Raw genomic sequence first — 72,089 nt, forward strand, 5'->3', positions numbered from 1 at the left:
CCAAAACCTTTCCGTCCGCCATTTTCTCCCGCGCGCAGGCAGACGAAAACCCATCTCTCCATCTCTCTCTCCATCTCTCTCTCTCACACTCAGCCTCTCTCTTTCCCTTGCCCTCTCTCGATCTCCCGCTCTCCCTCACCCTCTCTCCCTGTCTATTGGCCGCATTCCCCTATCTCTATTGTCAAAACCCCCTTTCACTGCAAGAAGTAGAAAAAGAATGAGAAGGAGAAAAAAAAGAAGGACAGTAAGTTTCTCTCTCTCTCTCTCTCTCTGTTTCTGAAATCCGTGGTGATTTTTTTTACACACGCACACACACCCCCACACACTCACGCCACACGCACGCCGTGGGATTTCACCACTATGGTGATTGAATGCCCACCATTAAAGCTGAATACAGACCACTACTGCAATGGGAGGGCTTGTATTGAGGGGATTTTTGGGTATGGAACATCTGATGGGTTGATGGTTACTGCTGAGGGCTAATGCGAACCGTATTGGCCTGTCTAGTATAGTTCATATTGGCCAATGCAAAACCGTATAAACCTAATACAATGTCAGAAATGCATTGCCAATAGGACGCCCTGAAAACTAATTTTTAAACACTGGTGTAAATCTTAAGTGACCCATATGACATGAAACAATGTTAATTGACTGCCCACCATTATAATTAAACTTGGTTGCCTTGAAAGTTTTAGATCAAATTGATATTTGTTTTTTTCCTTCATCAAGTCCTTATGACCTAATCAACAAGTCAGATGTCAACCAAACATTACAGTGGGCTGGAGGTTTTTAATGGTGGACATTCAATTACTATTGTTTCCCTATGGTGTGGTCCAAAACACCTACAAGATGGTCTGCCTCTCAGGGCACTAACCAGTAGCCGCCACGTGGCTATACCAGTGCCATCTAAAGCCTTGCCAGATATAAAATACATTATTACAAAAAATGATGAAGAGAGGGTTTTAGGGCATCCCTTTAGTGTAGCTGGAGAACTTATTGGCTGCTGCATCATCCTAACTCACTTTCTTGTAACTAGGGCTGAAAGTCCTGACATTAGGTTGGGCTCGGGCAAGATGTATTGGGTTTGGTTTCAAGCTTGGGTATATAAACACCAACCCGATAAAACTTGGGTTTGGCTCAGGTTGAGGTATCAGGTTGTCCGAACCCGACTGATATATAAATTATAATTAAGTGCGGATTGTCTTTCTTGAAGGCACATGAAATTCTTATGTCTCAATATTGATATTCTTAATAGGAAGAATTTTTATTTTTATTATTTTTTTATAATTCTCCACTCTAAATATTTTCTATCTAGATTTCTTCCTTGTATCCCCAGCTATATAAAATAATCTGGCTTCAAGCTTGCTGTAATTATATTGAATCTCTCCGTCTCCCAATTACTTGTAATGGCGATCTATAAATATATGAGCCCTTCCTGACCTCATAAGGTCTCATTGGTCCATGCTATTTCAGATGACTTGAGCTAACAAAGTTTGTCAGATTTCTCTCTACCAAATAAATTGCATGCTACACAACATAACTTTTAAAGGAGTAGTTGTCCTGTATTTTACCTTGTTTTTTTAGAAAAAATGAAGCTTTTTTATTGTAAATAAATGAATATATAATTAATAAAATCATAAGTATAAAAAATAAGACGGGTATTCAAATATAACGGATTAATTTAATAACAAAAATATTAGCATGTATCCACTTGACCAATCTGACTCGACTTTCAGCCTTACTTTGACTTTTTTACATTTTACAGAAGTAAAAGGCATCCAAACGGCCCCTACGGAGTTATAAACCTTTTAAATGAAAATCCTCAAAGGAAATCTCTTTTAGTGTCTATAACTATGGATGATTTATTTTTTGTTTGCGCTGGATGGTAAGACCATTGGCCTGTTATAGTGAGTCTTGATAGAAAAAAGAAAAGGAAAAGAAGGGTGTGATGATGCAAGAGAAAGGAAGAAGAGAGAAAATTGGAACATGCCTAGGTACCCCGCCTGGGTACCTTAGGTTTCTTTTACTAGCTTGGGGGTAAACATTTTTGGCTTTTATTCGAAAAAATCAGGCTGTTTCAACTCCTAGTCTGACCACTTATAAAATTATACTTCAAAATTCTAAATATACACCGTATGGTCCACTTCAGTCTAGGAATAATACAATTTTTGGGTAGTTTTTTTTCATCATGATGAGTCAATACTATATGAATGGATTGGATGCATAGGAAACAGTGGTAATTCACCATTAAAACTTAATGTGGGTTGAAGAAATTTTGGATAGAGCCGATATTTGTGTGGTTTCTTTATCCTAGGTCTTTGTAAGCATTCCATTGCCCTTGTGTGGTGAAGTCTTTAACTGGTACGATCCATCATTTAGCTTGATATATTAGAATTGCATGCAAGACTTTTCATCTATGCAAGTGGTTTAAGATTTTACTTGTAAATTACATTATTAAGTTATTGTAAAAATACAATGATTGCAAACTCCTTAATACATTGTATTTGGTAGATAATATCTGTATGTGTCCAATCAACTGATCGTACTTCATTCATTTCCAACTTTTGAGGAGGATGGTGCATTAGGTTAATTTTCAACTTTAATTTTTGGTAAGGTGCAGGTTGAAAATGGACCCGTTAGTTAATCGAAATTTAGCTGTAATGAATAGGGAGTGGATGACACTAAGTTTCTCGGACCTACGTTTTCTTTCTAGAATCAAAAGTTTTTCAAAGTTTGCATAAGAAAACCTTCCTGGTAGAGAATTCGTTCCTTGTCCATGCATCACTTATAGATGTGCACGTTTTCTGATTTCTTATGATGATATGGAAATACATCTAATAAAAAATGGATTTGACCCAAGCTATAGGGTTTGGAACATGCATGGGGAGCATGTATTACCTAAGTGTACTGTACGTGAATCAAGTTCCCAACAATACCATAGTGTCCCGAACTTAAATGAGGTTCACAACGCGATCGTTCAAGAACTTAGTGGTAATAACTTAGATGAAGTTGTATAGGATGAGCCCAACGTGACCCTTATAGTTGAAGGCGTCTTTGGAGAAAATGAAACTAATGAGTTTGAAGCAAATCTACGAGACACAATGGTTGAGCTTTACCCTGGGGCCCAAGATTTCACCGTGCTGACTTTCATTGTACAGCTTTTCAAATTAAAGGTGAATCATGGATGGAGTGAAAAAAGCTTTACAGAGCTCCTTCAACTACTAAAGAAGGTGTTACCTTCTAGTAACAAGGCCCCAACTAATACTTACCAAGCGAAGAAGATCATTACAAAATTGGGTCTTGATTATGTGAAAATCCATGCTTGTCTAAATTACTGCATCTTATACTGGAGAGAGAACGAGATGAAAACCATTTGTCCAAATTGTAAAACTTCTAGGTACAAGACTGAAATGGATTCTGAGAAAAAACAATCTACAATACCTAGGAAGGTGTTAAGGTATTTTCCATTAACACCAAGGCTACAAAGAATGTTCAGTGTGCCATGGTTGGCAAAGAAATGTCTTGGCACTCAACCAGGAAATTTCAACATGAAAAGATGGAGCATCCGGCTGATTCTATTGCATGAAAGAATCTTGATGATAAGTATATAGATTTTTCAGCTAAGCCTCGCAAGGTTCGATTGGGTTTGGCTACAGATAGGTTTAACCCATTCGACACTTTCAGTATGTCGCATAGTTTATGGCCCGTTATGTGTGTGACGTACAACCTTTCACCAAAAATTTGCATGAAACCTCAGTTTACTATGTTGACTTTGCTCATTGAGGGACCGCGACAACTGGGAAAGGATATTGACGTTTATTTACAGCCATTGATTGATGAATTACAAAAGTTATGGTGAGAAGGGGTCACGACGTTCAATGCATACCATGAAAATAAATTTAATATGCGTGTCATTCTGCTTTGGATAATCCATCACTTTCCAGCATATGGTAACGTTTCTAGTTGTAGGACAAAGGGTAAGTATGGTTATCCTATATGTGGTCCTAACACAGATTCTTTGCGACTCCAATATGGAAAGAAACATGTTTATATGGGCCACAGACGATGGTTGCCAATGTCAGAACAGGCTAGGAAGGACACAAGTGTTGGCACGTTCAACAAGAAGGTGGAGATACGATGTCAATTGATCCGTCTGGATGAGATTGAGGTCAAAAGACAAACCGCAAACTTGAATATGCAGTGGGGGAAGACTGGGAAGAGTAATATAGGGGGTATTGATGGAGGCTGACAAGAGCTAGCAGATGATGTTGAATCATCGTGGTTCTTTAAACGGTCTATATTATTTGATCTGGAGTATTGGAAAGATATTCCCGTGCGTCACAACCTTGATGTCATGCATATTGAGAAAAATATATGTGAAATCCTTGTTGTCTTGATGTTGAACACGCCTGACAAAACCAAGGATGATGCTAATGCACATAGGGACCTGAAACAATTAGGAATTAAGAAGCATCTATGACTGAAAAAGAACAATGGCAAGGTGATTCAGAAACAAGGTCCTTTCTGTCTAAGAAAAGAAGAGAAAAAACTTTTCATCTAGACTTTGCATGAGCGACGTGTTCCGATCAGTTTTAGTGCGAATTGGAGGACCATCGTAAAGGAAGATTGCGTGGATTTAAAGGGAATGAAGTCTCATTCTTACCATGTGTTGCTGCAACATCTGCTCCCAGTTCTCATCCAGCATGCATTCAGGGATAGAAAGGTCATTCATCCTATAATTATACGCTTTTACACCTTCTTTAATGCCTTATGCTCGATAACCGTAGACCTTCAAACACTCCTTACTCTCGAGAGGGGCATAGCTAGGACGTTATGTCAGCTTGAGACTATATGCCCGCCATCGATATTTGTCATTATGATGCATTTGTTGATCCATTTGGCTTACGAGGCTCGCATATGTGGTCCTGTATACTATCGATGCATGTATCCATTCGAAAGATATGCTGTGAGCTTAATAAGAATAACTTGGCTTAACATCTACATTTGCATGTATATATAATGTATCATTAACTTTGTCAGGTTCATGAAGATATTCAAGGCCTATGGCCATAATAAGATACGACCTAAGGGTTGTATTGCAGAGCAGTACATCCAAGAGGAGACAGTTATATTCTGCAACAAATATAAAGGAAAACAAAAAACAAGCCTATTGGAAAAGTCGAAAAAACGGTTTAACAGAGTCATTCCAGGACTACGTAAGTTGGAAGATATCGTTGATGATGACCCTAATGATGACGATGTTGGTCCAGTAGGTTCGGGTTAAAGTGTTATCCTAGCGGGTATCGAATACGAACAAGCTCGTAGATGGGTACTGAAGAGTCATCCCAGCTACGACAAGTGGGAAGGGTATGTACAATAAGCTCATATATATATATATATATATATATATCTTCCTTACTTTATGCGATTTCAATATAACAATGTTATTGAATATCGCGCAGGAAGCACACAGATTTCTTGCAGCGATGCTATAAGAGGACCAACAGGGTGCCTAGCGAGGACGAATTCGTATCTTGATTGAAGAGGCAACCAGAGTTCATTGAATCTGACGATGATGAATTTAAAGATGTGAGAGGACCTCTAGCTTTTTCTATGCAATACAATAAATATTGTATTAATGGTTTCCTCTTTGTCATTAAGGACTATGAGGAGAATAAAATGAACCAAAACAGTGGGGTTAGGATAGAGGGTATGATAACCTTTCGATCAAGCGCTAAGGATATCAATACCGTGGATGAAAATCAACCTTACTACGGAGTCCTTCGTAGAATTATCAAATTGGAGTACCGAACAGGGTACAAGCCCGTCCTATTTAAGTGTGATTGGGTGAAAGTGACACATCATGGTGTTTCTTTTGATGCAGAAGTGAATTTGAGATTAGTTAATTTATCTAGTCTTTACAATTCAGACAAAGTCAGTGACGAGCCCTTCATTCTTACAGAGCATGCCACGCAAGTTTTCTACTCCAGAGATCCAAAAAACCCTGACTGGCATGTGGTCTTGGAGGTTCCCAAAATTTTTTTTATCGAAGAAGAGACGTGCGTTCTATCGGAACGATAGGCTGTAAGTAATGCTGATGCAGGACCTGATCCCACCTCATTAGCAATGGTTGATGAGTTGATATTCAATGAATCTGAAGATGTCAGTGTTGTGGTTGAGAAAATAAAGAAAAGAAAATGATTGAAGAGAATCTACTGATTTGTCTGTATTTTCTAAGCATGTAATAGAATGATATTTATTGGAGGAAATCTAATCAAGGTTTGGATAATATAGTGAATTTTTTGTACTTTATCTGTGATCTAAATTATTTCTTAACCATTAGCTTTTTTTTTTCTTATCTTTTCATATTAGGGAAGAAATAGGCACATGGATTCACAACCAGAGGTATTAGGTGCGCAGGTGCTTGGGAGTACAGATTCAAGCAACACCAAGGGTAATAAGATACTTCTCCTTAATTATATATGTAAATTTCATTTTCCTTATATATTGGCAGTAATCAATGATGTGTATATATAACTATTATTCTTTTTATGTAATTGTGTTAGCTTTTTCTTCATCTAAAAAAAGAGGCATTACTAGGGGGGTCTCTTTACTTGTGCCACCTAATAAGAAAAAAGTTTTAAAGATGAATGAATTCGAGCAACTGAATGAGGACTATTCCGATCATAGAGACTTTGCATCGCATGTCGGTGTCCTCACCCATTCTCATATCCCAATCATATACCTGGACTTTTGCCAGGTGCCTCATGAACAAATTCATATGGTCACAGAAAGATTGTCACAGTTTTATGAGTTTAAGGGTCAAAGTTGGGCTGCAAGTCTTGATTACGTTACAAAACGCATCAATGAAGCGTGGAATTACAAGAGAAGATTGACTGCAAAATATATTATAAACAAGGAGCTTATTGCTGTGAGAGATGGTCTTGTCCCCCCAGGTATCCCTAAGGAGGATTGGAGGGCCTTCGTGGATCAACGTACCATTGAGAAATTCAAGAGGGTAAGCGCAAAGAATAAAGTTAATCGGGCCAAGCTAAAAGGACCTGCGTGTCTTGGGAGGCACAACATGGCTGTTACTCGCCATAAGATGGTATGTATTTAAAAATAGATATTATAGTTTAAAATTGAATTTAAATTTGAATTATCAATCATTTAAATCTATTAATGATGTGTATTTGAATGATATATAATGTGCCAAAGGCGATGGAGAAGAATCTTACCTCTGATGTCAAGATAGGTAGATGTGAAGTCTTCTTAAGAGCCCATACGAGAAAGGACAAAGTTGTCCAGTATCCTGACCTTGTTGTAAGTGCATCCCTCACACCACTAACTAGTACCCTTATGAAAAGCCTATGTATAACTTTAAATTATATTACATTCATTTGTATTTTTTCACAGGAAAAACTAGATGAGCTCTATAGCAGCAATCCTTCTTCTAGGATGACCGGCATGGATGATGCCCTTACAAAGGTACTAATAAAATTTAAAAATTACTTAAGTTTTATGGTAATTATGAATATCCTAATAATTTGATTTATAAGGTTTTACAGTTGGTTGGTTCTGACAATAGAGGGCGAATACGGGGTCTAGGTTGCTCAATAAGTAAGGTAGGACTGAAGAAGTCAGCCCCTGCTCGTTCAAAGGTAGAGAATGTGATAAAAGAAAAAGAGAGCGTAACTCAAGAGTTATCTCAGGTGAAGAAAAAATTAGATGGTATGACTCAAGATATAGTTGAGATGAAGAAAACATTGGTAGATATGTTGAAGGAGAGACAGTATACTCAAAATCTCCCATCACCAATAGTAGCTAAATCTACTCAGGCATCGTTGGTATGCAAGTATAAATTTTTTACTGTATTGAGCTTACAATTATATTATAAATGCTAACAATACCTAAACCTAAACCTAAACCTTAACCGAAACCTATAACCTTAACCTAAAACCTAAAACCTAAACCTTAACCAAAAACCTAAATGTAATCTTAAAGCCCTAAACCTAAACCGATACCTAATCCTAATCTCAACTCCCTAACCTAAACCTATACCTAAACTTGAAAACCCAAACCTAAACCCAATCCCGAACCCGAACCTGATTTCCTAAACCTAAACCTTAACCTATTCTCAATTCCCTAAACCAATATCTTATAACCTGAACTTAAACCTAAACCTAAACCTAAACCTATAACCTTAACCTAAACCAAAACCAATGACCTAAACAATAACCTATAACCTAAACCTCAACCTTAACCTAAACCTAAACCATAACCTAAACCTATAACCTTAACCCAAAACCTAAAACCTAAACCTAAACCTAAAACCTAAATGTATTCTTAAATCCCTAAACCTAAACCTACATCTAATCCTAATCTCAACTCTCTAACCTAAACCTAAACCTAAACTTGAAAACCCAAACCTAAACCCGATCCCGAGCCCGAACCCGATTTCCTAAACCTAAACCTTAACCTATTCTCAATTCCCTAAACCTATAGCTTACAACCTAAACCTAAACCTTAACCTAAACATAAACCTAAACCTAAACCAAAACCTATGACCTAAAACCTTAACCTATAACCCAAACCTAAACCTAAACCTAAACCTAAACTTAAACCTTAACCTAAACCTATAACCTTAGCCTAAAACCTAAAACCTAAACCTAAACCTAAAACCTAAATGTATTCTCAAATCCCTAAACTTAAACCTACATCTAATCCTAATCTCAACTCTCTAACCTAAACCTAAACCTAAACTTGAAAACCCAAACATAAACCCGATCCCGAACCCGAACCTGATTTCCTAAACCGAAACCTTAACCTATTCTCAATTCTCTAAACCTATAGTTTATAACCAAAACCTAAACCTTAACCTATACCTATAACCTTAACGTAAACCAAAACCTATAACCTAAAACCTTAACCTATAACCTAAACCTTAACCTTAACCTATACCTATAACCTTAACCTAAACCAAAAACTATGACCAAAAACCTTAACCTATAACCTAAACCAAAACCAAAACCTAAACCTTAACCTATACCTATAACCTTAACCTAAACCAAAACCTATGACCTAAAACCTTAACCAATAACCTAAACCTAAACCTAAACCTAAACCTTAACCTATACCTATAACCTAAACCTAAACCAAAACCTATGACCTAAAACCTTAACCTATAACCTAAACCTCAACCTTAACCTAAACATAAACCTAAACCTAAACCTAAACCTTAACCTAAACCGATACCCTTAACCTAAAACCTAAAACATAAACCTAAACCTAAAACCTAAATGTATTCTCAAATCCCTAAACATAAACCTAGACTTAATCCTAATCTCAACTCCCTAACCTAAACCTATACCTAAACTTGAAAACCCAAACATAAACCCGATCCCGAAACCGAACGCGAATTCCTAAACCTAAACCTTAACCTACTCTCAATTCCTTAATGCAATATCTATAACCAAAACCTAAACCTAAACCAAAACCTTAACCTAAACCTAAACCTAAACCTATAACTTTAACCTAAACAAAAACCTATGACCTAAAACCTTAACCTATAACCTAAACCTAAACATAAACCTAAACCTCGACCTTAACTTTAACCTAAACATAAACCTTAACCTATAATCTAAAACCTAAACCTAAACCTAAAACCTAAATGTATTCTCAAATCCCGAAGCCTAAACCTACACTTAATCCTAATCTCAACTCCCTAACCTAAACCTAAACCTAAACTTGAAAACCCAAACATAAACCAGATCCCTAACCTAAACCTTAACCTATTCTCAATTCCCTAAACCTATAGCTTATAACCTAAACCTAAACCTTAACCTAAACCTAAACCTAAACCTAAACCTAAACCTTAACCTATTCTCAATTCCCTAAATCTATAGCTTATAACCTAAACGTAAACCTTAACCTAAACCTAAACCTAAACCTAAACCTTAACCTATACCTATAACCTTAACCAAAACCAAAACCTATGACCTAAAACCTTAACCTATAACCTAAACCTAAACCTAAACCTTAACCTAAACCTATAACCATAACCTAAAACCTAAAACCTAAACCTTAATCTAAAACCTAAACGTATTCTCAAATCCCTAAACCTAAACTTACACCTAATCCTAATCTCAACTCCCAAACCAAAACCTATACCTAAAGTTGAAAACCAAAACATAAACCCAAACCCGAACCCGAACCTGATTTCCTAAACATAAACCTTAACCTATTCTAAATTCTCTAAACCTATATCTTAAGACATAAACCTAAACATAAACCTTAACCTAAACGTAAACCTAAACCTAAAACCTTATCCTAAACCAAAACCTATGACCTAAAACCTTAACCTATAACCTAAACCTCAACCTTAACCTAAACCTAAACCTTAACCTAAACCAATAGCCTTAACTTAAAACCTAAAACCTAAACCTAAACCTAAAACCTAAATGTATTCTCAAATCCCTAAACCTAAACCTACATCTAATCCTAATCTCAACTCTCTAACCTAAACCTAAACCTAAACTTGAAAACCCAAACCTAAACCCGATACCGAACCCGAATCCAATTTCCTAAACCTAAACCATAACCTATTCTCAATTCCCAAAACCTATAGCTTATAACCTAAACATAAACCTTAACCTAAACCTAAACCTAAACCTTAACCTATACATATAACCTTAACCTAAACAAAAACCTATGACCTAAAACCTTAACCTATAACTTAAACCTAAACCTAAACCTAAACCTTAACCTATATCTATAACCTCAACCTAAACCAAAACATATGACCTAAACCTTAACCTATAACTTAAACCTCAACCTTAACCTAAACCAAAAACTAACCCTAAACCTAAGCCTATGACCTTAACCTAAAACCTAAAACCTAAACCTAAACCTAAAACCGAAATGTGTTCTCAAATCTCTAAACCTAAACCTACATCTAATCCTAATCCCAACTCTCTAACCTAAACCTAAACCTAAACTTGAAAACCCAAACATAAACCCGATCCCGAACCAGAACCCGATTTCCTAGACCTAAACCTTAACCTATTCTTAATTCCAAAAACCTATATCATATAACCTAAACCTAAACATAAATCTTAACCAAAACCTAAACCTAAACCTATAACCTTAACATAAACCAAAACCTATGACCTAAAACCTTAACCTATATCCTTAATCTCAAACTTAACCTAAACTTAAACCTTAACCTAAACTTATAACCTTAACCGAAAACTTAAAACCTAAACCTAAACCTACAACCTAAATGTATTCTCAAATACCTAAACACAAACCTAGGCCTAATCCTAATCTCAACTCCCTAACCCAAACCTATACCTAAACTTGAATACCCAAATATAAACCCGATCCCGAACCCAAACCCGATTTGCTAAACCTAAACCTTAACCTATTTTCAATTCCCTAAACCTATAGCTTATAACCTAAACCTAAACCCTAACCTAAACCTAAACCTAAACCTTAACCTATACCTATAACTTTAACCTAATCCAAAACCTATGACCTAAAACCTTAACCTGTAACCTAAACCTAAACCTAAACCTAAAACCTAAACCTATAATCTCAACCTAAAACCTAAAACCTAAACCTAAACCTAAACCTATAACCTAAATGTATTCTCAAATTCCTAAACCTAAACCTACATCTAATCATAATCTCAACTCTTTAACCTAAACCTAAACCTAAACTTGAAAACCCAAACATAAACCAGATCCCGATCCTGAACCCGATTTCCTAAACCTAAACCTTAACCTATTCTCAATTCCCTAAACCTATATCTTAAAAGCTAAACCTAAACCTAAACCTAAACCTAAACCTATAACCTTAACCTAAACAAAAACCTATGACCTAAAACCTTAACCTATAACCTAAACCTCAACCTTAACCTAAACCTAAAGCTTAACCTAAACCTATAACCTTAACCTAAAACCTAAGACCTAAACCAAAACCTAAAACCTAAATGCATGCTCAAATCCCAAAACCTAAACCTACATCAAATCCTAATCTCAACTCTCTAACCTAAACCTAAACTTGAAAACCCAAACATAAATCCGATCCCAAACTTGAACCCGATTTCCTAAACCTAAACCTTAACCTATTCTCAATTCCCTGGACCTATATCTTATAACCTAAACCTAAACCTAAACATTAACCTAAACCTAAACCAACACCTATAACCTTAACCTAAGCCAAAACCTATGACCTAAAACCTTAACCTATAGCCTAAACCTAAACCTAAACCTAAACCAAAACCTAAACATTAATCTAAACCTATAACCTTAACCTAAAACCTGAAAACTAAACCTAAACCTAAAACATAAATGTATACTCAAATCCCTAAACCTAAACCTACATCTAATCTTAATCTCAACTCTTTAACCTAAACCTAAACCTAAACTTGAAAACCCAAACATAAACCCGATCCCAAACCCGAACCCGATTTCCTAAACCTAAACCTTAACCTATTCTCAATTCCCTAAACCAATAGCTTATAACCTAAACCTAGACCTTCACCTTCACCTAAACCTAAACCTTAACCTATACCTATAACCTTAACCTAAACCAAAACCTATGACCTAAAACCATAACCCATAACCTAAACCTAAACCTAAACCTAAACCTTAACCTATACCTATAACCTTAACCTAAACCAAAACCTATGACCTAAAACCTTAACGAAGAACCTAAACCTCAACCTATACCTATAACCTTAACCTAAACCAAAAGCTATGACCTAAACCTAAACCTAAACCTAAACCTTAACCAATACCTAACCTTAACCTAAACCAAAACCTATGACCTAAAACCTTAACCTATAACCTAAACCAAAACCTAAACCTAAATCTCAACCTATACCTATAACATTAACCTAAACCAAAAGCAATGACCTAAAACCTTAACCTCTAACCTAAACCTAAACCTAAACCTAAACCCTAACCTATACCTATAACCTTAACCTAAACCAAAACCTATGACCTATAACCTTAACCTATAACCTTAACCTAAACCTTAACCTAAACCTAAACCTAAACCTATAACCTTAACCTAAAACCTAAAACCTAAACCTTAACCTAAAACCTAAATGTATTCTCAAATCCCTAAACATAAACCTAGACCTAATCCTAATCTCAACTCCTTAACCTAAACCTAAACCTAAACTTGAATACCCAAACCTAAACCCGATCCCCAACCCGAACCTGATTTCGTAAACCTAAACCTTAACCTATTCTTAATTCCCTAAACCTATAGCTCATAATGTAAACCTAAACCTTAAACTAAACCTAAACCTAAACCTAAAAGTTAACCTATACCTATATCCTTAACCTAAACCAAAACCTATGACCTAAAACCTTAACCTATAACCGAAACCTAAACCTAAACCTAAACCTAAACCCAAACTTTAACCTAAATCTATAACCTTAACCTAAAACCTAAAACCTAAACCTAAACCTAAACCTAAAACCAAAATGTATTCTCAAATCCCTAAACCTAAACCTACATCTAATCCTAATCTCAACTCTCTAACCTAAATCTAAACCTAAACTTGAAAACCCAAACATAAACCCGATCCCGAACCTGAACACGATTTTCTAAACCTAAACCTTAACCTATTGCCAATTCCTTAAACCTATACCTTATAACCTAAACCTAAACCTAAACCTAAACCTATAACCTTAACCTAAACCAAAACCTATGACCTAAAACCTTAACCTATAACCTAAACCTAAACATAAACCTAAACCTCGACCTTAACCTTAACCTAAACCTAAACCTTAACCTATAACCTAAAACCTAAACCGAAACCTAAAACCTAAATGTATTCTCAAATCCCTAAGCCTAAACCTACACCTAATCCTAATCTCAACTACCTAACCTAAACCTAAACCAAAACCTAAACTTGAAAACCTAAATATAAACCAGATCTCGAACTCGAACACGATTTCCTAAACCTAAACCTTAACCTGTTCTCAATTTCCTAAACCTATAGCTTATAACCTAAACCTAAACCTTAACCTAAACCTAAACCCAAACCTAAACCTTAACCTATACCTATAACCTTAACCTAAACCAAAACCTATGACCTAAAACCTAAACGTAAACCTAAACCTAAACCTTAACCTAAACCTATAACCTTAACCTAAAACCTAAAACCTAAACCTTAACATAAAACCTAAATGTATTCTGAAAACCATAAACCTAAACCTACACCTTAACCTAAACCTATGACCTAAAACCTTAACCTATAACCTAAACCTCCATCATAACCTAAACCTAAACCTTAACCTAAGCCTATAATCTTAACCTAAAACCTAAAACCTAAACCTAAACCTAAAACCTAAATGTATTCTCAAATCCCTAAACCTAAACCTACATCTAATGCTAATCTCAACTCTCTAACCTAAACCTAAACCTAAACTTCAAAACCCAAACCCAAACCCGATCCCGAACCCGAACCCGATTTCCTAAACCTAAACCTTAACCTCTTCTCAATTCCCTGAACCTATAGCTTTTAACCTAAACCTAAACCTTAACCTAAACCTAAACCTAAACCTTAACCTATACCTATAACCTTAACCTAATCCAAAACCTATGACCTAAAACCTTAACCTATAACCTAAACCTAAACCAAAACCTAAACCTTAACCTATACCTATAACCTTCACCTAAACAAAAACATATGACCTAAACCTTAACCTATAACTTAAACCTCATCCTTAACCTCAACCTTAACCTAAACCTAAACCTAACCCTTAACCTAAACCTATAATCTTAACCTAAAACCAAAAACCTAAACCTAAACCTAAAACCTAAATTTATTCTCAAATCCCTAAACCTAAACCAACATCTAATCCTAATCTTAACTCTCTAACCTATACCTAAACCTAAACTTCAAAAGCCAAACATAAACCTGATCCCGAACCCGAACCCGATTTCCTAAACCTAAACCTTAACCTATTTTCAATTCCCTAAACCTACATCTTATAATCTAAACCGAAACCTAAACCTTAACCTAAACCTAAACCTAAACATATAACCTTAACCAAAACCAAAACCTATGACCTAAAACCTTAACCTATAACCTAAACCTAAACCTAGACCTAAACCTCGACCTTAACCTTAACCTAAACCTAAACCTTAACCTATAACTTAATACCTAAACCTAAACCTAAAACCTTAATGTATTCTCAAATCCCTAAACCTAAACCTACACCTAATCCTAATCTCAACTCCATAACCTAAACATAAACCTAAACTTGAAAACCCAAACATAAACCCGATGCCGAACCCTAACCCGATTTTTAAAACCAAAACCTTAACCTATTCTCAATTCCCTAAACCTATAGCTTATAACCTAAACCTAAACCTTATCCTAAACCTAAACCTAAACCTAAACCTTAACCTATACCTATAACCTTAACCTAAACCAAAACCTATGACCTAAAACCTTAACCTATAACCTAAACCTAAATATAAACCTAAACCTTATCCTAAACCTATAGCCTTAACCTAAAACCTAAAACCTAAATGTATTCACAAATACCTAAACCTAAACCTACACCTAATCCTAATCTCAACTCCCTAACCTAAGCCCATACCTAAACTTGAAAACCCAAACATAAACCCAATCCCGAACCCGAACCCGAGTTCCTAAACCTAAACCTAAACCTTAACCTATTCTCAGTTCCCTAAGCCTATATCTTATAACCTAAACTTAAAACTAAACCTTTACCTAAACCAAAACCTAAACCAATAACCTTAACCTAAACTAAAACCTATAACCTAAAACCTTAACCTATAACCTAAACCTCAACCTTAACCTAAACCTAAACCTTAACCTAAACCTATAACCTTAACCTAAAACCTAAAACCAAAACCTAAACCTAAAACCTAAATGTATTCTCAAATCCCTAAACCAAAACCTACATCTAATCCTATAACTCTCTAACCTAAACAAAAACCTAAACTTGAATACCCAAACCAAAACCCGATCCCAAACCCGAACCCAATTTTCTAAACCTAAACCTTAACCTATTCCCAATTCCCTAAACCAATAGCTTATAACCTAAACTTAAACCCTAACCTAAAGCTGATCCTAAAACTAAACCTTAACCCATACCTGTAACCATAACCTAAACCAAAACTTATGACCTAAAACCTTAACCCATAAGCAAAACCTAAACCTAAACCTAAACCTTAACCTAAACCTATAACCTTAACCTAAAACCTAAATGTATTCACAAATTCCAAAACCTAAACCTACATCAAATCCTAATCTCTACTCTCTAACCTAAACCTAAACCTAAACCTAAACTTGAAATCCTAAACATAAACCCGATCCCGAACCTGAACCCGATTTCCTAAATCTAAACCTTAACCTATTCTCAATTCCCTAAACCGATATCTTATAACCTAAACCTATACCTAAACCTTAACCTAAACCTAAACCTAAACCTAAAACCTTAACCTAAACCAGAACCAAGGACCTAAAACCTTAGCCTATAACCTAAACCTAAACATAAACCTAAACCTCGACCTTAACCTTAACCTAAACCTAAACCTTAACCTATAACCTATAACATTAACCTAAACCTAAACCTAAAAGCTAAATGTATTCTCAAATCCCTAAACCTAAACCTACACCTAATCCTAATCTCAACTCCCTAACCTAAACCTAAACTTAAACTTGAAAACCCAAACATAAACCTGATCCCGAACCCGAACCCGATTTCCAAAACATAAACCTTAACCTATTCTCAATTCCCTAAACCTATAGCTTATAACCTAAACCTTAACCATAACCTAAACCTAAAACTAAACCAAAACAATAACCTATACCTATATCCTTAACCTAAACCAAAGCCTATGACCTAAAACCTTAACATATAAACTAAACCGAAACTTAAATATAAACCTTAAGCTAAACCTATAACCTTAACCTATAACCTAAAACCTAAACCTTAACCTAAAACCTAAATGTATACTCAAATCCCTAAACCTAAACCTACACTTAATCTTAATCTCAACTCCCTAACCTAAACCTTTACCTAAACTTGAAAACCCAAACATAAACCCGATCCCGATCCGAACCTGATTTCCTAAACCAAAACCTTAACCTATTCTCAATTCCCTAAACCTATATCTTATAACCTAAATGTAAACCTTAACCTAAACCTATATCTTATAACCTAAACATAAACCTTAACCTAAACCTAAACCTTAACCTATACCTATAACCTTGACCTAAACCAAAACCTATGACCTAAAACCTTAACCTATAACCGAAACCTAAGCCTAAACCTAAACATTAACCTAGACTTATAACCTTAACCGAAAACCAAAAATCTAAACCTAAACCTAAAACCTAAATGTATTCTTAAATCCCTAAACCTAAACGTACATCAAATTGTAATATCAACTCTCCAACCTAAACCTAAACCTAAACTTGAAAACCCAAACATAAACCCGATCCTGAACCCGAACCCGATTTCCTAAACCTAAACCTTAACCTACTCTCAATTCCCTAAACCTATATCTTATAACCTAAACCTAAACCTAAACATTAACCTAAACCTAAACCTAAACCTCTAACCTTAACCTAAACCAAAACCTATGGCCTAAAACCTTAACCTATAACCTATAACCTAAACCTAAACCTAAACCTAAACCTAAACATTAATCTAAACCTATAACCTTAACCTAAAACCTAAACCTAAACCTAAAACATAAATGTATTCTCAAATCCCTAAACCTAAACCTACATCTAATCTTAATCTCAACTCTCTAACCTAAACCTAAACCTAAACTTGAAAACCCAAACATAAATCCGATTTCGAACCAGAACCCAATTTCCTAAACCTAAACCTTAACCTATTCTCAATTCCCTAAACCTATATCTTATAACCTAAACCTAAACCTTAACCTAAACCTAAACCTAAACATTAACCTATACCTATAAACTTAACGTAAACCAAAACCTATGACCTGAAACCAAAACCTTAACCTATACCTAAAACCTTAACCTAAACAAAAACCTATGACCTAAAACCATAACCTATAACCTAAACCAAAACCTAAACCTAAACCTTAACCTATACCGATAACCTTAACTATAACCAAAAGCTATGACCTAAAACCTTAACCTATAACCTAAACCTAAACTAAACCTAAACCTTAACCTATACCTATAACCTTAACCTAAACCAAAACCTATGACCTGAAACCTTAACCTATAACCTAAACCAAAACCTAAACCTAAACCTCAACCTATACCTATAACCTTAACCTAAACCAAAACCTATGACCTAAAACCTTAACCTAAAACCTAAACCTAAACCTAAACCTAACCTTTACCTATAACCTTAACCTAAACCAAAACCTATGACCTAAAATCTTAACCTATAACCTAAACCTTAACCTAAACCTAAACCTAAACCTAAAACCTAAAACCTAAACCATAACCTAAAACCTAAATGTATTCTCAAATCCCTAAACATAAACCTAGACCTAATCCTAATCTCAACTCCCTAACCTAAACCTAAACCTAAACTTGAATACCTAAACATAAGCCCGATCCAGAACCCGAACCTGATTTCATAAACCTAAACCTTAACCTACTCTCAATTCCCTAAACCTACAGCTTATAACCTAAACCTAAACCTTAACCTAAATTTAAACCTAAACCTAAACCTAAACCTTAACCTATACCTATATCCTTAATCTAAACCAAAACCTATGACCTAAAACCTTAACCTATAACCTAAACCTAAACCTAAACCTAAACCTTAACCTAAACCTATAACCTTAACCTAAAACCTAAAACCTAAACCTAAACCTAAAACCTAAATGTATTATCAAATCTCTAAACCTAAACCTACATCTAATCCTAATCTCAACTCTCTAACCTAAACCTAAACCTAAACCTGAAAACCCAAACACAAACCCGATCCCGAACCTGAAACCGATTTCCTAAACCTAAACCTAAACCTATTCTCAATTCCCGAAACCTATATCTTATAACCTCAGCCTAAACATAAATCTTAACCCAAACTTAAACCTAAACCTATAACCTTAACCTAAAACAAAACCTATGACCTAAAACCTTAACCTATAACATAAACCTAAACATAAACCTAAACCTCGACCTTAACCTTAACCTATAACCTAAAACCTAAACCTAAACCTAAAACCTAAATGTATTCTCAAATCCCTAAGCCTAAACCTACACCTAATCCTAATCTCAACTCCCTAACCTAAACCTAAACCTAAACTTGAAAACCCAAACATAAACCAGATCCCTAACCTAAACCTTAACCTATTCTCAATTCCCTAAACCTATAGCTTATAACCTAAACCTAAACCTTAACCTAAACCTAAACCTTAACCTATTCTCAATTCCCTAAACCTATAGCTTATAACCTAAACGTAAACCTTAACCTAAACCTAAACCTAAACCTAAACCTTAACCTAAACCTATAACCTTAACCTAAACCAAAACCTATGACCTAAAACCTTAACCAATAACCTAAACCTAAACCTAAACCTTAACCTATTCTCAATTACCTAAACCTATATCTTATAACCTAAACCTAAACCTAAACCTTAATGTAAACCTAAACCTGAACCTATAACCTTAACCTAAACCAAAACCTATGACCTAAAACCTTAACCTATAACCTAAACCTCAACCTTAACCTAAACCTAAACCTTAACCTAAACTTATAACCTTAACCTAAAACCTAAAACTTAAGCCTAAACCTAAAACCTAAATGTACTCTCAAATCCCTAAACCTAAACCTACATCTAATCCTAATCTCAACTCTCTAACCTAAACCTAATCCTAAACTTGAAAACACAAACCTAAACCTGATCCCGATCCCGAACCCGGTTTCCTAAACCTAAACCTTAACCACTTCTCTATTCCGTAAACCTATAGCTTATAACCTAAACCTAAACCTTAACCTAAACCTATAACCTTAACCTAATCCAAAACCTATGACCTAAAACCTTAACTTATAACCAAAACCTAAACCTTAACCTATACCTATAACCTTCACCTAAACCAAAACATATGACCTAAACCTTAACCTATAACCTAAACGTCAACCTAAACCTCAACCTTAACCTAAACCTAAACCTAAACCTTAACCGAAACCTATAACCTTAACATAAAACCTAAAACCAAAACCTAAACCTAAAACCTAAAAGTATTCTCAAATCCCTAAACCTAAACCTACATCTAAACCTAATCTCAACTCCCTAACCTAAACCTAAACCTAAACTTGAAAACCCAAACATAAACCTGATGCCGAACCCGAACCCGATTTCCAAAACCTAAACATTAACCTATTCTCAATTCCCAAAACCTATAGCTTATAACCTAAACCTAAACCTTAACCTAAACCTTAACCAAAACCTAAACCTTAACCTATACCTATAACCTTAACCTAAACCAAAACCTATGACTAATAACCTTAACATATAACCTAAACCTAAATATAAACCTAAACCTTAACCTAAACTTATAGCCTAAACCTAAAACCTAAAACCTAAATGTATTCCCAAATACCTAAACCTAAACCTACACCTAATCCTAATCTCAACTCCCTAACTTAAACCTATACCTAAACCTGAAAACCCAAACATAAACCCGATCTCGAACCCGAACCCGATTTCCTAAACCTAAACCTAAACCTTAACCTATTATCAATTCCCAAAACCTATATCTTATAACCTACACCTAAACCTAAACCTTTACCTAAACCAAAACTGAAACCAATAACCTTAACCTAAACTAAAACCTATGACCTAAAACCTTAACCAATAACCTAAACCTCAACCTTAACCTAAACCTAAACTTTAACCTAAACCTATAACCTTAACCTAAAACCTAAAACCAAAACCAAAACCTAAAACCTAAAAGTATTCTTAAATCCCTAAACCTAAACCTACATCTAATCCTAATCTCAACTCTCTAACCTATACCAAAACCTAAACTTGAATACCCAAACCTAAACCTGATCCCGAACTAAACCTAAACCTTAACCTATTCCCAATTCCCTAAACCTATAGCTTATAACCTAAATCTAAACCTTAACCTAAACCTAATTCTAAACCTAAACCTTAACCTATACCTATAACCTTAACCTAAACCAAAACCTATGACCTAGAACCTTAACCCATAACCAAAACCGAAACCTAAACCTAAACCTTAACCTAAACGTATAACCTTAACCTAAACCTAAATGTATTCACAAATCCCAAAACCTAAACCTACATCAAATCCTAATCTCAACTCTCTAACTTAAACCTAAACCTAAACTTGAAATCGCAAACATAAATCCGATCCCGAACCTGAACCCGGTTTCCTAAACCTAAACCTTAACCTATTCTCAATTCCCTAAACCTATAACTTATAACCTAAACCTATACCTAAAACATAACCTAAAACTAAACCTAAACCTATAACCTTAACCTAAACCAAAACCTATGACCTAAAACCTTAACCTAGAACCTAAACCTAAACATAAACCTAAACCTCGACCTTAACCTTAACCTAAACCTAAACCTTAATCTATAACCTATAACCTAAAGCTAAACCTAAAACCTAAATGTATTCTCAAATCCCTAAACCTAAACATACACCTAATCATAATCTTAACTACCTAACCTAAACCTATACCTAAACTTGAAAACCTAAACATAAACTTGATCCCGAACCCGAACCCAATTTCCTAAACCTAAACCTTAACCTATTCTCAATTTTCTAAACCTATAGCTTATAACCTAAACCTAAACCTTAACCTAAACCTAAAACTAAACCTAAACTTTAACATATACCTATAACCTTAACCTAAACCAAAGCCTATGACCTAAAACCTTAACATATAAACTAAACCTAAACCCAAACATAAACCTTAACCTAAACCTATAACCTTAACCTAAAACCTAAAACCTAAACCTTAACCTAAAACCTAAATGTATTCTCAAATCCCTAAACCTAAACCTACACCTAATCTTAATCTCAACTCCCTAACCTAAACCTTTACCTAAACTTGAAAACCCAAACATAAACCCGATCCTGGACCCGAACCCAATTTCCTAAACCTAAACCTTAACCTATTCTCAACTCCCTCAACCTATATCTTATAACCTAAACCTAAACCTAAACCTTAACCTAAACCTAAACCTAAACCTATAACCTTAACCAAAACCAAAACCTATGACCTAAAACCCTTACCTACAACCTAAACCTCAATCTTACCCTAAACCTAAACCTTAACCTAAACCTATAACCTTAACCTAAAACCTAAAACCTAAACCTAAACCTAAAACCTAAATGTATTCTCAAATCCCTAAACCTAAAACTACATCTAATTCGAATCTCAACTCTTTAACCTAAACCTAAACCAAAACTTAAACCCAAACCTAAACCCGATCCCGAACCCGAACCCGACTTCCTAAACCTAAACCTTAACCTATTCTCAATTCCCTGAACCTATAGCTTATAACCTAAACCTAAACCTTAACCTAAACCTTAACCTATACCTATAACCTTAACCTATTCCAAAACCTATGACATAAAACCTTAAACAATAACCTAAACCTGAACCTAAACGTATAACCTTAACCTAAAACCTAAAACCTAAACCTTAACCTAAAACCTAAATGTATTCTCAAATCCCTAATTCTAAACCTACACCTAATCTTAATCTCAACTCCCTAACTTAAACCTTTATCTAAACTCAAAAACCAAAACATAAACCCGATCCCGAACCCGAACCTGATTTCCTAAACATAAACCTTAACCTATTCTAAATTCCTGTGAGACCCGACTCACAACCTGACCCGAGTTCGCATGTGTGCATGTGTGTGTGTGAGTATGCATTCTGTCCATCTTGATCCCGCGGTCATACCGGTAGAATCCCGGTAACTCGTGACCCTTGGATAGTGTTTGCGGTTATCGGTGAGCCCAGTCATGAAGACCCGACTCGGATCGAGTTGAGACCTATACCATTGTGACCGCATTGTCGCCGCGGTTCCAACAGCACGTCTTGTGCATCCATCCGATGTGTAGATCGTAAGTTGGGTGCATTTCATTTTTTAAGCCCTTGATCATGATCATGCGGCCCACCTAGGGGTGGTGTGCATGAATTTCTAGGTAGGTCCCATCTCTTGGAACTATTTCCAACACACACTACACTATTTCCAACACACTACACACACACACACACTACCTAGGCCCTATCCCTAAACCACCAATCTCTAAAACACTACCCACTAACCTAAAAAGTCTACTAACCGTACAACATTGCTTCTAACTCCCTATTATCATGATTTCTCTTCTCTATCCTAGGTAAGAAACTCACGATTACTTAGCTTAAAAGAGATTTTTCTCTCTTTCCCTCTCATTTCTCTCTCTCTTCTCTTCTTCCCTAACAACATTCCTCCAAAAATTTTCAAATTCTCCAGCCCCTTCTCCTCCTTTTTCCTCTTAATCCATCCATTAAAAACCCATCTCATCCATCTATCTTGGTTCTTTGGAGCATTTGGAGCTTGGTGATCCAAGTTTTGGTGAAGATATTTAGGTGGGTGCTTCTTTATTCCATGCAATATCCCTTCCATAGTGTAGATCTTCTTCTTCTTTCATTCGGAAAGTGTAGGACCCACCAATCAATGGTGGAGATCCTACACAATTCCTTGGATGTGGCCAAATGGTTCATCTTATGCATGCATGTCCCATGCATGGGGTTTCCTCTTGATGGACCCCATCATGGAGGGTTCTCCACATTCCATAACTTGATGGGTCATCTAGACCCTTGCATCATGGTTGAGATGGTATCTCATCCATTCATCTCAAGTGTAGATCATGCATGATGAAGATCCATGGTGAAATATAGATGGAAATGCAATGTATGGGTGTGATTGTGTTGGGGAAGGCTCAATAGTGACGGAGCCTTCTCCCAATGGCCGGAATATTTTTATTTCTCTTCTTCTACCTTTCCTATGATTGCTGATGATGTGTGTGGTCCACTTGGTGGGCTTGGATAGTCCAGAAAAGTCCAGCTAAGGTGGGACATCCATACCCACCTACACTATGGTTGGGTGTCCCATTTGTTGACCTTTATTGATGCATGCAAGTGTGATAACCTTGGGATTTATTTTGGATATTTGTGGGGCCCACTAGGGAGGGCCATAGCACCTAGTTCTTGGAGTATTTCTCCTTTTTATTTAGCTTATATAATTAATTTTATCCAAGTACATGTTGCTGTCTAGAATTTTCTGGACAGTTTCTGGTTGATTTTGGACCAGATTTTGGGACTGTTTGGGGGACTATTCATAACCACCAAATATACTTTTCTAAAAGGTGGGGATCTCATCTTAATGTCTCCCAAATTTCAGCCCAATCTGAGATTCATAGGGGTCCCAAAGGTGTGGTCCAAGTGAGGTGGACAGTCTGGATTTTCTGCACTGTTCCAGCAGCAATCCACCCTGGACAGGTTGGAATTCCAAAATTTATTAAAATAGTTTTGGGTGTGCAAAAATCCACTAAAAATTTATATAAAGGTGGACCACCCATGGTGGGACCCACCTACAAAATTTTGAGGCCAATGGACACCTGTACACACCATAGTGATGGCTGGACCGGCCCATTATAACATGGCGTCCAGATCAGTCCGATTTTCAGGACAGATGGATTTCTTTAAATGAATTAAAATATTTACAGATGTCCAAAAATTTTTCAATTTTGTGGGGGTGTGTCCCACCAATGGTAGTGTCACTCTGTAAAATTTCAGCTCCAACGGACCTCATTTGGGCGTCCAAAAGAATGGACAAAGATAGTTGGACTGCCAGATTTTCTGCTGTACAGTCCAGCAATAAGCCTTAATAAAACCATAATTCAAAAATATTTTCTCTGATGGTGGGCCACCTTTTTGGGTTACCTCTCATTGTATTCATGATGAGGGACCTTGGCCCTCAATTTCCAGAGTTTTAGAGGCCCTGGACCCACTCCAATGGAGTGCCCAAATTTAAGACAGCAACATGTTATAATTATACTTGGCCTTTGGGCTGAAATTTTGAGGAGTGAGGCCCACCACATTGTGAAGATCTTAGAGAGAATAATTTATACCTTTGGTTCCTTAAATGTTGGGCTTAATAAATGCACTTTTGAGGGTCACCACAGTTGAATTTAATTGGGTCCATGAATGTAGCTAGTTGTTGAACTCTTTAGGCCCAATTGGACTAGAACTTTCCAGATAGGCCAATTGAACTCTTGGGCCATTTTTACCATACTATTGTGTTGGGTTAGTGGGACGGATTACATAAGTAGATGGGCCCTTGGTTGCCCACCAAATCAACTTTAATACTTGGGCCGGGTTGCAGGCCCAACTTACTTGACTAAGAGTAGGACATTTGCCCATGTGGTTTGAGCAATGGGCTGCCCACTAGGCCACCACAATATATGAGATTAGTGGCCTTTATGTTGGGCCCTATCCTTTCCCCTATGGGCACATAGCGGTATATATGGGTTGGGCTATGTATATTTCCCTTGGACCCATGTTGTAGATAGGCCTTGGGCCGCCTTTCTGAAGCCCAACATGAGTATTTGTGATATGATCATGGCTGCCCGTTTCTTATTTCTGATGTTGCGTGGGCCTTGGGCCTTGATCCATAATCAATTAGAGATGGGCTAACTCTTGGGGACCAATTGTGGTTGGATGTCCACATTGGTGGCCCTAGGGTAGGCCCATGGGCTTCTATAGGTGGTTAAAGGCCCACCACAGACCCTTGCTAGGCCCGTTTCATCTATTTAGGCCTATACCATTAGTCTCGTGGGCTACCCCAGGTATATGGACCCCCACTAGAGGTTGTATTCCTTATGAGAAATTGGTTAAGTACCTAGACCCTTCATTGTTAAGTAAAGAGTTCATCTTCATCTCATCGGCACCCTTATTCATCTTCATGGCCCACTCCCATACGCATCATACGCATGATTGGTTGAGGTATGATTGGCCATGGCTGTGTCATTGTGTTGGACATGTTGCTATCTCCTCAAGAGATGGATACTTGGAATTGATGCATGTGTGATTGTGTGATTCATGCATCTGGCATTGCATATCTTGTGGATATCCGCCCTTACTTCATCAGGGCCTTGCCTCCACAGGGGTATTCGTGGATGGCCGTATGTGTGGACACCGAAAATATTAGTTGAGCATACCGGGTGCATAGGATGCCCATGGGTGAAATTCCTAAAACTTCCATGGTACCAAGGATGTGCTCCAATGCTGTGACCGGGTGGAATACATGAGCGCACGAGGGCCTTATACCGTTAAGCCGTGACTCCCACTGTCGTGTAGTCGGTTGGATAGAGGTGTGGCCTTACCTCCCTGGTGTGAGGAGGCATTGCTAGGCTGAGTCTGACCAGCTCGTAAATGGGTCCGCTACCTTCAGGCCTTGTTGGTGATTGGTTGTCCACAGGCGGGTAGTGAGGTCTCTTACGCTCGTTTGACTGTGCGGGGTCTGCAGAGCGGCAGTCATTCAGTAGTGTAATGGACCCCGGTGATTTCCTTATGATTGAAAATGTACTTGACTTATGGTTTGGATATGAGCACTGACATTACTTGCATCGCATTAGCATTGGCTGTACAAGCCCCCCCTTCATACATTGCCTTGGTATGGTACCCATTACTTATTGCATCGCATTCATGTGAAGCCTTGGTAAGACTAGTGATATGTTCATTGATCATGCTTCTCTCCTTATACCTCCCGCTATTCTTCTGTACACCATTGTCACACACTTACACCACCCTCTAAGCTTCTATAAGCTTATGCACGATTGATGCGTGCAGGAGACTCTAGGTAGGCGCCGTAGCAGCAGAGCGTGGAGTAGAGTTGAGCAGTGAGGACTCCAGTGTTGCTGATTTCTCTCTTTTCCTTTTATTCTCATGTATGTCCTATTGGACCTTTTAGATGATTGTAAAAGTTCAATTTTTTAGTGGATTTTGTGATGTGTGCCTTTGTTATTCTTAGATTTACTTGCTGTGATCTTGGGTATGCTCGCATTGGAAGTGATTATACTGTTATGAAAATCCTCCTTATAGGATCCCAGGATCGGAACCTACCTCAAGAGCCGAGAATGGGGTACTACGGAGGCTGTTGCGGCCAGAACCGGCCATCGGGTTCCTTGTGAGTCCGGTTACCGAGTCTGGGGCGTGACAGGAGTTGGTATCAGAGCTTAGTAAGTAATTCTGGAATGACTAAGGATAACACCGCATGTCTGCTAAGAGCATGGGACAAGTAGTGTCCCGAGATCCTTCCTTTCGCTCCGTATTGAGCTTGTAATTGTCTTGATTCCTTGCATCATCATTATTTTGTAGACGATGCCGCTGGACGTGGCTCTCGTGGTCGTGGGGCCCGTGGTCGAGGCGCCCGAGTTACCCCTTCTACTCGAGCACATCCTGCTCCCGTTGTTAAGGATCCGATTCCTGAGGTCCCGATCCGGCCTGTTCCTCCAGTTGAGCCCATAGTGCCCATACCTCCAGTTGCTCCGGTTCCCCCACCTATTCCCCCTACTCAGCCTGTTGCTCCAGTTACTGAGGCTCCTGCTCCTCCGGGTGCACCCGTGCCTCCGCCTGAGGCGAGTGCCGCCCCTGCCATTCTGACAGTACCTATAGAAGCAGAGCATTTTCAGCAGTTGATGTAGCTTGTTGCCACCACATTGCAGACCCGTCGGCCAGCTACCGTTGAGGTTTCTGGGCAGTCTGACTTACCACAAGCTAGTGCGATAGCTCGAGAGTTCCGGCAGCATAATCCCCCGAGGTTCAGTGGTGAACCTGACCCTTCTGCTGCCGAGGCTTGGCGCACTGAGGTTGCGAGGATTTTTGACACTATTCAATGTCCTATGGGTCAGAGAGTATCCCTTGCGACCTATCTTCTTCAGGGTGAGGCCAGTCATTAGTGGTCATCTGTATTTAGGATGGTCGAACCTTAGTTTGTTTGGTCATGGGAGGATTTTGTGGTCCGTTTTGACCAGAAGTTCTTCCCTGAGCATGTTCAGGTCTAGCGGGCGATCGAGTTTGAGACCCGTATCTTAGTATGAGGCCCGTTTCTTGGCCTTGTCTAGATTTGCTCCTCATCTCACCAGTGATGAGAAGATGAGGGCTCGTCGTTTTGTGGCTGGTTTGCGTCCTGCCCTTCGCAGTCGTGTGGTAGGGCATTGTTTGGAGACGTTTGACCAGGTCGTTCATCGGGCACTGGTTTATGAGGAGGACTAGGCTATGACCCAGAGGTCGAGAGAGCAGAGTTCCGGTGGAGATCGGAAGAGGAGGGCACCAGCAGGCAGTTCCAAGCAGCACCGTCAGCAGAGACGGAGGGGCAGGTTAGGATTTCAGCAGCCTACGATTCAGACAGTAGCTTCATCATCATCGTCAGCACCATCCTTCGGCCCCTTTTCTGGTGTATGCTTCGGCTGTGGACAGGTCGGGCATCGGAGGCATGAGTGCCCTCTCCCCATTCAGCAGCAGAGGCCACCGTAGTTGCCTCCTCCTCGTCCTCCTCAGCAGCAGCAGAGAGCTTAGCTTCCACCCGCCGTTCCTAAGGCTCCTCAGCAGCAGAAGCAGCCAGGCAGACCTCCTCAGCAGCGACAGCAGCTGCTGCAGCACCAGCAGAGGGGATATCCGCATGTCCGGTCCCTGGGTCCAATATGTATCACAGCCCAGAAGGCACAGACTCATGACCCTCAGTCTTCCGGGTTGCTTCCCCTACTAGCTCAGGGCCGCTTCTATTCTGCACAGCAGGCGTCAAGCCAGGACCCGCAGTCATCGACCGGTGGAGTAGTCGAGGGTATTCTTCTTGTTTCTTCCTGCATTGCTCATGTTTTATTTGATTCTGGTGCCTCCCATTCTTTTGTGGCCGATCAGTTTTTCCGATTGACCGGTATTCCATCGGAGTCCGTGTCTGAGGCTTTGATCGTTTCGACTCCTATGGGGAAGTTTATGATGTTGACCCTTCGCTGTCCTTCTTGCCCGGTGTTAGTGGGCAAGATGTTCCTTCCTGCCGATCTGTTCGTGATGCCGATGTCAGGTTTTGATGTGAGTCTGGGTATGGACTGGCTTGCAGAGTATGGTGCCATCTTAGACTGTGCCATGAGGACGGTTACGTTTTACATTCCAGGCTTGCCAGTGTTCCAGTTCATTGCTGAGCCCAGAGGAGAGCCGTTATCTAGTTTCTTAGCTTTAGTCATTGAGGATTCTGTGGTAGAGAATATTGAGCTACCGCCAGTTGTTTGTGAGTACTCGGATGTGTTTCAGGAGATCCCGAGTTTGCCTCCATGTCGGCAGGTGGAGTTCCAGATTGTTTTGGTGCCCGGTACTGCCCCCATCACGAAGGCCCCCTACCGGATGGCACCGTTGGAGTTGAGGGAACTGCAAGAGCAGTTGGATTAGCTTCGGGAGTTAGGTTTCATTCGTCCCAATAGTTCACCTTGGGGAGCCCCGGTATTATTTGTGAAGAAGAAGGGTGGTTCATTGCGACTCTGTGTAGATTATCGTGAGCTCAACAGAGTCACCATCAAGAACCGATACCCGCTTCCCCGTATTGATGACTTGTTCGATCAGTTGCAGGGTGCACAGTATTTTTCCAAGATAGACTTGCGTTCTGGTTACCATCAGATTCGGGTCCGAGAGGAGGACATTCCGAAGACGGCTTTCCGGACACGTTATGGTCACTTTGAGTTCCTGGTCATGTCATTTGGACTGACCAACGCGCCCGCTATATTCATGCAGCTGATGAATGAGGTTTTTCGGCCGTTCCTTGATCAATTCGTGGTGGTATTCATTGATGATATTCTTGTATATTCGAGGACTCGAGAGGACCATGCTGAGCACCTGCGAATTGTGCTTGAGACCCTCCGTGCCCACCAGCTGTATGCGAAGCTGGAGAAGTGCGAGTTTTGGCAAGAGGAGATGAAGTTCCTCGGTCACGTGGTGACGAGGGAGGGTGTCGCTGTAGACCCCTCGAAGGTTGATGACGTGCGTCGGTGGGGCCAGCCCATGAACGCGTCCGAGATTCGCAACTTCCTTGGTCTAGCGGGATATTACCGGCGGTTTATCGAGAGTTTCTCCCATATTGCAGCACCGCTGACCCGATTGACGCGGAAGGGCGTCGAGTTCGTCTGGAGTGACGCTTGCGAGAAGGCATTTTCAGAGTTGAAGGACCGCCTCACTTCCGCTCCTGTTCTCACTATTCCTGATGGGAGTGAGGGTTTTGTTGTTTTTACTGATGCCTCCAGAGTTGGCTTGGGTGCTGTATTGATGCAGCATGGGAAGCCAGTGGCGTATGCCTCACACCAACTCAAGGTCCATGAGCTGAACTACCCCACTCATGATTTGGAGCTCGTAGCAGTCGTCTTCGCACTGAAGGTGTGGAGGCATTATCTATATGGGGCCAAGTTCGAGCTCTTCTCGGATCATAAGAGCTTGAAGTATCTATTTTCACAGTCCGAGTTGAACCTACGACAGAGGCGATGGATGGAGTTGCTGAAAGACTATGATTTTGACCTTCAGTACCACCTGGGCAAGGCAAACGTAGTGGCGGACGCACTCAGCCGCCAGCCACGAGGCCTGGTGGCACAGATGATGGTGCATCAGTGGCAGATGCTTGAGGATGTATCAGAGTTTGACTTTGAGTTCGGTCTGCAGTCTTCCATTATTCAACTTTCGAGCTTGTTGATTCAACCCTCCTTAGTGGCCAAGGTGATCGAGGCTCAGCAAACGGACGAGTCACTTCAGGAGTACCGAGCAGAGGCCGCATCCGTGGAGCAATTAGACTGGCAGATTGGTTCCGATGGTGGATTACACTTCAAAGGCTGATTGTGTGTCCCGGACGTTCCACAGTTACGTTGGGATCTGATGACCGAGGCACACCGATCGAGACTAACTATCCACCCGGGCTCCATGAAGATGTATCGTGATATGAGGAGGCAATACTTCAGGCAGGGGATGAAGCGTCAGATTATGAGTTTTGTGGCCGAGTGTGACACATGGCAAAGTGTCAAGGCCGATCATCAGAGACCCCCTGGTCCCTTGCAGTCGTTGAGCGTTCCAGAGTGAAAGTGGGAGCATGTATCGATGGACTTCATCGCAGGTTTGCCGAGGACTCAGCGCGGTCACGATACCATCTGGGTTATCGTCGATCATCTAACGAAGTCGGCTCATTTCATTCCAGTACGTGCTTCCTGGTTTATGGACCGGTTAGCGAGGATATTCATTGAGGAGATAGTGAGATTGCACGGCATCCCAGTTTCGATCGTTTCAGACCGAGACTCCAGATTTACGTCTCAGTTTTGAAGGAGTTTTCAACAGGCATTGGGGGTCACTTTGCATCTCAGCACCGCTTATCATCCGCAGACAGATGGGCAGACCGAAAGGGTCAACCAGATCCTTGAGGATATGCTCAAGGCTTGTGTGATCGACTTTGCGGGCAGTTGGGACGAGCATATGCGCCTCGTCGAGTTTGCATACAATAATAGCTATCAGGCAACTATCGGCATGGCTCCTTTTGAAGTACTTTATGGCAGACTGTGCAGATCTCCTAGTTGTTGGACCGAGGTTGGAGAGCATTGTCTCTTAGGTCCTGAGCTTGTGCTGCAGACGTCAGAGGTTATTGATGTTATCAGGCAGAGGATGTACACAGCCCAGAGCCGGCAGAAGAGTTTTGCTGATCGTCGGCGTCGACCCCTCGAGTTCGCAGTCGGGGACATAGTGTATCTCAAGGTCTCGCCTATGAAGGGCGTGGTTCGCTTTGGTGTGAAGGGCAAGCTTGCCCCAAGATTCATCGGACCTTTTGAGATTACTGAGCGCGTGGGTGCTGTGGCCTATAGGCTTGCCTTACCTTCTGAGTTGTCTGCAATCCACGACGTGTTTCATGTTTCTATGTTGCGGAGATGTGGGTCGGACACTATTCCTGTGATTAATTGACAGCCACTTGAGGTCCGTGAGGATGCTTCTTATATTGAGCAGCCGATTCGTATCCTTGATCGGAAGGAGCAGGTCCTCAGGACCAAGGTCATTCCCTTAGTGAAGGTGCAATGGGGTCATCATTCAGAGGCCGAGGCGTCTTGGGAACGCGAGGCCGAGATTAGAGAACGTTATCCCTATTTGTTTGATGATTGATTGATATATGATTGTTGGTATTGCCTTCCTTGTATGATGATTGCTATATGATGGTGGTGTTTTGTCTTTCATTTTATCTAAGATTGTTTAATTTCAAGGATGAAATTTCTTTGTTGGTGGGGAGGATTGTAAGACCCGACCCGAGTTCGCATGTGTGCATGTGTGTGTGTGAGTATGCATTCTATCCATCTTGATCCCGCGGTCCTACCGGTCGAATCCCGGCGACCCGTGACCCTTGGATAGTGTTTGCGGTCATCGGTGAGCCCAGTCATGAAGACCCGACTCGGATCGAGTTGGGACCTATACCATTGTGACCGCATTGTCGCCGCGGTTCCAACATCGCGTCTTGTGCATCCATCCGATGTGTAGATCGTAAGTTTGGTGCATTTCATTTTCTAAGCCCTTGATCATGATCATGTGGCCCACCTAGGGGTGGTGTGCATGAATTTCTAGGGAGGTCCCATCTCTTGGAACTATTTCCAACACACACTACACACACACACTACCTAGGCCCTATCCCTACACCACCCATCTCTAAAACACCACCCACTAACCTAAAAAGTCTACTAACCCTACAACATTGTTTCTAACTCCCTATTACTATGATTTCTCTTCTCTATCCTAGGTAAGAAACTCATGATTACTTAGCTTAAAAGAGATTTTTCTCTCTTTCCCTCTCATTTCTCTCTCTCTTCTCTTCTTCCCTAGCAACATTCCTCCAAAAATTTCCAAATTCTCCAGCCCCTTCTCCTCCTTTTTCCTCTTAATCCATCCATTAAAAACCCATCTCATCCATCTATCTTGGTTCCTTGGAGCATTTGGAGCTTGGTGATCCAAGTTTTGGTGAAGATATTTAGGTGGGTGCTTCTTTATTCCATGCAATATCCCTTCCATAGTGTAGATCTTCTTCTTCTTTCATTCGGAAAGTGTAGGACCCACCAATCAATGGTGGAGATCCTACACAATTCCTTGGATGTGGCCAAATGGTTCATCTTATGCATGCATGTCCCATGCATGGGGTTTCCTCTTGATGGACCCCATCATGGAGGGTTCTCCACATTCCATAACTTGATGGGTCATCTAGACCCTTGCATCATGGTTGAGATGGTATCTCATCCATTCATCTCAAGTGTAGATCATGCATGATGAAGATCCATGGTGAAATATAGATGGAAATGCAATGTATGGGTGTGATTGTGTTGGGGAAGGCTCAATAGTGACGGAGCCTTCTCCCAATGGCCGGAATGTTTTTATTTCTCTTCTTCTACCTTTCCTATGATTGCTGATGATGTGTGTGGTCCACTTGGTGGGCCTGGACAGTCCAGAAAAGTCCAGCTAAGGTGGGACATCCATACCCACCTACACTATGGTTGGGTGTCCCATTTGTTGACCTTTATTGATGCATGCAAGTGTGATAACCTTGGGATTTATTTTGGATATTTGTGGGGCCCACTAGGGAGGGCCATAGCACCTAGTTCTTGGAGTATTTCTCCTTTTTATTTAGCTTATATAATTAATTTTATCCAAGTACATGTTGCTGTCTAGAATTTTCTGGACAGTTTCTGGTTGATTTTGGACCAGATTTTGGGACTGTTTGGGGGACTATTCATAACCACCAAATATACTTTTCTAAAAGGTGGGGATCTCATCTTAATGTCTCCCAAATTTCAGCCCAATCTGAGATTCATAGGGGTCCCAAAGGTGTGGTCCAAGTGAGGTGGACAGTCTGGATTTTCTGCACTGTTCCAGCAGCAATCCACCCTGGACAGGTTGGAATTCCAAAATTTATTAAAATAGTTTTGGGTGTGCAAAAATCATAAAAATTTATATAAAGGTGGAACACCCATGGTGGGACCCACCTACAAAATTTTGAGGCCAATGGACACCTGTACACACCATAGTGATGGCTGGACCGTCCCATTATAACATGGCGTCCAGATCAGTCCGATTTTCAGGACAGATGGATTTCTTTAAATGAATTAAAATATTTACAGATGTCCAAAAATTTTGAAATTTTTTGGGGGTGTGTCCAACCAATGGTAGTGTCACTCTGTAAAATTTCAGCTCCAACGGACCTCATTTGGGCGTCCAAAAGAATGGGCAAAGATAGTTGGACTGCCAGATTTTCTGCTGTACAGTCCAGCAATATGCCTTAATAAAACCATAATTCAAAAATATTTTCTCTGATGATGGGCCACCTTTTTGGGTTACCTCTCATTGAATGCATGATGAGGGACCTTGGCCCCCAATTTCCAGAGTTTTAGAGGCCCTGGACCCACTCCAATGGAGTGCCCAAATTTAAGACGGCAACATGTTATAATTATACTTGGCCTTTGGGCTGAAATTTTGAGGAGTGAGGCCCACCACATTGTGAAGATCTTAGAGAGAATAATTTATACCCTTGGTTCCTTAAATGTTGGGCTTAATAAATGCACTTTTGAGGCCCACCACAGTTGAATTTAATTGGGTCCATGAATGTAGCTGGTTGTTGAACTCTTTAGGCCCAATTGGGCTAGAACTTTCCAGATAGGCCCATTGAACTCTTGGGTCATTTTTATCTTACTATTGTGTTGGGTTAGTGGGCCGGATTACACAAGTAGATGGGCCCTTGGTTGCCCACCAAATCAACTTTAATACTTGGGCCGGGTTGTAGGCCCAACTTACTTGACTAAGAGTAGGACATTTGCCCATGTGGTTTGAGCAATGGGCTGCCCAATAGGCCACCAAAATATATGGGATTAGTGGCATTTATGTTGAGCCCTAACCTTTCCCCTATGGGCTCATAGCGGTATATATGGGTTGGGCTATGTGTATTTCCCTTGGACTCATGTTGTAGATAGGCCTTGGGCCGCCTTTCTGAAGCCCAACATGAGTATTTGTGACATGATCATGGCTGCCCGTTTCTTATTTCTGATGTTGCGTGGGCCTTGGGCCTTGATCCATAATCAATTAGAGATGGGCTAACTCTTAGGGACCAATTGTGGTTGGATGTCCACATTGGTGGCCCTAGGGTAGGCCCATGGGCTTCTATAGGTGGTTAAAGGCCCACCATAGACCCTTGCTAGGCCCGTTTCATCTATTTAGGCCTATACCATTAGTCTCGTGGTCCTTAGTATAGGTCCTTAGTCTCGGGGCTACCCCAGGTATATGGTCCCCCATTAGAGGTTGTATTCCTTATGAGGAATTGGTTAAGTACCTAGACCCTTTATTGTTAAGTAGAGAGTTCATCTTCACCTCATCGGCACCCTTATTCATCTTCATGGCCCACTCCCATACACATCATTGCATGATTGGTTGAGGTATGATTGGCCATGGCTGTGTCATTGTGTAGGACATGTTGCTATCTCCTCAATAGATGGATACTTGGAATTGATGCATGTGTGATTGTGTGATTCATGCATCTGACATTGCATATCTTGTGGATATCCGCCCTTACTTCATCAGGGCCTTGCCTCCACAGGGGTATTTATGGATGGCCGTATGTGTGGACACCGAAAATATTAGTTGAGCATACCGGGTGCATAGGATTCCCATGGGTGAAATTCCCAAAACTTTCATGGTACCAAGGATGTGCTCCAATGTTGTGACCAGGTGGAATACATGAGCGCACGAGGGCCTTATACCGTTAGGCCGCGACTCCCACTGTCGTGTAGTCGGTTGGATAGAGGTGTGGCCTTCCCTGCCTGGTGTGAGGAGACATTGCTAGGTTGAGTCTGACCAGCTCGTAAATGGGTCCGCTACCTTCAGGCCTTGTTGGTGATTGGTTGTCCACAGGCGGGTAGTGAGGTCTCTTATGCTCGTTTGACTATGCGGGGTCTGCAGAGCGGTGGTGATTCAGCAGTGTAATGGACCCCGGTGATTTCCTTATGATTGAAAATGTACTTGACTTATGGTTTGGATATGAGCACTGACATTACTTGCATCGCATTAGCATTGGCTGTACAAGCCCCCCCTTCATACATTGCCTTGGTATGGTACCCATTACTTATTGCATCGCATTCATGTGAAGCCTTGGTAAGACTAGTGATATGTTCATTGATCATGCTTCTCTCCTTATACCTCCCGCTATTCTTCTGTACACCATTGTCACACACTTACACCACCCTCTAAGCTTCTATAAGCTTATGCACGATTATGCGTGCAGGAGACTCTAGGTAGGCGTCGTAGCAGCAGAGCGTGGAGTAGAGTTGAGCAGTGAGGACTCCAGTGTTGCTGATTTCTCTCTCTTTTCCTTTTATTCTCATGTATGTCCTATTGTACCTTTTGGATGATTGTAAAAGTTCAAATTTTTAGTGGATTTTGTGATGTGTGCCTTTATTATTCTCAGATGTACTTGCTGTGATCTTGGGTATGCTCGCATTGGAAGTGATTATACTGTTATGAAAATCCTCCTTATAGGATCCCAAGATCGAAACCTACCTCAGGAGCCGTGAATGGGGTACTACGGAGGCTGTTGCGGCCAGAACCGGCCATCGGGTTCCTTGTGAGTCCGGTTACCGAGTCTGGGGCGTGACAATTCCCTAAACCTAAACCTAAACCTTAACCTAAACCTAACCTAAACCTATAACCTTAACCTAAACCAAAATCTATGAGCTAAAACCTTAACCTATAGCCTAAACCTCAACCATAAACTAAACCTAAACCATAACCTTAACCAGGCACCTTTACCTAAAACCTCAAAACTTAAACCTAAACCTAAAACCTAAATGTATTCTCAAATCCCTAAACTTAAACCTACATCTAATCCTAATGTCAACTCTCTAACCTAAACTTAAACCTAAACCCGATCTTGAACCCGAACCCGATTTCCTAAACCTAAACCTTAACCTTTTCTCAATTCCCAAAACCTATAGCTTATAACCTAAACCTAAACCATAACCTAAACCTAAACCTAAACCTTAACGTAAACGTATAACCTTAACCAGAACCAAAACCTATGACCTAAAACCTTAACCTATAACCTAAACCTAAACCTTAACCTATACCTATAACCTCCACCTAAACCCAAACATATGACCTAAACCTTAACCTATATCCTAAACCTCAACCTTAACCTCAACCGCAACCTAAACCAAAAACTAAACCTTAACCTAAACCTATAACCTTAACCTAAAACCTAAAACCTAAACCAGAACCTAAAACCTAAATGTGTGATCAAATCCTTAAACCTAAACCTACATCTAATCCTAATCTCAACTCTCTAACCTATACCTAAACCTAAACTTGAAAACCCAAACATAAACCCGATCCCGAACCAGAACCCGACTTCCTAAACCTAAACCTTAACCTATTCTCAATTCCCTAAACAAATAGCTTATAACCTTAACCTAAACCTTAAGCTAAACCTGAACCTAAACCTATGCCCATAACCTTAACCTAAACCAGAACCTATGACCTAAAACCTTAACCTATAACCTAAATCTAAACCTAAACCAAAACCTAAATCAGAACCTTAACCTAACCCTATAACCTTAACCTAAAATCTAAAACCTAAACCTAAACCTATAACCTAAATGTATTCTTAAATCCCTAAACCTAAACCTACATCTAATCCTAATCTCAACTCTCTAACCTAAACATAAACCTAAACTTGAAAACCGAAACATAAACCCGATCTCGAACCTGAACCTGATTTCCTAAACCTAAACCGTAACCTATTCTCAATTCCCTAAACCTAAACCCAAACCATAACCTAAACCTAAAACTAAACCTATAACCTTAACCTATACCAAAACCTATGACCTAAAATCTTAACCTATAACCTAAACCAAAACATAAAACTAAACCTCGACCTTAACCATAACCTTTACCTAAAACTTAACCTATAACCTAAAAGCTAAACCTAAACCTAAACCTAAAACCTAAATGTATTCTCAAATCCCTAAACCTAAACCTACACTTAATCCTAATCTCAACTCCCTAACCTAAACCTAAACCTAAACTTGTAAACCCATACATAATCCTGATTCTAAACCCGAACCCGATTCCCTAAACCTAAATCTTAACCTATTCTCAATTCCCTAAACCTATATCTTACAAACCTAAACCTAAACATAAACCTTAACCAAAACCAAAACCTATGACCTAAAACCATAGCCTATAACCTTAACCGCATCCTTAACCTAAACCGAAACCTTAACCTAAACCTATAACCTTAACCTAAACCAAAACCTAAACCTATAACCATAATCCAAACCAAAACCTATGACCTAAAACCATAACCTATAACCTTAACCGCATCCTTAACCTAAATCGAAACCTTAACCTAAACCTAAACCCTAAACCCTAAACCCCAAACCCTAAACCGTAAACCTTAACCTATACCTATAACCTTGACCTAAACCAAAACCTATGACCTAAAACCTTAACCTATAACCTAAACCTCAACCTTAACCTAAACCATAACCTAAACCTAAACCTAAACCTATAACCTTAACCTAAAACCTAAAACCTAAACCTAAACATAAAACCTAAATGTATTCTCAAATCCCTAAACACAAACCGAGACCTAATCCTAATCGCAACTCCCTAACCTAAACCTAAACCTAAACTTGAATACCCAAACATAAACCCGATCCCGAACTCGAACCAGATTTCCTAAACCTAAACCTCAACCTATTCCCAATTCCCTAAACCTATAGGTTATAACCTAAACCTAAACCTTAACCTAAACCTAAACCGAAACCTAAACCTTAACCTATACCTATAAACTTAACCTAAACCAAAACCTATAACCTAAAACCGTAACCTATAACCTAAACCTAAACCTAAACCTAAACCTAAACCTAAAACTTAACCTAAACCTATAACCTTAACCTAAAACCTAAAACCTAAACCAAAACGTAAAACCTAAATGTATTCTCAAATCCCTAAACCCAAACCCACATCTAATCCTAATCTCAACTCTCTAACCTAAGCCTAAACCTAAACTTGAAAACCCAAACATAAACCAGATCCCGTACCTGAACCCGATTTCATAAACCTAAACCTTAACCTATTCTCAATTCCCTAAACCTATATCTTATAAGCTAAACCTAAACCTAAACCTAAAAGTAAACCTATAACCTTAACCTAAACCAAAACCTACGACCTAAAACCTTAACCTATAACCTAAGCCTCAACCTTAACCTAAACCTAAACCTTAACCTAAACCTATAAACTTAACCAAAAACCTAAAACCTAAACCTAAACCTAAATGCATTCACAAATTCTTAAACCTAAACCTACATCTAATCCTAATCTCAACTCTCTAACCTAACCTAAACCTAAACTTGTATACCTAAACCTAAACCTGATCCCGAACCCAAACCTGATTTCCTAAACCTAAACCTTAACCAACACCTATAACCTTAACCTAAAACAAAACCTATGACCTAAACCTTAACCTAAACCAAAACCTAAACCTAAACCTTAACCTAAACCTATAACCTCAACCTAAAACCTAAAACCTAAACCTTAACCTAAAACCTAAATGTATTCTCAAATCCCTAAACTCCCTAACCTAAACCTAAACCTAAACTTGAATACCCAAACATAAACCCGATCCCGAACCCGAACCCGATTTCATAAACCTAAACCTTAACCTATTCTCAATTCCCTAAACCTATATCTTATAACCTAAACCTAAACCTTAACCTAAACCTAAACCTCAACCTAAACCATAACCTATTGCTATAACCTTAAACTAAACCAAAACCTATGACCTAAAACCTTAACCGATAACCTAAACCTAAACCTAAACCTAAACCTTAACCTAAACCTATGACCATAACTTAAAACCAAAAACCTAAACCTTAACCTAAAACCTAAATGTATTCTCAAATCCATTAACCTTAACCTACACCTAATCCTAATCTCAACTCCCTAACCTAAACCTATACCTAAACATGAAAACCCAAACATAAACCCGATCCCGAGCCAGAACCCGATTTCCTAAACCTAAACCTTAACCTATTCTCAATTCCCTAAACCTATATCTTATAACCTAAACCTAAACCTAAACCTTAACCGAAACCTAAACCTAAACCTATAACCTTAACCTAAAACAAAACCTATGACCTAAAACCTTAACCTGTAACCTAAACCTTAACCTTAACCAATAACCTTAACCAATAACCTTAACCTAAAACCTAAAACCTAAACCTAAACCTAAAACCTAAATGTATTCTCAAATCCCTAAACCTAAACCTACATCTAATCCTAATCTGAACTCTCTAACCTAAGCCTAAACCTAAACTTGAAAACCCAAACCTAAACCTGATCCCAAACCCAAACTCGATTTCCTAAACCCAAACCTTAACCTATTCTCAATTCCCTGAACCTATAGCTTATAACCTAAACCTAAACCTTAACCTATACCTATAACCATAACCTATTCTCAATTCCCTGAACTTATAGCTTTTAACCTAAACCTAAACCTTAACCTAAACCTAAACCTAAACCTAAACCTTAACCTATACCTATAACATTAACCTAAACCAAAACCTATAACCTAAAACCTTTACCTATAACTGAAACCTAAACCTAAACCTAAACCTTAACCTATACCTATAACCTTCACCTAAACCAAAACATATGACTTAAACCTTAACCTATAACCTAAACCTCAACCCTAACCTCAACCTTAACCTAAACCTAAACCTAAACCTTAACCTAAACCAATAACCTTAACCTATAACGTAAAACCTAAACCTAAACCTAAAGCCTAAATGTATTCACAAATCCCTAAACCTAAACGTACATCTAATCCAAATCTCAACTCTCGAACCTAAACCTAAACCTAAACTTGAAAACCCAAGCATAAACCCGATCCCGAACCCGAACCCGATTTCCTAAACCTAAACCTTAACCTGTTCTCAATTCCCTAAACCTATATATTATAACATAAACCTAAACCTCAACCTTAACATAAACCTAAACCTAAACCTATAACCTTAACCTAAACCAAAACCTATGACCTAAAACCGTAACCTATAACCTAAACTTAAACCTAAGCCTAAACCTCGACCTTAACCTTAACCTAAACCTAAACCTTAACCTATAACAAAAAACCTAAACCTAAACCTAAAACCTAAATGTATTCTAAAATCCCTAAACCTAAACCTACACCTAATCGTAATCTCAACTCCCTAACCTACATCTTTACCTAAACTTGAAAACCCAAACATAAATCAGATCCCGAACCCGAACCCGATTTCATAAACCTAAACCTTAACCTATTCTCAATTCCCTAAACCTATATCTTATAACCTAAACCAAAACCTAAACCTTAAACTAAACCAATAACTTTAAGCTAAACCAAAACTTATGACCAAAAACCTTAACCTATAACCTAAACCTCAACCTTAACCTAAACCTAAACCTTAACCTAAACCTATAACCTTAACATAAAACCTAAAGCCTAAACCTAAACCTAAAACCTAAATGTATTCTTAAATCCCTAAACCTAAACCTACATCTAATCCTAATCTCAACTCTCTAACCTAAACCTAAACATAAACTTGATAACCCAAACCTAAACCAGATCCCGAACCCGAACCCAATTTCCTAAACCTAAACCTTAACCTATTCTCAATTCCCTGAACCTATAAGTTATAACCAAAACCTAAACCTTAACCTAAACCTTAACCTATACCTATAACCTTAACCAAATCCAAAACGTATGACCTAAAACCTTAACCTATAACCTAAACCTATACCTAAACCTAAACCTTAACCTATACCTATCACCTTCACCTAAACCAAAACATATGACCTAAACCTTAACCTATAACCAAAACCTCAAACTTAACCTCAACTTTAACCTAAACCTAAACCTAAAGCTTAACCAAAACCTATACAACCTAAACCTAAAACCTAAAACCTAAACCTAAACATAAAACCTAAATGTATTCTCAAATCCCTAAACCTAAACCTACATCTAATCCTAATCTCAACTCTCTAACCTAAACCTAAACCTAAGCTTGAAAACCCAAACATAAACCCGATCCCGAACCTGAACCCCACTAAACTAAAACCTTAACCTATTCTCAATTCCCTAAACCTATATCTTATAACCTAAACCTAAACCTAAACCTTAACCTAAACCTAAACCAAAACCTATAACCTTTACCTAAACCAAAACCTATAACCTAAAACCTTAACCTAAAACCTTAACCTAAACCTAAACCTGAACCTCGACCTTAACCTTAACCTAAACCTAAACCTAAACCTAAAACCTAAAACCTAAACCTAAACCTAAAACCTAAATGTATTCCCAAATCCCTAAACCTAAACCTACACCTAATCCTAATCTCAACTCCATAACCTAAACCAAAACCTAAACCTAAAACCTAAATGTATTCTCAAATCCCTAAACCTAAATCGACACCTAATACTAATCTCAACTCCATAACCTAAACCTAAACCTAAACTTGAAAACCCAAACATAAACCCGATCCCGAACCCGAACCCGATTTCCTAAACCGAACCCTTAACCTATTCTCAATTTCCTAAACCTATAGCTTATAACCTAAACCTAAACCTTAACGTAAACCTAAATCTGAACCTAAACCTTAACCTATACCTATAACCCTAACCTAAACCAAAACCTATGACCTAAAACCTTAACCTAGAACCTAAACATAAATATAAACATAAACCTTAACCTAAACCGATAGCCTTAACCTAAAACCTAAAACCTAAATTTACTCTCAAATACCTAAACCTAAGCCTACACCAATTCCTAATCTCAACTCCCAAACCTAAACCTATACCTAAACTTGAAAACCCAAACAGAAATCCGATCCCGAACCTGAACCCGATTTTCTAAACCTAAACCTAAACCTTATTAACCTATTCTCAATTCCCTAAACCTATATAAGTACCTAAACCTTTACCTAAACCTAAACCTAAACTAATAACCTTAACCTAAACCAAAAACTATGAGCTAAAACCTATAACCTTAACCTAAAACCTAAAACCTAAACCTAAACCTAAAACCTAAATGTATTCCCAAATACCTAAAGCTAAACCTACATCTAATCCTAATCTCAACTCTTTAACCTAAACCAAAACCTAAACTTCAATACCCAAACCTAAACCCGATCGGAACCCGAACCCAATTTCCAAAACCTAAACCTTAACCTATTCCCAATTCCCTAAACCTATAGCTTATAACCTAAACCTAAACCTGAACCTAAACCTAAACCTTAAACTATACGTATAAGCTTAACCTAAACCAAAACCTATGACTTAAAACCTTAACCTATGACCTAAACCTAAACATAAACCAATAACCTTAACCTATAACCTAAAACCTAAATGTATTATCAAATCCCTAAACCTAAACCTATATCTAATCCTAATCTCAACTCTCTCACCTAAACCTAAACCTAAACTTGATATCCCAAACCTAAACCCGATCCCGAACCTGAACCCGATTTGCTAAACCTAAACCTTAACCTATTCTCAATTCCCTAAACCCATATCTTATAACCTAAACCAAAACCTATGAACTGAAACCTTAACCTATAACCTAAACCTAAACATAAACCTAAACCTCGACCTTAACCTTAACCTAAACCTAAACCTTAACCCATAACCTAAAACCTAAATGTATTCTCAATCCCTAAACCTATACCTACACCTAATCCTAATCTCAACACCCTAACCTAAACCTAAACTTGAAAACCGAAACATAAACCTGATCCCGAACCCGAACCCGATTTCCTAAACCTAAACCTTAACCTATTCTCAATTCCCTAAACCTATAGCTTATAACCTAAACCTAAACCTAAACCGATAACCTTAACCTAAACCAAAACCTATGACCTAAAACCTTAACCTATAACCTAAACCTAAACATAAACCTAAATGTCGACCTTAACATTAACCAAAACCTAAACCTAAACCAAAACTTTAACCTATACCTAAAACCTTAACCTAAACCAAAACCTATGACCTAAAACCTTAACCTATAACCTAAACCTAAACCTAAACATAAACCTTAACCTAAACTTATAACCTTAACCTAAAACCTAAAACCTATACCTTAACCTAAAACCTAAATGTATTCTCAAATCCCTAAACCTAAACTTACACCTAATCCTAATCTCAACTCCCTAACCTAAACCTATAGCTAAACTTAAAAACCCAAACATAAACCTGATCCCGAACCCGAACCCAATTTCCTAAGCCTAAACCTTAACCTATTCTCAATTCCCTAAACCTATATCTTATAACCTAAACCTAAACCTAAACCTTAACCTAAACATTAACATAAACCTATAACCTTAACCTAAACCAAAACCTATGACCTAAAACTTTAACCTATAACCTAAACCTAAACATAAACCTAAACCTCGACCTTAACCTTGACCTAAACCTAAACCTTAAACTAAAGCCTAAAACCTAACCCTAAACCTAAAACCTAAATGTATTCACAAATCCCTAAACCTAAACCTACACCTAATCCTAAACTCAACTCCCTAACTTAAACCTAAACCTAAACTTGTAGACCAAAACATAAACCAGATCTCGAACCTGAACCCGATTTCCAAAACCTAAACCTTAACCTATTCTCAATTCCCTAAACCTATATCTTATAAACTAAGCCTAAACATAAACCTTAACCTAAACCTAAACCTAAACCTATAACCTTAACCTAAACCAAAACCTATGACTTAAAACCTTAACCTATAACCTAAACCTCAACCTTAACCTAAACTTAAACCTTAACCTAAACATATAACGTTAACCTAAAACCTAAAACTTAAACCTAAAAATAAAACCTAAATGTATTCTCAAATCCCTAAACCTAAACCAACATATAATCCGAATCTCAACTCTCTAACCTAAACCTAAACCTAAACTTGAAAATCCGAACCTAAATCCGATCCCGAACACGAACCCCGATTTCCTAAACCTAAACCTTAACCTATTCTCAATTCCCTAAACATATAGCTTATAACCGAAACCTAAACCTTAACGTAAACCTAAAACTAAACCTAAACTTTAACCTGTACCTATAACCTTAACCAAAACCAAAACCTATGACCTAAAACCTTAACCTATAAACTAAACCTAAACCTAAACCTATAACCATAACCTAAAACCTAAACCTTAACCTAAAAGCTAACTGTATTATAAAATCCCTAAACCTAAACCCACACCTAATCTTAATCCCAACTCCCTAACCTAAACCTATACCAAAACTTGAAAACCCAAATATAAAACCGATCCCGAACCCGAACACGATTTCCTAAACCTAAACCTTAACCTATTCTCAATTCCCTAAACCTATATCTTTTAACCTAAACCTAAACCTAAACCTTAACCTAAACGTAAATGTAAACCTAAACCTATAACCTTAACCTAAACCAAAACATATGACCTAAAACCTTAACCTATAACCTAAACCTCAACCTTAACCAAAACCTAAACCTTAACCTTAACAAATAACCTTAACCTAAAACCTAAAACCTAAACCTAAACCTAAAACCTAAATGTATTCTGAAATCCCTAAACCTAACCCTACATCTAATCCTAATCTGAACTCTCTAACCTAAACCTAAACCTAAACTTGAAAACCCAAACCTAAACCCGATCCCGAACCCGAACCCGATTTCCTAAACCCAAACCTTAACCTATTCTCAATTCCCTGAAACTATAGCTTATAACATAAACCTAAACCTTAACCTAAACCTTAACCTATACCTATAACCTTAACCTATTCTCAATTCCTTAAACCTATAGCTTTTAACCTAAACCTAAACCTTAACCTAAACCTAAACCTAAACTTAAACCTTAACCTATACCTATAACATTAACCTAAACCAAAACCTTAACCTAAAACCTTAACCTATAACCGAAACCTAAACCTAAACCTAAACCTTAAGCTATACCTATAACCTTCACCTAAACCAAAACAGATGACCTAAACCTTAACCTATAACTTAAACCTCAACCTTAAACTCAAACTTAACCTAAACCTAAACCTAAACCTAAACCTTAACCTAAACCTATAACCTTAACCTAAAACGTAAAACCGAAACCTAAACCTAAAACCTAAATGTATTCACAAATCCCTAAACCTAAACGTACAACTAATCCTAATCTCAACTCTCTAACCTAAACCTAAACCTAAACTTGAAAACCAAGCATAAACCCGATCCCGAACCCAAACCCGATTTCCTAAACCTAAACCTTTAACCTATAACCTAAAACCTAAACCTAAACCTAAAACCTAAATGTATTCTCAAATCCCTAAACCTAAACCTAGACATAATCCTAATCTCAACTCCCTAACCTAAACCTTTACCTAAACTTGAAAATCCAAACATAAACCCGATCCCGAACCCGAACCCGATTTCATAAACCTAAACCTTAATATATTCACAATTCCCTAAACCTATATCTTATAACTTAAACCAAAACCTAAACCTTAACCTAAACCTATAACCTTAACCTAAACCAAAACTTATGACCTAAAACCTTAACCTATAGCCTAAACCTCAACCTTAACCTAAACCTAAACCTTAACCTAAACCTATAACCTTAACATAAAACCTAAAGCCTAAACCTAAACCTAAAACCTAAATGTATTCTCAAATCCCTAAACCCAAACCTACATCTAATCCTAATCTCAACTCTCTAACCTAAACATAAACATAAACTTGATAACCCAAACCTAAACCAGATCCCGAATCCGAACCCAATTTCCTAAACCTAAACCTTAACCTATTCTCAATTCCCTGAACCTATAGGTTATAACCTAAACCTAAACCTTAACCTAAACCTTAACCTATACCTATAACCTTAACCTAATCCAAAGCGTATGACCTAAAACCTTAACCTATAACCTAAACCTATACCAAAACCTAAACCTTAACCTATACCTATGACCTTCACCTAAACCAAAACATATGACCTAAACCTTAACCAATAACCTAAACCTCAACCTTAACCTCAACCTTAACCTAAACCTAAACCTAAACCTTAACCAAAACCTATATAACCTAAAACCTAAACCTAAACCTAAAACCTAAATGTATTCTCAAATCCCTAAACCTAAACCTACATCTAATCCTAATCTCAACTCTCTAACCTAAACCTAAACCTAAACTTGAAAACCCCAACATAAACCCGATCCCGAACTTGAACCCCACTAAACATAAACCTTAACCTATTCTCAATTCACTAAACCTATATCTTATAACCTAAACCTAAACCTAAACCTAAACCTAAATCTAAACCTAAACCTATAACCTTAACCTAAACCAAAACCTATAACCTAAAACCTTAACCTATAACCTTAACTTAAACCTAAACCTAAACCTCGACCTTAACCTTAACCTAAACCTAAACCTAAACCTATAAATTGTAACCTAAATCTAAACCTAAAACCTAAATGTATTCCCAAATCCCTAAACCTAAACCTACACCTAATCCTAATCTCAACTCCATAACCTAAACCACAACCTAAACCTAAAACCTAAATGTATTCTCAAATCCCTAAACCTAAACTGACACCTAATATTAATCTCAACTCCATAACCTAAACCTAAACCTAAACGTCAAAACCCAAACATAAACCTGATCCCGAACCCAAACCCGATTTCCTGAACCTAAACCTTAACCTATTCTCAATTCCCTAAACCTATAGCTTATAACTTAAACCTAAACCTTAACCTAAACCTTAACCAAAACCTAAACCTTAACCTATACCTATAACCTTAACCTAAACCAAAACCTATGACCTAAAACCTTAACCTATAACCTAAACATAAATATAAACATAAACCTTAACCTAAACCTATAGCGTTGACCTAAAACCTAAAACCTAAATTTACTATCAAATACCTAAAACTAAGCCTACACCTATTCCTAATCTCAACACCCTAACCTAAACCTATACCTAAACTTGAAAACCCCAACAGAAACCCGATCTCGAACCTGAACCCGATTTTCTAAACCTAAACCTAAACCTTAACCTATTCTCAATTCCCTAAACCTATATCTTACAACCTAAACCTAAACCTAAACCTAAACCTAAACCTTAACCAATAACGTTAACCTAAACCAAAACCTATGACCAAAAACTTAACCTATAACCTAAACCTAATCCTTAACCTGAACCTTAACCTTAACCTACACCTATAACCATAACCTAAAACCTAAAACCTAAACCTAAACCTAAAACCTAAATGTATTTTCAAATACCTAAACCAAAACCTACATCTAATCCTAATCTCAACTCTTTAACCTAAACCAAAACCTAAACTTGAATACCCAAACCTAAACCCGATCCCGAACCCGAACCCAATTTCCTAAACCTAAACCTTAACCTATTCCCAATTCCCTAAACCTATAGCTTATAACCTAAACCTAAACCTTAACCTAAACCTGAACCTAAACTTAAACCTTAAACTATACCAATAAGCTTAACCTAAACCAAAACCAATGACCTAAAACCTAAACCTATAACCTAAACCTAAACCTAAACCTTAACCTAAACCTATAACCTTAATCTATAACCTAAAACCTAAACCTAAACCAAAAACCTAAATGTATTATCAAATCCCTAAACCTAAACCTACATCTAATCCTAATCTCAACTCTCTCACCTAAACCTAAACCTAAACTTGATATCCCAAACCTAAACCCGATCCTGAACCTGAACTCGATTTCCTAAACCTAAACCTTAACCTATTCTCAATTCCCTAAACCTATATCTTATAACCTAAACCAAAACCTATGACCTAAAACCTTAACCTATAACCTAAACCTAAACATAAACCTAAACCTCGACCTTAACCTTAACCTAAATCTAAACCTTAACCCATAACCTAAACCCTAAACCTAAACCTAAAACCTAAATGTATTCTCAAATCCTTAAACCTAAACCTACACCTAATCCTAATCTCAACACCCTAACCTAAACCTAAACATAAACTTGAAAACCGAAACATAAACCTGATCCCGAACCCGAACCCGATTTTCTAAACCTAAACCTTAACCTATTCTTAATTCCCTAAACATATAGCTTATAACCTAAACCTAAACTTAAACCTTAATCTAAACCTAAACCTAAACTTATAACCTTAACCTAAACCAAAACCTATGACCTAAAACCTTAACCTATAACCTAAACATAAACCTAAACCTCAACCTTAACCTTAACCTAAACCTAAACCTAAACCTAAACCTAAACTTTAACCTATACCTAAAACCTTAACCTAAACCAAAACCTATGACCTAAAACCTTAACCTATAACCTAAACCTAAACCTAAACATAAACCTTAACCTAAACCTATAACCTTAACCTAAAACCAAAAACCTATACCTTAACCTAAAACCTAAATGTATTCTCAAATCCCTAAACCTAAACCTACACATAATCCTAATCTCAACTCCCTAACCTAAACCTATACCTAAACTTGAAAAGCAAAACATAAACTTGATCCCGAACCTGCACCCGATTTCCTAAGCCTAAACCTTAACCTATTTTGAATTCCTTAAACCTATATCCTATAACCTAAACCTAAACCTTAACATAAACATTAACATAAACCTTTAACCTTAACCTAAACCAAAACCTATGACCTAAAACCTTAACCTATAACCTAAACCTAAACATAAACCTAAACCTAGACCTTAACCTTAACCTAAACCTAAACCTTAACCTATAACCTAAAACCTAACCCAAAACCTAAAACCTAAATGTATTCACAAATCCCTAAACCTAAACCTACAGCTAATCCTAATCTCAACTCCCTAACCTAAACCTAAACCTAAACTTGTAGACCAAAACATAAACCCGATCCCGAACCCGAACCCGATTTTCTAAACCTAAACCTTAACCTATTCTCAATTCCCTAAACCTATATCTTATAACCTAAGCCTAAACATAAACCTTAACCTAAACCTAAACCTAAACCTATAACCTTAACCTAAACCAAAACCTATGACCTAAAACCTTAACCTATAACCTAAACCTCAACCTTAACCTACACCTAAACCTAAACCTTAACCTAAACTTATAACGTTAACCTAAAACCAAAAACCTAAACCTAAAAATAAAACCTCAATGTATTCTCAAATCCCTAAACCTAAACCTACATCTAATTTGAATCTCAACTCTCTAACCTAAACCTAAACCGAAACTTGAAAACCCGAACTTAAATCCGATCCTGAATACGAATCCGATTTCCTAAACTTAAACCTTAACCTATTCTTAATTCATAAACCGATAGCTTATAACCTAAACCTAAACCTTAACCTAATCATAAACCTAAACCTAAACCGTAACCAATACCTATAACCTTAACCTAAACCAAAACCTACGACTAAAACCTTAACCTATAACCTAAACCTCAACCTTAACATAAATCTTAACCTAAACCTAAACCAAAACCTTAATCTAAACCTACAACCTTAACCTAAAACCTAAACCTAAACCTAAAACCTAAATGTATTCTCAAATCCCTAAACCTAAACCTACACCTAATCCTATTCTCAACTCTCTAACCTAAACCTAAACCTAAACCTAAACTTGCAAACCCAAATATAAATCCGATCCCGAACCCGAACCCGAACCCGATTTTCTAAATCTAAACTTTAACCTATTCTCAATTCCCTAAGCTTATAACTTATAACCTAAACCTAAACCTAAACCTAAACCTAAACCTAAACCTTACCCTATACCTATAACCTTAACCTAAACCAAAACCTATGACCAAAAACCTTAACCTATAACCTAAACCAAAACCTAAACCTAAACCTTAACCTATACCTATAACCTTAACCTAAACCAAAACCTATGACCTAAAACCTTAACCTATAACCTAAACCAAAACCTAATCTTAAACCTTAACCTATACCTATAACCTTAACCTAAACCTAAACCTATGACCTAAAACCTTAACCTATAACCTAAACCTAAACCTAAACCTAAACCTTAACCTATACCTATAACCTTAACCTAAACCAAAACCTATGACATAAAACCTTAACCTACAACCTAAACCTCAACCTTAACCTAAACCATAACATAAACCTAAACCTAAACCTTAACCTAAACCTATAACCTTAACCTAAATACCAAAACCTAAACCTAAACCTAAAACCTAAATGAATTCTCAAATGCCTAAACATAAACCTAAACCTAAACCTAGTCCTAATCTCAACTCCCAAACTTAAACCTAAACCAAAACTTGAATACCCAACCCTAAACCAAATCCTAATCTCAACTCCCAAACCTAAACATAAACCTAAACTTGAATACCCAAACCGAAACCCGATCCCGAACCAGAACCCGATTTTCTAAACCTAAATCTTAACATATTCTCAATTCCCTAAACCTGTAGCATATAACATAAACCTAAACCTTAACATAAACCTAAACCTAAACCTAAACCTTAACCTATACCTATAACCTTAACCTAAACCAAAACCTACGACCAAAAACCTTAAACTATAACCTAAACCTAAACCTAAACAAAAACCTAAACCTAAACCTATAACCTTAACCGAAAACCTAAAACCTAAACCTAAACCTAAAACCTAAATGTATTCACAAACCCCTAAACCTAAACTTACATCTAATCCTAATCTCAACTCTCTAACCTAAACCTAAACCTAAACTTCAAAACCCAAACATAAACCGGATCACGGGCCTAAACCCGACTTCCTAAACCTAAACCTTAACTTATTCTCAATTCCCTAAACCTATATCTTATAAGCTAAACCTAAACCTAAACCATAACCTAAACCTAAACCTAAACCTATAACCTTAACCTAAACCTAAACCTAAACCTATAACCTTAACCTAAACCAAAACCTATGACCAAAAACCTTAAGATATAACGTAAACCTAAACATAAACCTAAACCTCGACCTTAACCTTAACCTAAACCTAGACCTTAACGTATAACCTAAAACCTAAACCTAAACCTAAAACCTAAATGTATTCTCAAATCCCTAAACCTAAACCTACACCTAATACTAATCTCAACTCCCGAACCAAAACCTAAACCTTAACTTGAAAACCCAAACATAAACCTGATCTCGAACCCGAACTCGATTTCCTAAACCTAAACCTTAACCTGTTATCAGTTCCCTAAACCTATAGCTTATAAGCTAAACCTAAACCTGAACCTAAACCAAAACCTATAACTTAAAACCTAAACCTAAACCTTAACCTAAACCCATAACCTTAACCAAAAACCTAAAACCTAAACCTTAACCGAAAACCTAAATGTATTCTCAAATCCCTAAACCTAAACCTACACTTAATCCTAATCTCAACTCCCAAACATAAACCTAAACCTAAACTTGAAAACCCAAATATAAATCCGATCCCATACCCGAACCCGATTTCCTAAACCTAAACCTTAACCTATTCTCAATTCCCCAAACCTATAGCTGATAACCTAAACCTTAACCTATACCTATAACCTTAACCTAAACCAAAACCTAAGACCTAAAACCTTAACCTATAACCGAAACCTAAACATTAACCTAAACCTAAACCCAAACCTTAACCTAAACCTATAAGCTTAACCTAAAACCTAAGACCTAAACCTAAACCTAAAACCTAAATGTATTCTCAAATTCGTAAACCGAAACCAAGACCAAATCCTAATCTCAACTCCCTAACCTAAACCTAAACCTAAACTTGAATACCCCACCCTAAACTCGATCCCGAACCCAAACCCGATTTCCTAAACCTAAACCTTAACCTATTCTCAATTCCCTAAACCTATAGCTTATAACCTAAACCTAAACCTTAACCTAAACCTTAACCAAAACCTAAACCTTAACCTATACCTATAACCTTAACCTAAACCAAAACCTATGACCTCAAACCTTAACCTATAACCTAAACATAAACCTAAACCTAAACCTAAACCTTAACCTAAACCTATAACCTTAACCTAAAGCCTAAAACCTAAACCTAAACCTGAAACCTAAATGTATTCTCAAATCCCTAAACCTAAACCTACATTTAATCCTAATCTCAACTCTCTAACCTAAACCTAAACCTAAACTTGAAAACCCAAATATAAACCCGATCCTGAACCCGAACCCGAACCCGACTAAACCTAAACCTTAACCTATTCTCAGTACCCTAAACCTATAGCTTATAACCTAAACCTAAACCTTAACCTAAACCTAACCCTAAACTTTAACCTATACCTATAACCTTAACCTAAACCAAAACCTATGACCAAAAACCTTAACCTATAACCTTAACCTAAACCTAAACCTAAACCTTAACCTATACCGATAACCTTAACCTAAACCAAAACATAGGACCTAAACCTTAACCGTAACCTAAACCTAAACCTAAACCTAAACCTTAACCTAAACCTATAACCTTAACATAAAACCTAAAACCTAAACCTAAACCTAAAACCTAAATGTATTGTCAAATCCTTAAACCTAAACCTACATCTAATCCTAATCTCAACTCTCTAACCTAAACCTAAACCTAAACTTGAAAACCCAAACATAAACCCGATCTGGAACCCGAACCCGATTTCCTAAACCTTAACCTGAACCTATTCTCAATTCCCTAAACCTATATCTTATAACCTAAACCAAAACCTAAACCTTAACCTGAACCTAAACCTAAACCAAAACCTATGACCTAAAATCTTAACCTAAACCTAAACCTTAACCTATACCTATAACCTTAACCTAAACCAAAACCTATGACCTAAACCCTTAACCTATAACCTAAACCTATACCTAAACCTAAACCTTAACCTAAACCTCTAACCTTAACCTAAAACATAAAACCTAAATATATTGTGAAATCCCTAAACCTAAACCTACTCCTAATCCTAATCTCAACTCCCTAGCCTAAACCTATACCAAAACTAGAAAACCCAAACATAAACCCGATCCTGAACCCGAACCCGAACCCGATTTTCTAAACCTAAACTTAAACCTAAACCTTAACCTATTCTCAATTCCCTAAACGTATATCTTATAACCTAAACCTAAACCTAAACCTTAACCGAAACCTAAACTTAAACCAATAACCTTAACCTAAACCAAAACCTATGACCTAAAATCTTAACCTATAACCTAAACCTCAACCTTGACCTAAACCTAAACCATAATCTAAACCTATAACCTTAACCTAAAACCTTAAACCTAAACCAAAACCTAAAACCTAAATGTATTCTCAAATCCTCAAACCTAAACCTACATCTAATCCTAATCTCAACTCTCTAACCTAAACCTAAACCTAAACTTGAATACCCAAACCTAAACCCGATCCCGATCCCAAACCTGATTTCCTAAACCTAAACCTTAGCCTATTCTCAATTCCCTAAACCTATAGCTTATAACCTAAACCTAAACCTTAACCTAAACCTAAACCTTAACCTATACCTATAACCTTAACCTAAACCAAAACCTATAACCTAAAACCTTAACCTATAACCTAAACCTAAACCTAAACCTAAACCTTAACCTAAACCTATAACCTTAACCTAAAACCTAAAACCTAAACCTTAACCTAAAACCTAAATGTATTCTCAAATCCCTAAACCTAAACCTACACCTAATACTAATCTCAACTCCCTAACCTAAACCTATACCTAAACTTAATAAACCAAACATAAACCCGATCCCGAACACGAACCCGATTTCATAAACCTAAACCTTAACCTATTTTCAATTCCCTAAACCTATATCTTATAACCTAAACCTAAACCTAAACCTTAACCTTAACCTAAACCTAAACCTATAACCTTAACCTAAACCAAAACCTATGACCTAAAACCTTAACCTGTAACCTAAACCTCAACCTTAACCTAAACTTAAACCTTAACCTAAACCTATAACCTTTGCCTAAAACCTAAAACCTAAACCTAAACCAAAAACCTAAATGTATTCTCAAATCCCTAAACCTAAACCTACATCTAATCATAATCTCAACTCTCTAACCTAAACCTAAACCTAAACTTCAAAACCCAAACCTAAACCCGATCCCGAACCCGAACCCGAACCCGATTTCCTAAACCTAAACCTTAACCTATTCTCAATACCCTAAACCTATAGCTTATAACCTAAACCTAAACCTTAACCTAAACCTAAACCTAAACTTTAACCTATACCTATAACCTTAACCTAAACCTAAACCTATGACCTAAAACCTTAACCTATAGCCTAAACCTAAACCTAAACCTAAACCTTAACGTATACCAATAACCTTAACCTAAACCAAAACATATGAACTAAACCTTAACCTCTAACCTAAACCTCAACCGTAACCTCAACCTTAACCTAAACCTAAATCTAAACCGTAACCTAAACCTATAACCTTAACCTAAAACCTAAAACCTAAACCTAAACTTAAAACCTAAATGTATTCTTAAATCATTAAACCTAAACCTACATCTAATCCTAATCATAACTCTCTAACCTAAACCTAAGCCTAAACTAGAAAACCCAAACATAAACCCGAACCCGATTTCCTAAACCTTAACCTGAACCTATTCTCAATTCCCTAAACCTATATCTTATAACCTAAACCTACACCTAAACCTACACCTAAACCTAAACCTATACCTATAACCTTAACCTAAACCAAAACCTATGACCTAAAACCTTCACCTCTAACCTAAACATAAACCTAAACCTAAACCTCGACCTTAACCTTAACCTAAACTTAAACTTTAACCTAAAACCTAAAACCTAAACCTAAACCTAAACCTAAAACCTAAATGTATTCTCAAATCCCTAAACCTAAACCTACACCTAATCCTAATCTCAACTCCCTAACCTAAACCTAAACCTAAACTTGAAAACCCAAACATAAACCTGATTCCGAACCCGAACCCAATTTCCTAAACCTAAACCTAAACCTATTATCAATTCCCTAAACCTATAGCTTAAAACCTAAACCTTAACCTAAACCTAAACCTAAACCTAAACCTTAACCAATACCTATAACCTTAACCTAAACCAAAACCTATGACCTAAACCCTTAACCTATAACCTTAACCTAAACCTAAACCAAAACCTTAACCTAAATCTATGATCTTAACCTAAAACATAAAACCTAAATGTTTTCTCAAATCCCTAAACCTAAACCTACACCTAATCCTAATCTCAACTCCCTAACCTAAACCTATGCCAAAACTTGAAAACCCAAACATAAACCCGATCCCGAACCCGAACCCAATTTCCTAAACCTAAACCTAAACCTTAACCTATTCTCAATTCCCTAAACTTATATCTTATAACCTAAACCTAAACCTAAGCCTTAACCTAAACCTAAACTTAAACCAATAACCTTAACCTAAACCAAAACCTATGACCTAAAACCTTAACCTATTACCTAAACCTCAACCTTAATCTAAACCTAAACCATTACCTAAACCTATAACCTTAACCTAAAACCTAAAACCTAAACCAAAACCTAAAACCTAAATTTATTCTCAAATCCTTAAACCTAAACCTACATCTAATCCTAATCTCAGCTCTTTAACCTAAACTGTAAAGCCCTGAAATTCGGGGGTCGAGCATAACTCAGCTCCCGAGTTCCAAAACATCACTTATGCAACATATTTAATGATGGATGTATGTTGACTGTATTAGTGCATAAAACATGGAAAAGATTAAGCCAAAACACAGATATAATTCAGGGATAAGTGAAGAAAGCAAGCGGAAGACTTATAGAAATATATGTGTACAAGTGCAAATCCCTGAAGTACATATACATACCAGGTCGTAAGAAAGTATTACTTATCAAAATTACAAATATCAAGTTACATCATTTAAATCTCAAAAATAATCCCAGAATCCCGCGCATCAGAACAAGGCTCGCTAGAACCCGTCTGAAAACTGCATATAAGAGAAGGCCGCCTCATCATCATCCATCTCCCGCTCTGCCTCAGAAGTCGCATCAACATCTGCAACATCAGAACCTAAGACAGAGTCTGGTGGGTGTTTAACACCGCCCCAGAACGTGGGAGTGAGCGATCAACTCAGTGGAACAATAAGGCACTGGTTAACATGTTATCAGTTCAATCAAGCAGTAATGATAAAGCAGAACAAATAAACAAGACCTAAGTACTCTTGTTAATGCAAGAATGCATGCAGAATGATGCATGCCCTCACGCGTACACCCTCAGCGTCTTCATCTTACGTTACGCATGACACCACCTCAAAGTGCGCCACATCTACAAAGCACATGCAAATGCGGTGCATGGATATGATTACCAAGTTGTTATTAGTCCATTTCATACAGCGGGATTGGGAAGCTAAGATACCTTCCTCATATCACCATCCAAACAGTGATCCATTCTAGGGTCGTCAATCCTAGGCATCTCATACGATCATATGGTTTGAGGTCGTAGCAAAGGGCTCGTCACCAATCAATGCACGTCTATCACACCTTTATTTCCACAGTTCGGCTCGTCACCTCATTGCGGTATCCAGGTATGCTCGAGGTCACTACAAAGGGCTCGTCACCAATCAATGTAGGCCAACAACACGAATATAGTGTCCCATACGACCATAATCGGCTCATGAGTTAGTTGCTCACTGGTCACTACGGGGAGGCTCGTCACCCCAGCGTAGGCCGACAGCTCGACCACGGTGTCCCATACCACCATGTCTGGCTCATGAGTCTTAGCGGATCAAGGTACCATGGTTAATAGGATTTCACTGGTAAGTTCGGTACCCTAGATTCATACAGTAGCGTCCAATACATGGTAAACATACATCGGACAACCGGGTTACTTGACGAACTCGACTAGCACGAGCGCACGTTGGGTTGAACGACATAGAGTGTGCAAACACTCTGCGCGGCCAAACCACTGCCGCCAACTCTAATACGACTCGGGTTCGTCTAATACGTCCTACGTGGCGAAAGCAACCTCAGCCACGATCTTAAGGTAGAGTACCGATTTCCTGGACTAATGCATAGTCCCACACACATTACACTACAACAGGTAATCGTATTGAATGTAGAACAGTAAAGGAACAACAACTCAAATCATGGTATATAAGTACTTAAAGAATATCAGCTTAACATGAATGTAAGCATATGTAATGCTTGAACTTAAACAATAAGGAAAGTAACTTGCAAGAAGGAAATCATACACACTAGTAGGAGAGTTGAGATCGCTTCTCAACACCCATACTAGGTTCAATTATCACACTTTAGATCATTCAGACATTTCTACAAACACTTAGAATACATAAAACAACATACATGACGTATGTTGAAAAACACACATTCGGACAATTCCTTTTACCAAGGAGTTGTCGCACATACATCTAGCATACATACACGACAAATAATCATGGCAATCACAAGTTCATATTTTATACGTATACGGTACTTTATACATACACATAGAATACATAAATCTCAAAGTAACACATGCATATCAGGAAAGGAACGTAAACACAATATTTGGCATGTGAAATCTCATCCATAACAAGAATAAATCATTAACTGGCATTGAAAGCCTTGAAAACCATAACCTATATGCTTAAAGTCCGCACCTTAAGCCAGAAAAGAAACACCGAACTGATTTAGACGAGTTGTCTTCGTCAACGGCGATAGAATACCCTAAAGCAAGGATAAAAATGAGATACAACAACACCAAGACTATTCTAAGCTCTAACACAGATTAGGGTTAGGTTAACTTACCCAAAGATGAACTCAGAATTGTCAGAATAGCGATTCAAAGTGAAGGTTCAAGGATGAAGAAGAACAGGAAAGAATCTAAGATGATTCACCAACTTCTCACTTTCTCTCTCTTTTCCACTCTCTTTCTTAGGTAGGGTTAGAGAAAATTCGTATGGAAAAGAGAGCTAGGGTTTAAGGACTATAAATAGGCCTAATATTGATGAAAATAACCCCAGGGCCAAGGTATACTTAGGGTATAACCAAAACCTGCCTCTCACGATCCAACGAAGCACTTCTGGTGGGCCTATAACCACGAAAGGTCGGACTTAAGCTCACTGACCATGGATCTAGCTCAAGCTAAGTTTTCGTACCGATCGGCTCTTCAGATCAGCCGTGGCGGACCGCACTCAATTCAACAGTCACAGAATCTCGATCAGGTCCACAAGCACAAGGACATGCCTGGGCCACCTTCCGTGATCAGAGGGTGAAATTGGGTCAGAATCCAATGGTCAGATAGCTTAAAATCATCGTGCAAGCGACACGACTCAGATTTCATAAAAGCTTATTAAATTTCCGACCGTTCTCACACTCTTCACTCCGAACTCAATCAAATCGACCCAGAACATCACATGGACTTGATTTTCAAGGTGATGACCAAGCCCAACATGGTGCCCGCAACAACCTAAGATCATCGCTATCGGACTTTCGACGCGCGGTCCAGGTCCGATCCAAAACTTCCAAAAATTCTCCAGAACAACTGGATTTAGCGATGGATCCCAGATTTCAGAGTAACATAGCGCTAAATAATCTACAAGTTTTGAGCCATGTAGATACAATTTAAAGTGATTGATACAGATTCACAAGCAATCGAGCATAGCGCTAATTACCCCAAAAATAACTACTTAAGGAAAGATTAGCACAAAATTTCCAAGGTCATTACATAAACCTAAACTTAAACTTGAATACCCAAACCTAAACCCGATCCCGAACCCGAACCCGATTTCCTAAACCTCAACCTTAACCTATTCTTAAGTCCCTAAACCTATAACTTATAACCTAGAGCTAAACCTTAACCTAAACCTAAAACTAAACCTAAACTTTAACCTATACCTATAACCTTAACCAAAACCAAAGCCTATGACCTAAAACCTTAACATATAAACTAAACCTAAACCTAAACATAAACCTTAACCTAAACCTATAACCTTAACCTAAAATTCAAAAACTAAACCTTAACCTAAAACCTAAATGTATTCTCAAATCCCTAAACCTAAACCTACACCTAATCTTAATCTCAACTCCCTAACCTAAACCTTTACCTAAACTTGAAAACGCAAACATAAACCCGATCCCGAACCCGAACCCGATTTCCTAAAGCTAAACCTTAACCTATTCTCAATTCCTTAAACCTATATCTTATAACCTAAACCTAAACCTAAACCAAAACCCAAACCTTAACCTAAACCTATAACCTTAACCTAAAACCTAAATCCTAAACCTAAACCTAAAACCTAAATGTATTCTCAAATCCCTAAACCTAAACCTACATCTAATCCTAATCTCAGCTCTCTAACCTAAACCTAAACCTCAACTTGAAAACCCAAACATAAACCCGATCCCGAACCTGAACCCGATTTCCTAAAGCTAAACCTTAACCTATTCTCAATTCCCTAAACCTATATCTTATAACCTAAACCTAAACCTAAACCTAAAAGTAAACTTAAACCTAAAACCTTAACCTAAACCAAAACCTATGACCTAAAACCTTAACCTATAACCTAAACCTAAACAAAAACATAAACCTCGACCTTAACCTTAACCTAAACCTAAACTTTAACCTATAACATAAAGCCAAAACCTAAACCTAAAACCTAAATATATTCTCAAATCTCTAAACCTAAACCTACACCTAATCTTAATCTCAACTCCCTAACCTAAACCTAAACCTAAACTTGAAAACCCAAACATATACCCGATCCTGAACCTGAAACCGATTTCCTAAAGCTAAACCTTAACCTAATCTCAATTCCTTAAACCTATATGTTATAACCTAAACCTAAACCTAAACCTAAACCTAAACCCAAACCTAAAACCTTAACCTAAACCAAAACCTATGACCTAAAACCTTAACCTATAACCTAAACCTAAACATAAACCTAAACCTCGACCTTAACCTTAACCTAAACCTAAACATTAACCTATAACATAAAACCAAAACCTAAACCTAAAACCTAAATGTATTCTCAAATCCCTAAACCTAAACCTACACCTAATCCTATCTCAACTCCCTAACCTAAACCTAAACCTAAACCTGAAAACCCAAACATAAACCTGATCCCGAACCCGAACCCGATTTCCTAAACCTAAACCTTAACCTATTCTCAATTCCCTAAACCTATAACTTATAACCTAAACCTAAACCTTAACCTAAACCTAAACCTAAACCTAAACCTTAACCTATACCGATACCCTTAACCTAAACCAAAACCTATGACCTAAAACCTTAACCTATAACCTAAACCTAAACCTAAACATAAACCTTAACCTAAAACCTAAAACCTAAATGTAATCTCAAATCCCTAAACCTAAACCTACACTTAATCCTAATCTCAACTTCCTAACTTAAACCTATACCTAAACTTGAAAACCCAAACATAAACCCGATCCCGAACCCGAACCCGATTTCTTAAACCTAAACCTTAACCTATTCTTAATTCCCTAAACCTATATCTTATAACCTAAACCCAAACCTAAACCTAAACCTACACCTAAACCTAAACCTATAACCTTAACCTAAACCAAAACCTATGACCTAAAACCTTAACCTATAACCTAAACCTCAACCTTAACCTAAACCTAAACCTAAACCTTAACCTAAAACCTAAAACCTAAACCTAAACCTAAAACCTAAATGTATTCTCAAATCCCTAAACCTAAACCTACATCTAATCCTAATCTCAACTCTCTAACCTAAACCAAAACCTAAACTTCAAAACCCAAACCTAAACCAGATCCCGAACCCGAACCTGATTTCCTAAATCTAAACCTTAACCTATTCTCAATTCCCTAAACGTATAGCTTATAACATAAACCTAAACCTTAAACCTAAATGTATTCTCAAATCCCTAAACCTAAACCTACATCTAATCCTAATCTCAACTCTCTAACCTAAACCTAAACCTAAACCTAAACTTGAAAACTGAAACCTAAACCCGATCCCAAACTCGAACCCGATTTCCTAAACCTAAACCTTAACCTATTCTCAATTCCCTAAACCTATAGCTTATAACCTAAACCAAAACCTAAACCTAAACCTTAAGCTATACCTATAATCTTAACCTAAACCAAAACCTATGACCTAAAACCTTAACCTATAACCTAAACCTAAACCTTAACCTTAACCTAAAACCTAAAACCTAAACCTAAACCTAAAACCTAAATGTATTCTCAAATCCCTAAACCTAAACCTACACCTAATCATAATCTCAACTCCTTAACCTAAACGTAAACCTAAACTTGAAAACCCAAGCATAAACCCAATCCCGAACCCGAACCCGAACCCGATTTCCTAAACCTAAACCTTAACATATAGCCTAAACCTTAACCTAAACCTATAACCTATAACCTAAACTCAATTCCCTAAACCTTAACCTAGAACCTAACCTAAACCTAAACCTATAACCTAGACTTAAACCTAAACCTAAACGTAAAACCTAAACCTAAACCTAAAACGTTAAACCTAAACCTAAACCTAAAACATAAATGTATTCTCAAATCCCTAAACCTACAACTGGAGTCACAAACGCCAATAGGGAGAATCTTTCGGCGATTTCACAACGCGCTTGGTAAGTACCCAAGTTTGTATTTGGGTCATGTTATTTGCAACATCTGAATTTCTTCCAGCCATACTTGCAACTTGAATTATTTCATGGGTTCTGGGATCTGAAATTTAGCAAATATCTAACCATTTTTAAAAGAACACTACCACAGAAAATTTCTATATCACCAGTGTCTTAGTGCTTGGTTTTGCCCCATTTTCATATACATATCATTCCTGGGGCAACTAATGAAAAATTCGAATGGTTCTATACCGGCAAAGTAAGTATACATTAAGTTTCTTCCTGTCCTATGCAGGGCTTTGACAAACTGAAAGAGACAGTTGAGAAGTGGGAGGGCATAACAAAGGCACCGGCATGATTTAATCTAAAGCTTTTTGCTGACAAAGACACATATGAAGCCATGGATGAATTTGCAAAGTTACAGAACAAGACTGCTCACCAGCTGGCCATAGAAGTCATCCGTAACTGAAATGAAAGTGTTTCTCTTGCCTTGCTTCAATCTGAGGCAGCTCATATGAGGCCAGAGAATGGTTCTTGGTTCACCATTGTTGAATGGTCTTGTAACTCTTCATCATTAGTAATTGCTTCAATCTGAGGCAGCTCATATGTGATTGTAATTGAATGAATGAATGATTATGCAGGTGATAATTAAATGAATGAATGATTGTAACTGAATGAATGAATGATTATGCAGGTGGTAATTGAATGAATGAATGATTATGAAGGTGGTAATTGAATAAATGAATGATTATTCAGGTGGTAATTGAATGAATGAATGAATGAATGATAATAATTTTTTTTTTAATGTAGGCTATAGCTACAAATATTAACCATAGCTGTTATAAAATTCAAGCTATTGCTACGGATCCAACACTACTCTTAGCTACCAATAATATCCATAGCTATAGGTTTTTTGGCTACAGAAAACTTTGCTATGGATTATATCCGTAGCTATTTTAACCAATTATTATGGATTAGATCTGTAGCCATAGGTTTTAGACCTATTGTTTCGGGGCCTACGACGACGGTCGTGCCACGGACCTGCTACGGATTGAATCCGTAGCTATAAGTCTATGGCTACGGATTAAATCCATATGCTTTGCCCATTTTTCTGGTAGTGATCCTTTTATAATAATCACAATTACATTTATGTTTTTCAGCTTATTGCATGCTTTGTGTTTGCAGGTATTACAAGGACTATTTCGCTCCTTTGTTGGAGTATATGGTATCTGTTTTTATGGATAGAAACCTTGCAAGACCTGGATAGAACTTTTCAAATGGTTCTCATTCTGTCTCTTGAAAGTGCTTGGATTATTTCCATACACTTTACCTTGCTTGCTAATATGGTGAAAATTTCTCATTCTGTCGTATTATACGGACCGTTGTTGTCAGGCTGGAATCTCGAAGAAGCCATTACACACCAGGTCCACCAATCCTAGTAGGTGCTCATCCATAAAATATCAATTTCTTTTGTAGGGCTTTTACATCAACCTGGAACTCAACAAAGCTAAGACGGAAGGATTCAGACTCTAAGGTCGTAGTGAGACAGAGACAAGACCTATGATTGCGCTCGAAACATGATATATGGGTTGTGACTGTTGTTGATAATGGTTCGTGGTTGTAAGTTTGTAATGGTCATGGTTGTCCTGAAATATGGATCTGAAATGTAATTATATATGGGTCGTGCTTGTTGTGTAATAAAAATTGTGGTTGTCGTGTTATATGGTTCGTGGTTGAGGTGAAGCTTTGATCGCAGATGTCATTTGACATGGTTGTCATGTTATACAGATCGTTGTTGTCGTATTGCATGGGTCATATTCCAATATTTAGAATGCATCGTTGTTGTCATTGTTTGGGTCGTGGTTCAACAAAGGCACTGAATGAAAGCAACAAACATTAAAATGACAATCACGACACATGAATCCTGAAAACCACGACATATTGTGACATACAATATTTTCATACTTGGGTCATGGTTTATATGCATAAAGGCTCGTGATTATCAACAATATGTGGGTTGCGATTAACATGGTACATGGGTAGTGACTGTCATTGTATATGGGTTGTGGTTGTAAGGATATATAGGTCGTGGTTGTCATGATATATGAACCATGAATTGTATGATATGTGCGTCGTTGTTGTCGTGTTATATGGGTCGTGATATACGAGATGAATGGTACGTATTTGATATGGGTTGTGGTTGTCGTCCATGTAATGGATCGTGGTTCTCATCCATGTTGAAACATATTCGACAGCCACGGCCGTATGAGGAACATGACCCATACAACATGGAAACCACGATCCACATATCATGAGAACCATGACCCGTTATTAAGTTCATGGTCCATTGTTGATGACAACCACGATCCATTCAACTTACAGAGCCGTGCACACCATAATAACGATCCGGGCAACATGACAACTACAATCATGACAATGTAACATGAAAACATCGACCCTTATAACATTACAACCACGATTCATATAACACACTAACTACCAAAAGAGAAGCTCAGTTATTCACAAGACTCTGTAAGTTTCTTCCACTGAAGTTTACAGTATAACAAGAAGACGTGGCCTTTATAACCACTTCAACGGGTTGTGGTTGCCATGATATAGAATTCATAGTTGCCATAATGTATAGATCGTGACTTCCATGATGTATGGATCGTGGTTCTCTTAAGAACGTTTGTCAATAACGATCCAAGATGGATGACAACCACGATTTATTACATATATGAACCACGAAAATATTAACACACAACAACGACCAATATTAACATGACCAATGATCTAGTGGTTCTATTTGCAAATCTCTCAAAAACTGCTCTCATGGCAAAAATAATTTCATCGACGAACATGTTCTACGCATGTTCATAACCATGACACATATGTATACATGGGATTTTCGATATCTACGTATGCAATGTCCTAACTTTGATAGGCAGATTTTCATACTCTTCAACAAGAACAAATCAATATATGTGGATGACCAGATTTCCATGCACTTATAGCTCATAAGATTATTTCTCAACCACGCCTCTCTGTAAATAAATATGGCAACGGATAGAAAACTATCCACCCATTGATGTGTTATATCTCACTGTACTTGCCATGTTATACGAATCGTGTTTGTGATGTTGCCTAGATTTGTTACTGTTGTTTCAACATGTACGGCATTTAAGGGATTATGTACGCCATGGATGAAACACATAAGCACCGAGCCATCCATGAGTCATGTCGTGTACATAATCTATGGTTGTCTGGTTACATGGGCCGCTGTTGTGATGGTATATGGATCATGGCTTGGAGGCTGTTACGAATCATCTTTCTCGGGTAATATGAGTCGTGGTTTTCCTGCTTAGGGGTTGTGGTACTGCACTCAGTTCCATTACTTCCCATAATGTATATAGATATATCATGCAGGCTTTTCATTGGTCCGGATTAAAGTCGTGGATGTGAACCACAAACAAACATGCGTGACAACCACGATCCAACGTGGACAGTGATCGTGATCTAACATGCATGTGGACCGCGGGATCAGATCACATGACAGTTTCGTGGTTGTCGCAGAGACTGTGTCGTTGTTCTTATGGACTGTGGTCATTGTTTTAGACCGGTCGTGGTTATGATATTATCAGGATCATGCTTGTAACATGATATGTGTCGTGGTTCTAGTGTTACGGGGGTCGTGGTTGTCACCATATATGGATCGTGTTTGGCATGCACCTTCAACCACACATATACAACATAGATCCATTGTGCATGTCAACCAATGTGGCTGACAGCCAAAGTGCAATACAACTTCAAATTGTTCAGGAAAATTACTACCTATTTCATTCACCAACCCATTATGGATCTTAATAAGAAGAACAAACATCAAATACACTAATCCATTCATCATTCAACATCAAATCAGTGTTTGGCTCTCTTCGTGTGTCTACCTGATGCCTCTTCTCCTTGTTTTTTAGGAACTTAGCACCTTCTGCTCGTCTGCTGTAGACAGGCATATGCAATCTCTTTTATAAATTTTAGAATTTCCTCCTACAGAATCAGAATGAGCAATTTAAAACAAAGTATAAAGTAGTCAAACTGGAATGTAGACTCATATTTAGAACTTACATGTGTAAAGTCAATTACACTCATACTGCACAAGAAGTCTATATATTTTAGCATGTATATGCCACAATCGTCCGAGTTCGGTTGCATAGGCCTGTCAGAGGATGGCTTCACATTCCACAGCTTCTCCCACTTACCTAATCCGTCATCAAGAACATGGAATAACCACCTCAGTCCGTCCGTTACCTGTGCGAAGACCAGCTCATTTTTCTCTTGCAATTCGGTACTCAAGCTTTCGTACAAAGTGACCTCTTTCTTCGTCGGATAAACAGCAGCCATCAGCCAGTGCCACCCCCTCGCATTAAGAGGGATGTAACCTTTGAAGCATAATAAATACGACAACAGTTAAAGCATTTCCCTTCCTAATATGGATCTAATCATTTAAGTCCGTGTGCAAGAAACTAAGATCTTACCACATCATACTTCCATAGAGGTTTTGGTTTACAGTCGACTATTTCTATAAGCACTTCACACAACCTTTCAGACTTCATGGTCCTACAATCCTTATGGTTCCCAGCGCCATAAGTTCGCAACAGGTCAAGTTGTTGTTCGATGTATTGCTATTAATATGTTGAATATTGTTAGAAACAGAAATGATTAATGACATCTTAAAGCCAGCTACGGTCCTCAAATTCACATTACTGTAAATAGCGACGAGACGAATGGGCAATCCTGTCTACCTCGTGGTCAATGGTCCTAACGCACTGATATGTATCTTAGGTATAGGTCTATGGCCTACGTAACGTGGAAAATGTCTCATGTGACTATAATATTCATACATTGATATGAAACAATGAAGAAGAAAAGGTATAAACTTACCTCAAAGTCGACCCATGAATTTGGGTCATACATACTTTTCAACCAGACGAGTGAACCTGACTCTCTGACAGCTCTCAACTTGTCCTCTGCGGCATCGGTTAGAGCTCGGTGGAGTTCACCAAGCCCTCGAGGATGCTCTATTACAGTTAAAGCTTTGTTTGGATCCTCTATAACGCAACTTGGTCTTCCTTCCTCTCTCAGTTGCGGGGTAACGATGTTGAGCTGTAATTAAAAAACGACATATTATCTATGGAGTTCATAATATAATGTCCAATTTAAACCATGATCGAAATGTAATTCCACATATAATTACACCCATAGCGCAGCATTCTCATCTCTAAGATGGGTCATCCCAGCTTCAAAACTAGAGACCTGGATGATCCCAGCCTCAAAATTGGAGTTGTTGACATTAACCACGATCCAAGGTGGAACATAACAATGACCTATTTTCCATTTCATATACAGTTATTGCTTGTACCTCCTCTTTAAGCTTCATTCAAGTAAGCATTCTTATGGCTGGGAGGACTCGTTGAATGGGTAAGGGCATGTAACAGCGACCCTCACTGGATCATGACCACTACCAAAAAAGGAACACTACAGCGACAAAATATGACAAGGGAAAATTTCAATTATATACCTTTATTCGTTGTATTTCCTCCCCATGCTGCCTCATCTGCTCCAGTAGTGAAGCATTCTCTACGATCAGAGGGTTAGTCGAAGGAACATTGTCCTGTAATGAGATCGTATATCAGAAATGGTTATTACGGCCACTGGAGCATTGTTGTCGTCCATAGTGGGTCGTGGTTCACATCCATGGAGGTTCGTGGATGTCACAAACGATCCAATATGTATGATAATCACAATCCACATTGGATGGAAATAACGATCACGATGGATGATTATAACAATCCACACTGAACGATAATCATGATTCACGTCTCGTAGAAATCATGTCCATTGTCTAGATAGAAGACTATCTTGTTATGTCAATCGCGACTCATCCACTATTCAGTGTACATGTCAACCACGACCCCTGGTTTATGATAACAATGATTCAAGATAGATTCAACTTCATATACCTTCATTGCCTGAATCTCCTCTCTGAGTTGCTTCACCGACTCCTACACTGAAGAATTGATGTCCTCTCTGATTTGCTTCACCTGCTCTAGCAGTGAAGCATTGATCTCCTCCCTGAGTTGCTTCACCTACTCCTACAGCAAAGCATTGATCTCCTCCCTGAGTTGCTTCACCTGATCCTGCAGTGAAGTATTGATCTCCTCTATGCTACTTCACCTTCTCCTGCAGTGAAGCATTGATCTCCTCTCTATGTTACTTCACCTGCTCACGTAGTGAAGTATTTTCTACACTGAGAGGGTTGATCGAAGAGACAATGTCCATATAGGGTCGTGGTTGAAAGATATGTGGGTGACAGCTCCGATCAAGAATAGGGTCGTAGTTATTACAACCAATGGGTCGTGGTTGTCGTCCATGTTAGGTCGTAGTTCAAACACACAATCCATTGTGGATGAAAACCACGATCCACTGTGTGTGATAAGAGTGATCCATATTTCATTTAAATCACTAGCCACGTTACACGGAAACAAAACCCTAGGCTATCAATGTTGGGTCGTGGACCCTAAGAACATGAAAACCATGACCCTTCCCATATGATAATAATGATCCTATGTGGAAGACAACCACGATCTATTTTCAGTTTCCTTTACAGTGAGCTATTAACAAATAGGTTGGATGAAGCAAGGAGATTTCACGTATGTTTTTTGTATTCATATCATCTCTCATTGATGTCACTTCTCGTACAAAAGCATAATCCTCCTTGAGGTGCTTTATTTCTACTCCAAACTCATTAATCCGCTTCAATTCACCCTTTATTCCTTGCACCTCAGTGGCAAGGAAATCAATCTCCTTATTAGATTTCCTTATTGTGGATCTTGTTTTTTTATTTTCTTTCAATACATTCCGCAAATGGGCAGATTTCCCATCCAGCTCAGTCTTTTTTTTCATTTCCAAGAGGGAGGTTGTAAGATCAGCCTCAACTTTATTTCTTTTATCATCCTCCGTTGTCTCTATCGTGGGTGCTGACCACAAAGCATTGTCCTTCGTATGAATGTCATCGACAGTTATACTCCTGGCTACCTCGGTCTCTGCTTTTTCGACCGTTGGTCGAAGCTCTAGAGCTAGCACCACCTGCAGGAGCAAAATTGATTTAATAAAATAATTATAAACATACTGCATGATTCAAATTACAATACCAATTGAAAAAACCTTACCGGCACAGCTGTGAATATGACGGATATGGTTTCATATCTGCCTGTTTTCTTTTGAACCCAATTTAGGATTCGAGGAATCCTTGTAGGCAGTCTTCTAACGGCCCACCTACGGTCACCAGTGAGTTAAGGGAACCGTTCGTAGGCCCAAATCTGTATAAGAACAATTATCATGCATTACATATTGGTTGACATGTATGGAGGAAAAAGGGAACAATTCGAACTCGAGTATGAATCAGGACAGGACAAGAATGACGTACTTGTAGGGCATACGCGCATCCGCATATGTTGTATGATTTAGGGTACTAGCCAGTCGCCCTTTCCCCCTAAATAATGTCGGACGAAGAGTTAACCTCATTCTTCAAATAATCATACCCCACACTACCCCAGGGGTACTTATTAAAATATTCCAAGTCATCAACCATGTCTATGAACGTATCAATACAGTTATTCTTTTGTAGTGATCCAACCAATAAACTCTCAACGCAGATTATTAGGGCCAGCTTCACCGCATCCATATGTTCGTCTTTATTTACGAGTGACAAATAGGCTTTTTTAAGTTTTTTTTTTTTTACTAACACCCCCAGCTCTAGATAGGTCTCCCTAATGACTTTTCCTGCCTCTGCACTTCCAGACTTTGCATGACTGCCAGCATCTGTGCTAAGTGGTCCAAACTTTAGACCCATTATTAGTGCAAAATCAAACTCTGAAAATCTTATCTTGATGCCCTATACATCGAATTTCAGATCACCAACATGCCTTTGCATCAGGCAATGCATGATCTAAGACTGTGTCGTCCACTTGGCTAGTGCAAAGTCCAGCAGAAATCCAAAACAGGTGTCTCTAAATAGTTTCTTTCTATCGGGTTTCTTCTCCATATCTTCAACCAAGACTTTCAAAAACTTGAGGGAGCACTTGAGAGAGACCTATGCCTTTTCAAAGTCTAAGCGTGTGGTCATGTTTGGCTTCTTTCAACCTGCATTCCAATATGGTCATGGATTGTTAATTAATAATGATAGGATGGTCTTGCAAAATCTAACATGGGTCGTAATTGTACTACACAGTGGATCGGGATTGAAATCCACAAAGGGTCGTGTTTATAACGACTTATAAAGGAATGTGGTTATCATGTTAAACAGTTCATTGTTATCATCTACGCTGGATCGTGGTTGTCATCTGTGCTGGGTTGTGGTTAACAATCGTGCTACAGGGTTCATTAAAGTCATCCATGTGCCTATCACCAGCGACCCATTAGGCAAACCAACTACGATCGCAACAACGATCGTGGTTGTTATGACATACAGATCATTGTTGTTGTCTACATTAAATCGTGGTTCACGGACACAACCCGTAGAAGATGTGATCCACGATCCAGTTCAACTGTCAACTACAACCCATTATGCAACAAACCATGATCACGACAATGATCGTGGTTGTCATGCCATACATATCGTTAATGCCGTCTGTGTTGAGTGGTGGTTCACAGCGATGACCCACATAACGTGTGGGCCACGATACACTGACCCTGTCAACCACTATCCCTTCGGCATATCACCACCGATCATAACAACGACCGTGATTGTCATGCTATACATCTCGTTATAGTCATATACATTGGGTCGTGGTTCACAGCCCAGACCCACATAACATAATAATCACCATACACCGTCTCTGTCAACCATTAACTTACTTTGCCATTTATATTAACTGAGCTGCACTGAACTTGTAGATGTACTCGCTAAGTGGCGATGGATGGGCCCAGTAAAGAAGATTCAAAACTAGTAAAAAAAAAGGAAAAAGGTTAGGTTAGGGATAGATAAAAAGTGAAGGGGTCCTAGAGAAGAAGCAGCATATATATAGTTGGCGTTCCGTGTGGAGACAAGCGGTTGAAGTTATGCGTTTGGAATCATAAATGTCCGTAAAAGTGTCCGTTGATGTTCTGTGTTTGGGATGTTATAGTCGGTGTTCCGTAAGTCACATCGAAGTGCCTTTTCTCTGATCCGCACCATCCGTATTATTTCTAACATCAAGAAACCCAGAGAATGGTCAAAATATCAGAATCTAATGGACCACAACAGTTCAACGAATAGATACCCCCCTTTAGCACTCCATCTTTCGTGTATGTACATGCGACATATTACTTCTGTATAAATAAAGATATATGGGGTCCACAGTGATATA

The 72,089-nt window shown here is 38.2% G+C and overlaps 1 long non-coding RNA gene across 1 annotated transcript; it reads right to left on the minus strand.

Moving 5' to 3' along the window:
* Positions 1-19,402: 19,402 nt before the first annotated feature.
* On the minus strand, positions 19,403-40,689 carry LOC131218266 (uncharacterized). The gene is made up of 4 exons (XR_009157588.1): positions 40,652-40,689; positions 40,263-40,307; positions 39,534-39,601; positions 19,403-19,542 (listed from the first exon to the last, which is right to left on the minus strand). It is a non-coding gene; the product is annotated as an uncharacterized LOC131218266 (long non-coding RNA).
* Positions 40,690-72,089: the final 31,400 nt, after the last annotated feature.

Source organism: Magnolia sinica, chromosome 11 (assembly GCF_029962835.1).
Source record: "Magnolia sinica isolate HGM2019 chromosome 11, MsV1, whole genome shotgun sequence".
Classification (NCBI taxonomy): Eukaryota; Viridiplantae; Streptophyta; class Magnoliopsida; order Magnoliales; family Magnoliaceae; genus Magnolia; species Magnolia sinica.